At 34.5% G+C, this 72,089-nt stretch overlaps 4 protein-coding genes across 5 annotated transcripts; all 4 read left to right on the forward strand.

Annotated features, from left to right (window-relative positions):
* Nucleotides 1-23,931: 23,931 nt before the first annotated feature.
* Nucleotides 23,932-24,760, forward strand: LOC148200520 (uncharacterized). Its single transcript, XM_088112972.1, has 3 exons — nt 23,932-24,051; nt 24,146-24,475; nt 24,560-24,760. The coding sequence occupies exons 1-3, from the start codon at nt 23,935-23,937 to the stop codon at nt 24,758-24,760; spliced, it is 648 nt and encodes a 215-aa protein (XP_087969098.1). The 5' UTR covers nt 23,932-23,934.
* Nucleotides 24,761-34,984: 10,224 nt separating this feature from the next.
* Nucleotides 34,985-39,191, forward strand: LOC148200521 (uncharacterized). The gene is made up of 12 exons (XM_088112973.1): nt 34,985-34,997; nt 35,096-35,192; nt 35,951-36,037; nt 36,125-36,263; nt 36,454-36,699; nt 37,073-37,212; nt 37,312-37,506; nt 37,653-37,743; nt 37,836-37,959; nt 38,219-38,329; nt 38,425-38,524; nt 38,716-39,191. Exons 1-12 carry the CDS (start codon nt 34,985-34,987, stop codon nt 38,756-38,758), a joined length of 1,386 nt encoding a protein of 461 aa, XP_087969099.1. The 3' UTR covers nt 38,759-39,191.
* Nucleotides 39,192-45,533: 6,342 nt separating this feature from the next.
* Nucleotides 45,534-49,333, forward strand: LOC148200522 (uncharacterized). The gene is made up of 9 exons (XM_088113252.1): nt 45,534-46,208; nt 46,905-47,017; nt 47,460-47,599; nt 47,699-47,893; nt 48,042-48,132; nt 48,225-48,366; nt 48,626-48,736; nt 48,832-48,931; nt 49,124-49,333. The coding sequence occupies exons 1-9, from the start codon at nt 46,052-46,054 to the stop codon at nt 49,164-49,166; spliced, it is 1,092 nt and encodes a 363-aa protein (XP_087969378.1). The 5' UTR covers nt 45,534-46,051; the 3' UTR covers nt 49,167-49,333.
* An 86-nt stretch (nt 49,334-49,419) lies between these two features.
* Nucleotides 49,420-53,891, forward strand: LOC148200523 (uncharacterized). Of its 2 annotated transcripts, XM_088113250.1 has the most exons (10): nt 49,420-50,592; nt 51,339-51,428; nt 51,516-51,654; nt 51,845-52,063; nt 52,437-52,576; nt 52,676-52,873; nt 53,018-53,108; nt 53,201-53,367; nt 53,471-53,601; nt 53,700-53,891. In XM_088113250.1, exons 1-8 carry the CDS (start codon nt 50,456-50,458, stop codon nt 53,306-53,308), a joined length of 1,122 nt encoding a protein of 373 aa, XP_087969376.1. In that variant the 5' UTR covers nt 49,420-50,455; the 3' UTR covers nt 53,309-53,367; nt 53,471-53,601; nt 53,700-53,891. The 2 variants fall into 2 exon arrangements, with proteins under 2 accessions (XP_087969376.1, XP_087969374.1); XM_088113248.1 differs by having other exon boundaries at nt 53,471-53,891.
* The last annotated feature ends 18,198 nt before the right edge of the window (nt 53,892-72,089 follow it).

A 72,089-nucleotide genomic window follows, 5' to 3' on the forward strand; every position in this document is an offset into this window, starting at 1 on the left:
ATCCACCGCAGCGTATCCCAACCGAAGCTTCAAGACCGGCCGCAAACATGGGCCCAAAACTGAATGTGGGTCACAACAACAACCCAAGGGGAAATCAATTTGTTAGGTTCACCCCAATCTCTATGACCTACACTGAATTGTTACCTAACCTAGTAAAAATGGGTCTGGTCGCCATTTGCCCGATGAAGCCTGTACAACCGCCGTACCCTAGGGGTTATGACGCAAATGCCAGGTGTAGTTATCATGCAGGAGGCGTTGGCCACTCGACCGAAGGATGTATGGCTCTTAAATACAAAGTTCAGGCTTTGATAGATTCAGGTTGGTTAAAGTTTCAAGAGGACCAGCCCAGCGTCGATACTAATTGTTGAGAGGGTCACACCTCTCACAAAAGTTGTGCATAAAAGAATGCAGTATAGTGCTAGGAAGTGACTCCTAGGTCGTCTCTCAAGGACCAAATGTGATTTGAGACTTAGGTCAAACACGAAGTGGGGGGGGGGGTTTGAAAGTGATTTTGTGATTCGAAAATGATGTAAATTAAGACTGGAAATTAAATACAACCAAACATAATTGAAAACAGTGAAATGAATTAACAAAGCGTGAATACCGAACGGTTTCTAAAATAAGTGAGGAAATTGGAAATGCAAGAAGATAAATAAACTGAACAAAACAGACAACATGATAACAGTAAATTAAACATTCCTAAAGCCAAAACTAATTTAAATGCATTAGAGAAATAAGAAAAAGGAATCCAAAACTATTAAAATGCGATGATGAGCTAAAAAAATTAAATGCACATTGGAATAAAGCTTGGAAATTGCACGGTGGTTGGAAATGAAAAATCATAACTTAGCTAACAAAACTTGAAATGCACATTGCAGCAGCTTTGAATGAATATCATCACAATAAAGCAATATTCTAATATATATAATATGAAAACCCAAAACCCCTTGAAGCTCTCCTATCTCTGGACATTGCAGCCATGTGGATTCCCATTAAATCACCAAAATCAATCACGTCTCCTCTTTGCTTCCAGTCGTGGCACCACTTTTCTGCTCCAGCTGTCTTCACAAGTCACCATGTGCACCGCTTAAAACAAAATCAACACCTACTCTATTTCGCATTCCATAAAAACAAAAGCAAGACTACTTTCCTTCCAACAGTTATAACATCCCTGCAGCTACCTGTTCTCAATAATTAAAAATCACCGTTGGAATCAAATCACTTTCCAGTTTTTACTGTTTTCCAGCAAACGTTCAAAGCCAAAAGCCTAAACCCCAAAAAAAAACCGAGAGACTGGCGACTGGATGCACCCCAAAAACCCAACCAATCTCCGTGTGAAAGCATTGAAAGCATGAATAAAATAAGAAGCCTTCACAATCAGCGTTTCATCCTACCGAGAAAGAGAAGTGTGTTCCTTTTTCATTCCATTGAAAATAGTGTTAAAAGCCAAAAAACCAAGAAAAAGAAAAATGAGTGTGGCGGCTACTGGAACCTCTCAAAGCTACATTTTTTTTTCTCTAATATCCCTCCTCTCTACTTCTCGGCTTCAGCCTCCCCGTTCTTCCCGAAAACTCAAAAGTATAAGTGCCCTAGTGCCAAGCTGGACCAAGGAGGCTGCTGGACCGAGGTTAACTCTGCTGTGTTGAATGGGAGAACAAATCACCCTTCATTCAAGCTGCTGGACCGTCTATCTCTGTGTGCACCCCTCCAAAGATGCTGGCAGCAGGACCGTGAACGTGGACTTCCTCAAAGCGTGTTGGACCGCGGAGGCTTTCTTCCTGCTGGACACACCCCTTTTTCTCACCGTCACACCACTTTAATGCTAGCTGGAAAATGAATGAAGATGGTTGGCCTGCTGCCCCTTGGAAGTGCTTTGGGCCGTGTAGTGCGTTCCCAAAAAAAAAATAAATCCACACCTCCTCTCTCATCTTTGTTTAAAGTATATTTGATGTGGCATTTTCTTTTGACCTCCAAAATGTCCCAAATATTATCCAACAATTTCCCTACAATCAATAATGCAAATAATAAGCTCAAATTATTCAAATTAATTAAAATAAGAATTTTTGGTCAAATTAAGCACAATTAGCAAAAATGGGAAAATACTAGACAATTAAGCACATTTCCCCGATTAATTCTAGCACAATAAACTAAGTGAAGTGAACAAAATATTGACTCATCACTAATCCATTGTCCGGGCACGGGAGTTCCTCGACGAACGCCGTCGAGGTTGGAAACCATGATCTGATAAGAGATGTGGGCAAAATCCGAAGTTCTAGGAGGTTTATCTTTGAAGCTTTGTTGAAGAAGGGCCTAGTGAAGGGCGATTATGATCTGGGTATAGCGTGCGCACTCCATCCGGAGGCCAGGGCACTCTATTGACGAATGTATGGAATTGGAGATTTTTCTACAAGACTTACTTGATAGAAATCTGATGCAAGTGTGCCGCAAGGTCAGAGAGGAAGAAGTATTTGCACAAATTGGTGGAGAATCTGATGTGACTCTACCCGAACCTTTGGTGATCCATTTTACTAGGACCACCCCTGCACTGGTAACTGAAGGAACTCCGTCTGTTGTCATCCGAGTGCCAACTCCTTTCCCTTATAAGAACGAGAAAGCCGTCCCATGGAGATATGGGGCAACTGCATTAGATGAGGGAGAATATGCAAATCCGACTGTGGAAAACATATCAGGCATTGGTGGAATGACAGAAGTGGTCGAATCTTTACACCACCAGAATTGGCGAGAGAAAGAACCAATGATAGGGAAGCAACAATGGCTGCAAAAGCAAAGGAGTTCTTGAGGGGGAAGAACGTGGAGGCCGAGGAGACCCCCGACAAAGAGGAGAAGAGGGAAATATCTGAAGAAGAAGTTGGTGAATTCCTAAAGTTCATACAACAGAGTGAGTACAAAGTGGTGGAACAGTTGAACCGCATGCCTGCCCGGATCTCCTTGCTAGAATTACTCATGCACTCTGCCTCCCACCGAAAGTTGTTGATGAAGATACTCAGTGAGGCTCATGTGGAGCAAGGTATTTCTCTGAACAAGTTCGAGGGCATTGTTGGCAACATCGTTGCTAATAATTACCTCACCTTCACTGATGAAGAGATACCTGTTGAGGGGAGAGGTCATAACAAAGCCCTTCATGTCTCTGTGAAATGCCTGGATCATGTGATAGCACGTGTCTTAGTGGATAATGGATCCTCCCTGAACGTCATGCCAAAAGCAACCTTGGAGAAGCTACCCAGTGACGGAACGCATATGAAGCCAAGTTCTATGATTGTGAGAGCCTTTGATGGTAGTAAGAGGGAAGTGATGGGAGAGGTAGAACTACCAGTCCAAGTCGGTCCGTGTGTCTTTCAAGTGACATTCCAAGTCATGGACATCCTCCCGGCCTATAGTTGTCTGTTGGGTCGCCCATGGATCCATTCTGCAGGGTTGTGCCTTCTACACTACATCAAAAGTTGAAGTATGTTATGGGAGACAAGCTGGTGATAGTGGCAGGAGAGGAGGATTTCCTGGTGAGCGGACCATCATCCTCCCGTTATATTGAAGCAGCCGAGGAAGCTCTCGAGACAACTTTCCAATCTCTGGAGATCGTGGGAAACACCTATGTGGAGCCATTCGCGGTCAACCCGCATCTGTCGCGTGCTTCTATCATGATGGCCAAAGTCATGCTAAAAGAAGGTTATATGCATGGGAAAGGTTTGGGTAGGTATGGACAGGGGCGAGCATTCCCTCTGGAGGTCGTCGAGAACAAGAATAGGTATGGCCTGGGATACAAGCCCACCAAGGAGGATAGGAGAAGGCTGATAGAAGAAAGGAGAGAGCGCAGTCTGGCTCGGATGGAAAGACGGGAGCCCAAAGTGGGAAGAATTCGTATCTGTGACCTCAAGGAGAGCTTTCGCAGCGCTGGTTGGGTTAACGCTGGCCACATAGCAGCTGTGGGAGATGAAGATGGATCGGAAGGCTCCAGTTTCGTGTGGGCCTGCTCCCCGGATGCACGACTCGACAACTGGAAGATGCTGGATTTGCCCGTGATGCTTAATTTGAATAAGATGTAATAACTTTAATTAATCCTATAGCTTTACCCGGGGCTTTAGGATTCATGACTTACGGGTTGACGCTTTTAGTTTGTTATGCTCAGCGCGATAATCAAAGTGTGTTTGTTTGTGTTTTATCATCATTTTGCATTCCTCGTCGTTTTTCGTTTATTTATTTCCTTTTCATAAACTCAAATAATGCAGATATGACAATGAATGTTTTGAAAGTAATTATGTTGATATTCCTGATTTTGGGCGCCCTGTCAATAATACGGAAGATGATTGTGATGATGACCCGGAACCCCCTCCTGAACTGTTGAGACTAGTGGAACAAGAGTGTAAGGAGATGAAACCTCACCAGGAAGATGTTGAAGTACTCAATTTAGGGAATGAGGATGAGGTAAAGGAGGTGAAGATCGGTACAGCCATGAAAGCAGAAGTGAAAGAAAAATTGCGTGTCTTATTGAGGGAGTTCAGGGATGTGTTTGCTTGGTCTTACAATGACATGCCAGGCCTCGATACAGATATTGTACAACACAAGCTCCCACTCAAGCCGGAATGCCCACCGGTAAAGCAAAAGCTAAGAAGAATGAAACCGGAAATGTCCTTGAAGATCAAGGAGGAGGTACAGAAGCAATTCGATGCAGGGTTTCTAGCTGTGGCGAGATACCCAGAATGGGTAGCAAACATTGTACCGGTGCCTAAGAAGGATGGTAAAGTTCGGATGTGTGTCGATTATCGAGATTTGAATCGCGCAAGCCCAAAGGAATTTCCCATTACCACACATCGACACCCTAGTTGATAATACAGCCAAGTATTCACTGTTTTCGTTCATGGATGGTTTTTCGGGGTATAACCAGATCAAGATGGCGCCAGAAGATATGGAAAAGACGACTTTTATTACATTGTGGGGCACATTTTGTTATAAAGTGATGTCTTTTGGACTCAAGAATGCTGGGGCAACATATCAAAGGGCGATGGTGGCACTTTTCCATGATATGATGCACAAGGAGATTGAAGTTTATGTGGACGACATGATCGCGAAGTCCGAATCAGAAGAAGAACACGTCCTCAACTTGAGAAAGTTATTCGAGAGATTGAGGAAGTATAAGCTTAGGCTGAATCCCGCCAAATGTACATTTGGAGTGAAATCCGGGAAATTGTTGGGCTTTATTGTCAGCCAGAGGGGGATAGAGGTGGATCCAGACAAAGTGCGAGCGATAATGGAAATGCCTGCGCCTAAAACGGAAAAAGAAGTTCGAGGGTTTTTGGGTAGATTGAATTACATTGCTAGATTCATCTCCCACTTAACTGCTACTTGTGAACCACTGTTCAAGTTGTTACGAAAGAATCAGGCTGTGGTGTGGAATGAGGATTGTCAGGCCGCTTTTGAGAGAGTCAAACAATACTTACAACCCTCCTGTATTACGTCCACCAGAACCAGGAAGGCCACTCATTTTGTATTTGACTGTATTGGACAAGTCAATGGGTTGTGTTTGGGTCAGCATGATGAGGATGGCAAAAGAGAGCACGCTATATATTACTTGAGCAAGAAGTTCACAGACTGCGAACAACGATATTCATCGTTAGAGCGGACTTGCTGCGCATTGGCATGGGCCGCTCATCGTTTAAGGCAATACATGTTGAGTCATTCCACATGGTTGATATCCAAGATGGATCCTATCAAGTATATTTTTGAAAAGCCTGCTCTTACTGGAAGGATAGCTCGATGGCAGATGCTATTGTCAGAGTACGACATCGTATATGTCACTCAAAATCTGTCAAGGGTAGCGCACTAGCAGAATACCTGGCTCATCAACCCCTTTGTGATTATCAACCAATGCAACCTGAATTTCCCGATGAGGATATCATGGCTTTTCGAAGAGAACAAAGAAGACCGAAACGAAAAAGCGGACGTGTTATTCGACGGAGCCTCGAATGTGATGGGACATGGAATAGGGGCAGTGCTTATCTCCCCAGAGCGTCAGTATATACCAATGACGGCAAGGTTGTGTTTTAGCTGCACAAATAACATCGCTGAATATGAAGCCTGTGCCATGGGTATTCGAGCAGCAATTGAGTCTAAGGCAAAAATTCTGGATGTGTATGGAGATTCGCTTTGGTCATCCATCAATGAAAGGAGAATGGGAAACTAGGGATACAAAATTAATTCCCTACCAAGCTTACATCAGGGGATTAATGGAGTATTTCGATTCCATCACATTTAACCATATACCTCGAGAAGATAATCAATTAGCAGACTCACTGGCCCTTGTCGTCAATGTTTGAGGTTGATCAAGATGCAGAATTACCAAGAATCAAAATGAAAAGCCATGCAGAGCCAGCATATTGCCACTTCATCGAGGAGGAGTTAGACGGTAAACCTTGGTACTTTGATATCAAGCGTTATCTTAAAACCCGAGAATACCCTGAGGATGCGTCTGAAAACGATAAAAGAGCACTAAGAAGGTTGGCCGGCAGTTTCATCTTAAGTGGGGATGTTTTATACAAGAGAAACCATGACATGGTTCTCCTCAGATGTGTGGATGCAAAGGAAGCCGAGTTGATATTGAAAGAAGTGCACGAAGGTACATTTGGTACACACATGAATGGACATTCGATGGCTAGGAAGATCTTAAGAGCTGGTTACTTCTGGTTGACCATGGAAAACGATTGTTGCATACACGTGAGAAAGTGTGAGAAATGTCAGATATATGCAGATAATATCAATGTGCCACCCACTGCTCTGAACGTGTTGTCTGCACCATGGCCATTTTCGATGTGGGGAATAGATGTCATCGGAGCTATAGAACCAAAAGCGTCAAATGGACATCGCTTCATACTAGTCGCAATCGACTATTTCACCAAGTGGGTTGAGGCTGCTTCGTATGCCAACGTGACTAGAAAGGTTGTGGTTAGATTCATAAGGAAGGAGTTGATCTGTAGGTATGGGCTACCTAACAAGATCATCACTGATAACGCTACCAACCTGAACAATCAGATGATGGCGGAGTTATGTGAGGAATTCAAAATTCACCACCATAATTCCTCTCCTTATCGTCCAAAGATGAATGGGGCAGTAGAGGCTGCTAACAAGAACATCAAGAAGATTGTGCAGAAGATGGTGGTCACCTACAAGGATGGCACGAAATGCTTCCTTTCGCTTTGCACGGATACCGCACATCAGTACGAACATCAACTGGGGCCACGCCGTTCTCGCTAGTGTATGGGATGGAAGCGGTACTTCCATTTGAGGTCGAAATTCCCTCCTTACGCGTGTTAATGGAAACTAAGTTAGAGGAAGCTGAGTGGGTTCAAACCCGATTCGACCAACTCAACCTTATCGAAGAGAAAAGGTTAACAGCAGTGTGTCATGGACAGCTGTATCAAAGGAGAATGAAAAAGGCGTTTGACAAAAGGGTGCACCCAAGAGAGTTTCATGAAGGCGAACTGGTGTTGAAGAGGATTTTGCCCATCCAAAAAGATCATCGAGGCAAGTGGACCCCAAACTATGAAGGGCCGTTTGTGGTGAAGAAAGCATTCTCTGGTGGGGCACTAATTCTCACAAGGATGGATGGGGAGGAATTACCGTTACCGGTTAATTCTGATGCGGTCAAAAAGTTCTATGTATGATGATTCCGTGATAGGGTTGCCGTTAGCGAATATTAACATTGCCTTTTAAATTGTTGTAATCTGTGTTATTTCATTCAATACCGCATATTAATTTTTGTTCATACTTTCTGAAATTATTGCATGTCGCGCTGAGCTGTTTAGGTAAATAAAGAGGAATGAAAACGAAAATAATTGAACGAATGTCAATAAAAGCATCACGGGTATTCAGTCGGCTTAGCTCGGTCCTGGTGGGTGTCGTAAAAAAAAAAAATAAATAAAAAATAATAAAAAAAGAGCAAAAGAAAAGACACATGTTGAATTCGTTGTCAATGAGGTTGTCAAGGGCGTAGTGTTTTCGAAAAGCAAAAGCAAAATAAATTTTGAAAATACCAAAGTTGGGTCTTCTCCTGATGCAAGGTTTCGGGGGTAACCATCGTTCTTTTCCAGCTAGAGCATCTGCATTCATACTACTTGAACCCTCAACCTTTTCATTTCCCATTAAAACAAAAGATTGTCATGAATACAATACTGGGGCAGTGTTCATCATGGTACACATCCCCAACGATCTGTTGATTGGGAGATAAAAAAATAAATAAAAAAAAAGAAAAGAGAAAGAAAAAAATGAAGTCGATGTGTCAACCACTACCGAGTTTTATTCCAGGGCTAAGTCGCGAGAAAGTAAGGTAAGCAAAGATTCAGAGTGACGTGTGGCCATTTTTTTCTTTATCCAAACGTTAAAAGAAGTTTATCCAATTGCACCCCTTTTGAGCCATAAATTATAATTGTTTTCATCACCCCGACAAGAATCATTAGCACATCGATGTCAACCTAAAGGGTACATCAAGGGCATCCAAATCAAGGAGGGGATTTCTGAAAAAAAGAGAAGAAGGAAAAGAAATAAAAAAATATATAAAGTCTCAAAGAAGTACACAACAGAGACAACGAAGCAAGCGACCCAAAAGGGGAAGAAAAGAAAGAAAAAAACAGCAATGAAAATAAAAGGATGCCCGAAGTTTCAAATCTTTAGGGATAGTTGACTCGACACCTTGCAAATGATTCTTGTTGAAACAATTTAACCGCCAAACACTTATTTGAGCCTTCATTATCCATTTCTTTCAAAACCCTTTGACCTTTAGCCACGGTACAAGCCAATAAAAGTCCACGCTGACTGAAGACTGTTTGTCCTAATCTTTCTCACGAATTTAACCCTGAAACGAAATGATGTGGTGAATGACACAATCACTCAAAAAAAAAAGGAAAAGAAAATAAAAACATCGAAAAAAAAGAGAAAAGACAAAAAATGTGAAGTCTCCCCGTCAATCAAGAATCGCCAAATTGGGGCAATCCTTCCTACCCGAACCTTTCCACCTCTCCAAATCAAGTTTACTATACGCAACAAAGTTGGGGCAGCCCTTGCGGGCCATGCATGTGTAGATACTAACAACACCTCCCAAAGTAAGAAAAATTCAAATGCTAACGTTACCCACAGGTAATCATTCAACCATCTACCTTTCATACTCATCTCCCGCACCTTTTCAGGTTCAAGCTAGTGCTAGAGGGAATTTGAACCCCTAGTTACGTTCTCTTCCTTTCATCAAAGAACCCACTGCTTCTTGACATTATTTTGATTGAATGCATTTCGAACGTACATCGCGTTTGACGTCAACATTGACAACGGATTCCAAGCATAGAATTTTCAAAAAAAAAAAAAAGAAAAAAAAGGTGTAAGAAAGAGAAAGCGAGAGCAAAAGAAGGGAACGAAACCAATGGCTCATATGCATTCATGCACCATCATAACATAACATCATTTCATAGAAAGCAAAGAAAATTGTTCAAAAATCCGTAAGGGGAAATGAAGTGGTGAAAAAGGTTAGCAGACCTTTATATCTAAATCTCTCTAATGTTTTGCTCAGTATTTACCAATGTTTCTTCAAAAAAGATCTGAATCCAAGAGTTTCTTCTACGATAGCACACCTCAAGGCACTCGTCGAGCCTATTGATCCTCATTTCATTCATCCACAGGGTTTGTACACCCTCCACGAGGTTAGTACACCTCACATCATTCATCCACAGGGTTTGTACACCCTCCACAAGGTTAGTACACCTCATATCATTCATCCATAGGGTTTGTACACCCTCCACGAGGTTAATACACCTCACATCATTCATCCACAGGGTTTGTACACCCTCCACGAGGTTAGTACACCTCATATCATTCATCCATAGGGTTTGTACACCCTCCACGAGGTTAGTACACCTCACATCATTCATCCACAGGGTTTGTACACCCTCCACGAGGTTAGTACACCTCATATCATTCATCCATAGGGTTAGTACACCTCATATCATTCATCCATAGGGTTTGTACACCCTTCACGAGGTTAGCACACCTCACATCATTCGTTCAGGGTTTGTACACCCTCCACGAGGTTTGTACACCTCGTTCCCCTCAAGCACGGTTTTGGTTCAGCGTTTCAAGCCCAGTCTTGTCTGGCGCCTCTAGCTTTTTTGTGATTTTCGGCGCTCTGCTCGGCAATGGTCGTTTATGTTGCAATCTCACATTCTTCATCGATTTGTTTAACTTATGTTTCGTATTCATTTTACTTCATTTTGCTTCCTTAGAAATCCAGACGAAATTAGTATTTCTATCTTTACTTATCTTTTACTAAATAATATGAAGACATCACATTGTCATATTATCTAGTAAAATCTAAGCAAAGAGGGGCAACTGTCAATACCCAATTTCGTCCGGATTATTTTTATAGTTTTATTGCATTTTGGTTGTCACATATTTAACCTTTTTATTATTCATTTACCTATTTCCTTTTTTAGTTCTATTTATTTTATCTTATTGTTTTTATTACCCTTTTTCTTTATCGCTTATTTTGTTTTTATTCTATCTCTTTTTATTTATTTATTTATTTTTTTTTCTTTCCTTTTATTTATTTATTTATTTATTTTTTATTTTTATTTTCTTTTAATTCTTGGTTTTAATTTTAATTCTTATTTTTTTATTTTTATTTCTTATTTTTTGATTTATTTTAATTTTAATTAAATTTTTATCTTTTCATTTTGTTTATAATTAAAAAATTATTATTAATTAAAAGGTTTTAAAATTAAATTAAATTAAAATAAAAAAAATGAATCAAAAAGTGAGAAAAAGACAAATTGGCAAAAAGGAGGGGACACAGTGGAGGAAAACGGTTTTCTACTGCGAGGAGACAAACTGGTTTTGGGCAGGCAAGGACAAGGCAAGTTTGGGGAAGAGCAGAGGCGCGATTTGGTTTGGCAGGAGGCACAACAGAGGGATTGGCAATTCGCAAAAAGCAATGGAGAAGAGAAAATAAAAGGGATACACAAAAAAGAGAGTAGGGACCAAAAGAAAAGACGAGAGAGCCTTTAGAAAAATCATCATCGATTCCTAGTGAGAGCTTCCACGATTCACCAAGAAAAAAAAGGAAAACACTCAGCAAAAAAAGGAGAGGACACCTTACTGGAAAGGAGGAAGAAGAGACATTATTCATAAGAAGGAGAAGTACAAGGAACTAGGGAGGGGGATCCGTTATTTTTCCAAGAGACATCACTCCGAGAACTGGGGAAGGAGCACCTTATTGAAAACGAAAGCCAACCAAGAGGAGGAAGACAAGGTTGGACGCACGAGGCTAGCAAAGAGTAAACCAAGCTTCAAGAGGTAAGTAATGCCTTCCACTCTATGTTTTACTGAGTTTGGTTAATTGACCTTGAACATGTCTCTGTCACGTTGTTGCTAAGTTTGCATGTGATTGTTGTTGAATATATTCCTAGTGTTGTGGATGTTTGTATATGTTGATTATTGCCAAACATCATCAATTTTCACTTCCAATGCTTGATTTCTAACACTCGCGACCACCCAATCTACATCCTTACCTCACGGCCAAATATTCATCTCGTCTTCCCCATGAGCGTTCGTCATCCCCACGAGCGTTCGTCTCCAACAGATCTCCAACTTACCTCACGTCCAAATATCCATCTCGTCTTTCCTACGAGCATTCGTTTTCCCCACGAGCGTTCGTCTCCAACAGATCTCCAACTTACCTCACGACCAAATATTCATCTCATCTTCCCCATGAGCGTTCGTCATCCCCACGAGCGTTCGTCTCCAACAGATCTCCAACTTACCTCAGGGCCAAACATCCATCTCGTCTTCCCCACGAGCATTCGTCTCCAACACCATCATTTCCAACAACTCACGGCCTGCGCCTAACATCTTCATCTTCTTCAATCATCTTCAACACCGTGACTTCCTTTCCACCGTCTCCATCCACACACCACCTCCAGCATCATCTCTTCATCCTTGCCCCTTATACACAGCCAACATCATAATCATCAACCAGCATCCAGTTCAACTTCACCCATCAACCAAACTTCCCTATCACTCCCAACTCCTTACCTCCAGCAACGATCATTATCCATCCGCCAACCACCAGGAATTCCAGAGAACCATACCAGATACTGGGACTAAGCCATCAAGCTTCCTTTCATTTCTAATCACCACCAAAGGAGTTGAATCGTTGAACAGGAAACACAGCACACGACAGAAACCTACCATTCCCAACAACCCAAACACAAAAACAAAAAAATTGATAAAGGAGAATGGGAGAGCCCATCGGCGACGGCTTCCAAGGCTGACGGTGTCGCGGTTGGAAACGGATCCGGTGGTATTTGGGGTTTGCCGCCGACGCCAAGATCGCAAGAGGTGGTGGCACGGGTGACTGGGTCGCAGCGGTGAATGGCGACCAGTTTGGCAAACGCGACGCAGAGGCAGATTGACGGTGGTTGGTCTGGCGGAGGCTGCAGTATGCGCGGAGATGACGACTGTCGGTTGGGAGAAGGGAGATCATGTCTCTGAGTTGAGTAAATGAGAAGTGGGGGAAGATGTTGAAAACCCCTAAAGGGGATTCTGAGTTTGGGTAGGCAAATACGTGGGCCCGAACCCATATAAAATAAAAAAAGGGGATTCTAACCTCCCTTTGTCACGCCCATATCCTGTGCACACCCAATTCTGTTTGGGCTTAAGCCCATTACGTTTCTGCCAACAATAAAAAAGAGAGACAAGAAGAAAACAAGAATTGGGCCTGACAAGTAAATACTGAATGACACCCTCAAATTTCATCCTTACACCCCTGGCAGATCCAAAGTTGGGGAAGAGGGTTTCGGCCCAAACTAAAGGAACCCTAGTTTTTACTCTGCACGCACTTCTGGTTTTTATCTCTGTACCCATGCCTCTTAGGTTTTCCCTCTTGCTTTATTTTTTATGTTTTTGTTTCTTTTTATTAGTTGGTTTTTATTGCATGTAACCCCTTGTATGATAACCCCACCTCTTTGCTCTATTTATATCTATTAGACTTGTTTTTCGTGTTACATAAAATCACAAAATAAAAAAAAATAAAAAAATAAAAAAAAAGATAAAACTTTAAAATTTATAAATATTTTATAATAAAAAGAACAAAAATATGTTTTAAAGGTTTAGGTACATGTGTGATCGCACGCATTGTCCTTGTGCTAAAAACCTTTTCTTTTTCTTAAAAAAAATTACAAAAAAATATGTTTTAAAGGTTTCGGCACATGTGTGATCGCACGCATCGTCCTTGTGCTAAAAACCTTTTCTCTTTCTTAAGTAAAATTATAAAAAATATATTTTAAAGGTTTAGGCACATGTGTGATTGCACGCATCGTCCTTGTGCTAAAAACCTTTTCTCTTTCTTAAGTAAAATTATAAAAAATATATTTTAAAGGTTTAGGCACATGTGTGATCGCACGCATCGTCCTTGTGCTAAAAATCCTTTTCTCTTTTTTAATTGAAATTACAAAAAATATATTTTAAAGGTTTAGGCACATGTGTGATCGCTCGCATCGTCCTTGTGCTAAAAACCTTTTCTCTTTCCTAAATAAAAATTACACAAAAATATGAAATTTTCAAAAAAAAAAAACTAAAAAATCCATATTTCAGACAAGAGACAATCTTCCTTGCCAGAACTACGTGATCCTTGATTCTCCATCAAGAATGGAGATACGTAGGAGCAAGGCTAGTCCTTGTCAGGTTCACTTCCCAAAAATCCAAAATCATTTCAAGACAAATTTTCAAACAAATTCCAAACAAACTTCTCAAATAGTTTCCAAAAGAACTACGTAACCCTGATTTCTCTTTTTGAATGAGAATACGTAGGAGCAAGGTCAATCCTTGTCGGGCCCAAAAAACTAAAAAAAGTATATTTTGTTTATTTAGAATTTTATTTTAGGGGATAGTTAAACATTTTGAAAACCACATCATATTGGCGCATTTAGTTAAAGGTACTGCCTTAGGACAGGCGTTGTAGGGTGCTAACACCTTCCCTACACGTAACCGACTCCCGAACCCAGAATCTGGTTCTTGTAGACCATGCCTTATCCTTTTTATGGTTTTTCCGTAGTTTCCCAGAATAAACTATGGTGGCGACTCCAAACCTCTTTTCCAAAAACCGTTTCCTTTTTTGGATCGTCGTCCCGTCGCAATTCCGGTTGCGACAGTAACTATTGTGAGGCATCCAGAAGCAGAAACCTTCACCTACTGAGGTAGCATATTAGGAAATGAAAAGGAGGTTGAAGTGGGAACAAAAAGGAGCTTTTGAGCAGTTGTAACTCTACTGTTCCAGCAGCTAAAAATACACCAGAAAAGCTTGAAGTGCAACCTGTTTTGGAGTAGCAATCTGCAGCAGCAAGAGAGTGAAGCTTACAATAGTTTTAGGCCTTCTTTTAATTTTGTTTACACCACATATCACGGAACCTTTGCTGTTTAAAGTTGATTTTCATTTCTTGGCTAAGTGACTTGGGAAAATGCTCTTGAAGCAATTCCAAGATCAGATTTAAACATTGTAATAGTGCAATTTCGTTTTCTTAGTGTGGAAGTGTGTCAAGGGGCTCCAAGTGTCACTTGCACTTTCACTTAGGGCCGTTTAACATTTACATTTTGCATCTTTATTGTTTTCTTTAAATTGCTTGATTGATTTTTTGTTTTAAGTCTCCGTGGTGTATAGGATTGTATAGCATATAACTAAACCTTCTTTTGGTTTTTAGGAGCATTTCATTATCATTTGAAAATATTTTGAAGAATTTCTACTTAGAAACTAAGGTAAAAGATAACTCTAAGGAAACTCTGGCTAAGGAAGAACTTGGTTTCTAAGCTTGTCCAATTGTGACTCACCTCTTTTCCTGGGAGCTACTTGGAAACAATTTTTTACCTCTAAGAATCTTCTTAGAAAATTTTCACCAAAAGCAAGGAAAGTTTGTGAAAATCTTTTCACTCATTACTTGTGCAAGTCTTTGAAAACCTTGTGAAAATAATTTCTACCTACTTGTCAAGAATGAGTCAATCTAGTGTCCAAGGAAGTGTAAAACCTAAAAGTGAGAGCTTACAACTAAAAGAGGAATTTGAGCAAAAGTTCCAACAAAGGGACAAAGAGATTAGTGAGCTCAAGGATATGATTGGTCAACTTTTGATCAATCAAGACAAAGGTAAAAAGAAAGAAGGGTCTACACATAGAAAAAGAGAATACCTTGGAGATACATCCTCTCCACCTAGTGAACTTGAGCATTATAGTAGTCATCACAATGATGACCACTATGAAATGCCTCCTAGGAGAAATAATAGAGTGAGAGAGCATCACCCAAGGGAACCCAAAATTGATCTTCCTCCTTTCCATGGAAAAGATGATGTGGAAGAATATTTGGAATGGGAGATGAAAGTTGAGCAATTGTTTGAGTGTCACCAAATAGATGATGAGAGGAGAGTAACTATGGCCTCTTTAAGCTTTCAAGGCTATGCCTTATATTGGTGGACAGCCTTGGTCAAAGATCTGAGATTGAGAAATCTACCTTCCATTAGGTTTTGGAATGAGTTAAGGTCTGCCTTAAGAAGAAGGCATGTGCCAGCTTACTATGATAGGGAGTTAATGGACAAGCTCCATAAACTCCAACAAAGAAACATGAGTGTTGAAGAATATAGGCAAAAATTGGAGTTACTCATGTTGAGAGCTGGGATAAGAGAGGAACCAAGAATAACAATTGCTAGGTTCCAAAGTGGACTTAATTATGACATAAGAGATAAGGTAGAACTCTTACCTTACAATGATCTCAATGAATTAGTCCAACTTTGTGTGAGGGTGGAGCAACAACTCAAGAGGAAAAGCTCCACTAGAAAGGACTTCCCTACTAGTTCTAAGAGAGAATACAAGAGGGAGGGTAGTCTATCTAAATCAAGGTATGACGGGCCTAGGGAAGAGAGAGAAAAAGAAAGGTTAAAGAACCTTCAAGAGACCATAAAAGTAAGGAGACTAAGTGCTTTAGATTTGGGGAAAAAGGGCACTATGCATCTGAGTGCCGCAATAAAAGGTCAACTTACATTCTTGAACATGAGAGTGAAAGTGAGAGTTCTTCATATAGTGAGTCTGAAACATCCACTTCTGAAGAAGAAGAAACTTTACCTTGTGATGGTGACTTACTTATGGTAAGGAGACTCCTGGAAAGCAAGCATGTAGAATTAGAACACTCACAAAGAGAGAACCTATTCCACACAAGATGCAAAGTTTTGGAAAAGACATGTTCAATGATTGTGGATAGTGGCTCTTGTTGCAATTGTTGTAGTTCTAGAATGGTAGAGAAGCTTGGCTTAACCACTACTCCTCATCCTAAACCTTACAAACTTCAATGGATCAAAGAGGATGATGGAATAGTAGTTAAAGAACAAGTAAGAGTACCAATTTCCATTGGCAAATATGAAGATCAAATTGTTTGTGATATAGTACCAATGGAAGCTGGGCACATATTACTTGGAAGACCTTGGCAATATGATAAGCAAGCTCTACATGATGGAGTCACCAACAAAATCACCATTCAACACAAGGGAAAGAAAATTATTTTGTGTCCTCTTACACCTTCACAAGTAAGAGAGGACCAAATAATTCTTAAAAAGAAGTTGGATGGAGAAAAGTAAAGTAGGAAAGAAAGAAAGGAGAAGACCATAACCCATGCCTCAAATAAAGAAGTTGTCCAACCTCAAACTTTGAACATTTCTAAAAATCTTTTTCTTGGACAACCTCATTTTCTTCTCTATTGCAAAGAGGCATTTGTTTCAATCACTCATGAAATTGGTTCTCTACCAAAGGGGTTGCAAAAACTTTTAAAGGAATTTGATGATATATTTCCCAAAGAGGTACCAAGTGGATTACCACCTTTGAGGGGAATAGAACATCAAATAGATTTGGTGCCTAGGGCAAGCCTACCTAATAGGCCAGCCTATAGAACCAACCCCATGGAAACAAAAGAAACAGAGAAACAAGTTAATGAATTATTGAACAAAGGGTGGATCCAAAAGAGTCTAAGTCCTTGTGCTGTGCCTGTGTTGTTGGTCCCTAAAAAGGATGGAACTTGGAGAATGTGTACAGATTGTAGGGCCATCAACAACATAACTGTCAAGTATAGGCACCCCATTCCTAGGCTAGATGATATGCTGGATGAATTACATGGAGCAAATCTTTTCACCAAAATTGATCTCAAAAGCGGATACCATAAATAAGAATTCATGAAGGAGATGAATGGAAAACTGCTTTTAAAACCAAGTTTGGTTTGTATGAATGGTTAGTTATGCCCTTTGGCTTGACCAATGCTCCAAGTACATTCATGAGATTAATGAATCATGTCCTTAGGGAATGCATAGGAAGATTTGTAGTGGTCTATTTTGATGGCATCTTAATTTATTGTCAAAGTCTTCAAGAGCACCTTAACCATGTCAAAGAAGTCTTGCTTCTTCTTAAAGAACATAATCTCTTTGCCAACCTTGACAAATGTACTTTTTTTCAAGAAACTGTGATTTTCCTTGGTTTCAAAGTTGGAAAAGAAGGTGTACATGTTGATCCAGAGAAGATCAAGGCTATACAAGAATGGCCAACCCCTAAAAATGTAGGAGAGGTGAGAAGTTTTCACGGGTTAGCAAGTTTTTATAGAAGACTTGTGAAAGACTTCTCCACCATAGCTGCTCCTTTAAATGAGCTAGTCAAGAAAGATATGCCTTTTCTTTGGGGTGATAAGCAAGAGTTGTCTTTTGAGACTTTGAAACACAAGTTGACTCATGCACCTATTCTAGTTTTGCCTGATTTTTCCAAAGCCTTTGAACTAGAATGTGATGCATCTGGGGTAGGTATAGGAGCTGTTTTAATACAAGGACATCCCGTAGCTTACTTTAGTGAAAAACTTAGGGGGCCTACCTTGAACTATCCTACCTATGACAAAGAGTTGTATGCCCTCATTAGAGCTTTAAAAACTTGGGAGCATTACTTGGTAACTAGAGAATTCATCATACACACTGACCATGAATCTCTCAAGTACATTAAAGGGCAAGCAAAGCTAAACAAAAGACATGCAAAGTGGGTGGAATACCTTGAGCAATTTCCCTATGTCATTAAACACAAAAAGGGGAGTACTAATGTTGTTGCGAATGCTTTATCTAGAAGACATGCATTATTAGTAACCCTAGGATCCCAAATATTGATGACATAAAAGAGTTATATGAAAATGATGAAACATTTGCATCCACTTATTCATCTTGTCTTAAGAAGCCTTTTGATGGATTCTATCTTTCTGAGGGGTATCTTTTTAATAAAGGAAAACTTTGTATACCCCAAGGATCCATTAGAAAACTTCTTATCAAAGAGAGTCATGGAGGAGGACTCATGGGCCATCATGGAGTTGATAAAACTCTAAACAATTTGAAAAGTAAATTTTATTGGCCACACATGAGAATAAGTGTTCAAAGGCATTGTTCTAAATGTATAGCTTGTTTACAAGCTAAGTCCAAAATTATGCCTCATGGACTCTATACACCTCTTCCTATAGCTAATACCCCTTGGGAGGACATAAGCATGGACTTTGTCTTAGGATTGCCAAGAACTCAAAGGGGGTATGATTAATATTTGTGGTAGTAGATCGTTTTAGTAAAATGGCTCATTTTATACCCTACCACAAAGTAGATGATGCTAGCTATATCTCTAGACTCTTCTTTAAAGAAATAGTAAGATTGCATGGCTTACCCAAAACTATAGTGTCTGATAGAGATGTGAAGTTCCTAAGCCATTTTTGGAAAACTTTATGGGAAAAGCTTGGAACTAAACTTCTATTTTCTACTACATGTCACCCACAAACTGATGGGCAAACTGAAGTAGTAAATAGATCTTTATCTACATTATTAAGGGTAATATTAAGAGGTAATAACAAATCTTGGGATGAACATCTACCTCATATTGAATTTTCTTATAATAGAGTAGTCCACAAGACTACTAATATTTCTCCTTTTGAGGTTGTTTATGGTTTTAACCCTATCACACCTCTTGATTTACTACCTCTTCCAAATCATCTTCTTTTCTTCATAAAGAAGGTGCTTCTAAAGCGGAGTTCATCAAGAAGTTACATGAGAAAGTCAAAATCCAAATTGAAAAACAAACTCAAAAATATGCAGAATACAAAACAAAGGAAAAGAAAATAGTTTTTGCAAACGGAGACCTAGTTTGGCTTCATTTGAGAAAGGAAAGATTTCCCTCTCAAAGGAAGTCCAAACTTAGTCCAAGAGGAGATGGTCCATTAGAGGTGGTCAAAAGGATAAATGATAATGTATACATCTTAGATCTCCCTGAGAGTTATGGTGTTAGTCATACTTTTAACATCTGTGACTTAATTGCTTTCACAGGGAATGATCAACAGGTTGAAGCAGATCTGAGGACAGATCATTTCAAGAGGGAGGGTCTAATGGAAGACCATCTAAGACACACATTGGACCTCTTACTAGAGCCATGGCAAAGAGGATTCAAGAGGAAGAAGGATCACCTACCATTTTGCTTCTATGGAAGGTAATTTACATTAATCCTTCTTCCCATAATTAAAAGCACATTTTTCTTTGCTTTGTAGGCTTAATAAAATTGGAGGGGGCAGCTGCCAACATAGCATTTTGATCACGTGAAAAGAGAGACTTGGAGGGAGAAGCTTGGTGCCAAAGCTATCAAAAAGCTCAGCCAATAACCTAGCCAGCCCAGCATTACAAAATTGGTGTTGTTTCACGTGTGCTGCTGAGTTGGAATGAGGCATGTTTGAAGCTGAAGAAAATTGGCGCCTTTTTCTTTAATTTCATTTGCTTTTGGATTGAATTTCATTTCAGATTTGAGGCTCTTATCTTCCTACAAATAGGAGACCTCTTCCCCCTTTTGTAGACACTTTTGAGCTTAATGATATGCTGCAGAATTTGCTTTCCAGCTTTTGTGCTCTTAAGTCACCTTTGATTTACTACTTCTTCTCCTTTCCTCAAGCTTCCTTCCTCTGTAGGAAGGCCTCTGAGCTGTGAGGTTTCACCCATACACCTTTCCTCCATTAACACACCTCAAACACTGCAACATTTCATCAATCCGCTGCACCATCATTCACTACTGGTTTCTTTTGGTCTGGAGCCTCTGTCTGCACGTTCCAGCTGGGATTAGTTTCCATCAGTTAAAGTTTCTGTTTTGTGATTGTTTACACATGGTTGTTAGTCTCTTTTTGAATATTGTACACACAACCCATCCTTCATCCTACTTTAAACCATATCACATTTGTTTAATTGAATGATCAATCGTTGTACTAAAAAACAGAGAAAAACGATTAAAACTACATTAACAACGCATAAGACTCCAAAAAAAGAAGAAAATGTTATGGCTTAAGAGTTACAAAAGCTAAAAAGTATGATAATAATTACACTTACTTCCATAAATCCAAGTGCTTTTGGAAATGTGATTTCAGTGACTTTATATTGAAGTTTATGAATGTTTTTGGATTTAAAGTTGGAAAAGTTTAGTCTGTTATTAGAGAAAAAAAACCTTGTATTCTCAGTAGAGAAACTCTTGAAAGCACTTCTATTTTGAATCCAATCATACCCCATATGTTTATCATAAGGTTTTGTACATATATATTCCAGTTATAATGAAAAAAAAACAATGCATGATTAAGTTTTGTTGAACAAAATTAAATCATGAGAAGAATAACTTCTTTCTGTCTAGTTATATGAATGTAATAATTTGTGAAACTTGCCTGTGGTGTGCCCTTTTCGTGTGTTTGAAGTCGATACTCGTGCATGATCCAATCTGATTTTTGTCCATTGGGTGCTTGAGCTTTGTAAAAGACTAGGGTTTTCCTCATTCCTATGAAGTCATGCTTTGAACAGATAGCTTTGTCTCTTCCAGTTTCTTTCCAAAACCCTACTGTAGTTGGTGTATTTGTGCGAGGTACTGTTGGATAGTTGTTATCTTTATGACTAAAGAAGTACCATTCATTGTGCTCTTCTGTTCCTATTCTGCAAAGCTCTTCATATTTTCAAAACACCAAAATATTAGTGACTTTTTGTTAAGTTTGAATTATACAATCCAATTTGACTGTTACCTGGAAGATCCCATGGGTCAATTCTATATAAGTCAACATCTTTTATGACATGTAGGTGAAATATTTTAACATATTTCACTTTATAAATTTGACTGTTACCTTGAAGATCCCATGGGCTAATTTGTTGTGAAATATTTTAACATAGCATTCACTTTATAAATTTGTTGTCAACATTAGGGTTTATTCCTTAGGTCGTTTCTGGAAGCATGCAAAGGATAATTTTTTAATCTAATTCACCATGAAGGATGAGAGAAAATAAAATTATTTCCATAATTTCGTTTACCTTTCTAACATAAGGTTTTACTTTTTACTCCTGCAATTGTCTTCTTCTGAGGAATTATATTTACATATTACTTACTTTCATATAGAACTTTTACATGCATCATAAAATAATATTGCATATTTTATCTCATAAAATATTGTTTTTTGTTTGAAAGCATATCTAAGATTAATAACAATAGTTAGAGATAACTAAGCTTAAATATTTCAATATTTCGTTAGCATAAAATGAAAGTATATTTCCTCATATCTCTTGTATGCAATTACAATATAGCTAGCATGTTATGCAAAAGATTAGCCTAAAATAATTAAATTATGCAATACAGATGAGGAAGACCATTATTTCTAATCAGAGATGTGTTGGAATAATTAACATAAAAGAGTAGAAACAAAAAATAGAATAACTATAGTACATGTTTGGCTAGTTATTTTTTGTCTGGTGAAAGCATAGACTATGCCACAATTTGTATTCCAAGTCCTAACCGATGTGAGATTTGATTCTGCAACCAGTATAGAATTTGTTGTGGTGTTTGAATTTTAACTAGTTACCAATTATCCCTTGTAGGTTTTTGCAGAGAAGAATATCAACATTGAAATTCATAGCTGTCATTGGTTAGTATTGCTTTGAGTTTATAGTTTGGTAATTATAGCTTTATATTCCATGAACTTTTGACCATATGTTATAACTGAAGAAGATTATTATTTGTTCTGTACTCTATAGTTTGGTAATTCTTGTAGGTTTGATTAACATTTTGTGTACTTAATTTTTGAACTTTTTTTTAGTGTTGATATGTAAGTATGGTGGAGGTTTTTATACTCTAAGATGGATACATGTTGTTAATTTTAAAGCATAGCTCCTCTTGACAGGGTTATTGTCTTAATTGTTCTTCCTGGTTGCAACTGGCTGGTGCAAAAGTTGTTTCCTGTGGAGATTTTTGTTCAATTAGTCAAGTATGTATTTCATTTCTATCTTTATTCCGACTATTGAGTGGAGTATTATGTATGACTTTTTTCTTGTGTTTAGAGGTTGAAAGAAAAGTAAAAAGACATTACGAAATTATTAAAATGGATTTAATGATGATTTATATATATTAGGATTTCATTTTGTTCCAAGTTTGATGACATTCTTTGATCCTTGCACTTGAGTTATCTAGTTGAATAAGTGTATTAATGTTGATTTTGTCGGGCTGTTTACTGTTATAAAGTAGTCATCAGCCTAGAAAGAGCAGCATGGTAGTGTGCTCCTTTGTGACGTAGCATTCACTCTGAGTCTCATTCACCACTGTTCTTTAGTATGCATTTTTAGGCCTAGCCCTCTGATGGATTTGAAATTGTGCAAGGTCTTCGTCAATATTTTCCATCTTCATCTATTTATTTGGTTTCTTTCCTTTTCCTATTTTTATCATCATTAATGATTACAAATATCTATGTCACTTGATGTTCCTGTTTGTTATTGGGGTATACCTCATTTGTGGTCATCATGTATGTTGTGATTCCACAATAAGGAGTACTACACTTATTTTATATGAGTGGCAGATAAAATGAGATACGTGGAAAATATAATTATTATATATGCTCCTTTGAATGTGATTTTGTTGTGAGATGTGCCTATGTATGTCTTTCATTTTAATATTTTATGGCTTGAAGTCTAACTTGTTTATTTTATGGACATTCAGTACAAACCATAGAGATAGTTGGAAGAGTCATTATGGAGAAACATGCTTGAATGCAAATGATGATGTATTTTGTTTTTAAAATTAATTTGGTGAAATGATTTGTTTGACTTATTCACTTATTCAATTGTATACTTTGATGTATAGATTTATGCACGACATTCATGCAGGACAAAATACTTGGCACATGTGAACAGATTATTAACAGATGTTCAAAAGACATTGATACAAACAACTCCATTTGCATGGCTATTGTCCATTGATGTGGATGCCAAAATGAGTAGGACGCTACTTTTAGAATTATGTACTAGATGGTTAGAGAGGAGGGGCGGGTTTGAAGTTAGGTCTGTCTTTATTCCATTCACCAAGTTAGACCTTTGCTTAGGTTTAGGGGTTAGGGTTAATGGAGAGATGTTTAAGTTGTTTAAAGACAAAGTTGATTGTCATACTAGGAGATTGTTTGACACGATTGATGAGTGTACATAATGTTTATGAAGAAATTCAAAAGCGTATAAAAGGGGATGAAGTGGGTGATGTTTGTAGATTATATTTACTGTTAGGGTTGAGTGAGTTTTTCTTCCCAAATAGAGGTGAAAAAGTTTACTTAGGTTTATTTGAATTATTAGATGATTTATCGTGTATTGGAAAGTATAACTGAGGGCGTGTTATTTATGAGTATTTGGTTTCTAGTTTGTGTGATGCTGCATTGTGTGTGGGAAAGAGACAAAACAGATCACACTGTCATGTGGTTGGTTGTGTATTTGCATTACATGTATTTTGATGTTAGTTACAAAAGTTATTGTGTTATAATTTATAATTGTTAGTTTTTTGAAATTGAAGTTTGTATGTAACAGATTTGGGCAATGGAACATGTTTTATTTGGTCACAAGAAGTTGGCTAAAACAAATAATTGTTTACCTATAATCCTTCATTGGATACATGTTAAAGTTCGTGAAGCAGAAATTGAGAAAGCCTTTCTTGTAATGAAGTGAGATTAAATTAAAATATGTTATACCAATTGGATGTTTTGGAATTTGTATTGATTTTAATATGATTTAATATTGTTTTGTATAGGTCATTACTGAGGTATATGTAAGCAATGAAGAGATGTGTACTGAAATAGTTAAAGAAGGCTTAGATGGTCATCATAATGTTGGATTGAAGGAGAACTTGCAAAGGCAATCTATGACTGATATTGTTGTCGAAAATGAAGCTTTGATTGCTATCATTGTTGACCAAGAGGCATCCATTGGCAAGCTTGAGAAAATGGTTGACAACCTGCAAATGTTTGTTGCACAGAAGCGGCAACAGGTTGATGATGTTGGGAATTCAAATTCAAAAAAAAATTGCGACGTGTTAGTTGATGAATTTGGGACCAGTAATTCACAGAAAGATTATGAGTTAGTAGTTTCATCTGTTGGGAAGTCAAATTCTAAGAAAGAGTCAAAGATTGAAGGTGATGATGTGGAGAAGTCCAATTCTGAGAAGGCTTTTGACGTTACACTTGATGTTGTTGGAAAAAGTTTCAATGAAAAAGGTGTTGATGTTTTAGGTAATGAAGAGATGGATATTGAAAAATCTGACATGTACACGCGTTTAAAAGCTCAACCTAGGAAGCGTGTTAGAAGTGTTCTTTTGAAAACTCCTTGGACAAGATTAGATAGAAAAAATCGTAGGCGCATTGTATAGCTTATGAACTTGTTTATGTTACAATATTAGGTTGAAATGATAAATATTGTTAACCTCAAATGTTATTTTGAATTATGTTAACTGTTAGTATTTTTTGATGAATAGAGGTTGAATCTATGATCCATTTGTAATTGTTATTGAGTTGTTATTTTCCAGGTTGATTGAACTTCATTTGGGAATACGTAATTTTTATGTTGTTTTTGTTTATAAGGGCAATTGAATTAACCATGTGGTTCATTAGAGATAAGCTATAACTGAAAAAGTTTTGTAGTCAATACTGTAAATTAGTAGATTATTTGCTACAGTAAGTGGTTATTTGTTTGAAAAGTTGTGGTTGGTTGTAACAAATATTGTGTACAAGAATAAAATGATATAACTGATTTCAAGTGCTTTGACAACAATAGTAGAGTAAGCAGTTAATGTGCAGCCCAATATTTGGGTAAAGGGAATGGTATTATGCACAATAATAATTTGGTCATTTTAAATGCTCAGCCTTTTGGCTGTAGTTAGTGGTTATTTTATTTAAAATTTCTGGTTGGTCCTTACACATCTTTTGTTCAACAATAAATTGATCAACCTCATTTAAATTTGTTTGATATTAAGGTTTGATTAAGTAGTTATTGTGCATTGCGTGATGTGGTCAAATTGACTATTATTTGGCAAAATAGTTATTTGGTCATTTTAACTAGTTTGATTATTTTGTTCAGTAAGTGGTTATTGAAGTACAATTTTTTGGTTAGTTGTCTCAGACACAAACACAATGTTTACATATAATGCCCCTAAACTCAAAAAGCAAACAACTACAATTAAAATCCATTGTGTCTCGCTGAAATGTAACCATGAATGCCCTCTCTTCCCTTATTTCATTATGAATGGAGTCCTCCATGACCTTGTACAGTTATGAATTATCTTGTACAGTGATGAATTATCTTGTACAGTGATGAATTATCTTGTACCACAACGCCATCAACGAAACAATTAATTTTACCTCTAAATTCTGACTGTATTTTTGTAAACTTAGCATGTTAGTAATGCTTTTGGAATTGCCGCTCTATGAGTGATTGTGAACCGCATGCAAGAGTTGTGTTTAATGACGTGAAGTCAGCTTGGGTCTCTTTCTCTATCTTCTGTTGTAGTGCATTGTCATATTGTTTAACAAATTCTTGAAGAGTAGTGCGTGAGTTAATATATCCATCAAAGAATGCATTCATGCTCTCGCTTCTTTGAGTTGTTGACATGCCAGCCCAAAAACTGTTTCTCAAGTAACAAGGAACCCACCTATGTCGTTCTTCGTAAAGTGAAGAAAGCCATTCATCGTGTGAAGTGAAAAGGTTGTTATCATCCTCTCCCATCCATAAACAAAATTATCAACTGAATCAGAATTGTACACAACTTGCTTAAGTTGGCGCTTGATATCCTTGTAACCTGCATAACCTTATAACTTTTCAGGTATTTTTTTCATTATATGCCACAAGCACCACCTATGACAAGTGTTAGGAAACACTAATTCTATGGATTTCTTCATTGCTTTGCACTGATCCGTAACAATTCCTTCGGGTGGTCTATTGGACATGAACCGAAGCCATGAATTAAATAGCCAAACAAATGAATCTATGTCCTCTGAACATAACAAACCACAACCTAACAATATAGATTGGCCATGATGGTTGACACCAACGAAAGGAACAAATGGCATGTCGTACTTATTTGTTAAGTATGTTGTGTCAAAAGATATGACATCACCAAAATACTCACAAGTTGCCCTACTTCGTGCATCAGCCCAAAACACATTAAGTATGCGGTTGTCGTCATCCACATCAATGTCGTAAAAAAAATCCTTATTTAATTCTCTCATGGAAGAGAAATGGTTTAAGAGTGTCTTAGCATCACCATCTTTTGATAAGGCTCTTCTTTGTTTGGCCACATAATTTCTAACATCGTGTTCGACGAACTCCATGTTCTCATAACCTCCTGTTGCACAAACCAAGGACTAGAAACTCTTGTTAATCCTAACTCCTGCTTCGGCATTCAAGTCTAGAGTTCTTTTGACGTTGAGATTCATTCTTTTATTGCCTCGAAACAATCTGGACTTCGTTGGACTAAGATCATGACTATGTGATGAGTCAATATTTTATTCACTTCACTTAGTTTAGTGTGCTAGAATTAATCAGGGAGTTGTGCTTAAATGTCCGGTATTTTTCCGTTTTTGCCAATTGTGCTTAATTTCATCAGAAATTCTTATTTTAATTAATTTGAATTATCTGAGGCTATTATTTGCATTATTGATTTCAGGGAAAATTTTGGAAATACAATTTGGGACATTTGAAGGTTAAATGATAAATGTGTGCTTGGAAAGAAAGAGAGCATGCGGTGGCGCATGAGAACGTTCCAGCCAAGGCATGGGTGCACACGAAAAAGTCCAGCTTGCTGGAGAGCGGCGTTGATGATGGTCACCCATTTCTTCAGTCCAACAAGGCTTGGGAGCAGCTCGGTTTTGGCCAGGAAAAAATGCTGCAACACGTGGAGTTGGAAAATGCAGCAACACGGCCCATGAGCAAAACAACAGCACGTCCAGAAGGGTTTTTATTCCAGCAGCCTTGTCTTTGGGAGTAGCTCTCGACCTGGAGAGGGAGCAGCAGCGAGGTACTTCATTTTGGATGAAGAAGAGGCCACGTACACGGACGGAGAGAATGGAAGGTTATGGCTGATGATACGTTGGTGGAGGAAGTGGGATTGATTTTGCTGAAACGGTGCACTCAAGCGTTCAGGATTTTTGGAAGCACGACTGGAAAGAAAAAGCACACGGGCACTCACTGTTTGAAAACTTAGTGCACACATAGGCTTGGCCGAACAGTCAGCTTAATACCGAACGTTGTTACCGAACGGTCACCGAAGATATTTGAGAGTCATGACCGAACGGTCTTCTGATGACTTGGCCAAACGGGGGTGAATGAGTACCGAGCGGTCTGTTGAAGCTTGCACTTAGGCCGACCACTACAAACCGAGCGTCAACGAACGGTCTGCCAAAGTCACTACCGAATGAGTTGAGAAAGCACTGCTAGAAGCCTCTACTGAACATGCTGCATTTCATCCACCGAACGGTCTGTGTTGCACCAAATGATCAGAAAAACATGTAGAGCATGCCGACCGAATGGTATACAACATGTCCGACCCACTTATGACCGAACGGTCTGAGGAAGTCTGCACCGATCAATTCCTGAGCCTGCAGACCATTGCTTACCGAACGCCATCTAGTTGTGACCGAACGGTCAGATGAAGTTATCAACAATAATCATATTTTGGGACTAAAAGAGTGTGGCCACGTCAATGTTAGAGTGTAGTTTTGGTTAACATGGTCGTTGGGTCAAAGCTTAGGACTTTGGTCCCCTTTTTAGGTCATTTACTAGGGCAAGCCCATTAGAAGGGCATTTTGGTCTTTTGGGGTATATAAAAACCCTAAAATCAGATTTCTCGGAGGTCTCCCAGCCACCACTACGTACCTGTTTTTAGGGAGCATTTTCTTCCTCCTCCACCTTTGGGGAGGTTTAGGTTTTATTTCTTTTGCATTTCCATGTATTGAATCTTGTTTACAGTGCAATTTAAGAGTTGAAATCATTGATGCATTCAGTTTTCAGTTTTATTTCACTGTTCATTGTCTTCTTCGCTCTTGCATTTTACTATTCATTGTTGCGTTCTACTGTTCATTTCGTCCTTTTAATGTTGCAGTTCTTTTTTTTTACTATTCATTGGCGTTTTATGTTTGTGGGGCATTTTCCATTTGCAATTTCACATTCTGCTGTTTAAGTTTCGCTTCTACTGTTACAGTTTTCGTTTTAAGTTCAGTTGTATTTTGATTCTGTTGCGTTTAGATTCTGCGGTGTTTACTGTTCATGCATTCTTTGTAGACCATTCGGTCTTTGCTTGCACCGTTCGACTTATGGCTCTATTGCATTTTCATAGTGTTCGGTTTGTTTGTACCGTTCGGCTTTGGTTTGTGCTCATCTTCAATTCTGTTCAGCTTTAGAGACCGTTCGGCTTTTTCTGCCTTCAGTTGTTTAGTTTTCAATCTCATTTCCATTGTCTTGCTTTATTACCGTTCGACTTGTCTTGTTTATTTCCTTTAGCTTGTAGGCTTTTAAGCGTAATACCGTTCGGACATACTTCTGTGTATGACCGTTCGGTCTGTTTGTTGTTGTAAACTGACCGTTCGTCTCATGTCAAGACGTTCGGCCTAGGTGCACAACCGTTCGGTCTCTAACTTCACTGTTAGAGGTCGTTCGTCCATTTCTTTGTTCTGCTTTTTATTATCGTTGCTCTGTGACGTTCGGTCTCAATGTTATTACCGTATGGTTTTTACTTCTGTGCAATTTATAGTGCACCGTTCGGTCAGTGCTTTAGACCGTTCGATCTTTTATATCACCGTTCGGTTTTAACACTTATGGTTAGAACCGTTCGGTTTTCTGCTTTTAGCTTTTAATTTTGTTAGTTGTCTTTAACTTCCAATTTTAATTTAATTTAATTTTCCTTGCAAAAACACTTTCAAACCCCCCCACTACCACTACAAAAATATATAATTTTTCCAGGGGTTATTTTTAGCGTTTTCGGCGGTTTTAACCCCTGGAAAATTCGTTTCCCGCGGTTTCATTAAGCTCTGGTAAAAGCAGCGCCACTAAACATTACCGGCGGTTTTCTACGAAACCGCCGCAATTTCCAGGGGTTTTTGAAAAACCGCCGGAAATAACCGGGGTTTTGTAGAAACCGCCGGGAATAGCCAGGGTTTCTTATAACCGCCCCTATTTCCAAGGGTTTCCTCTAAAACCGCCGGAAATGTAGTGATAACTCAAAATTTTATTTTTATTTACAAATATATCCTTTTTTCAAATCTTTCCATCAAAGCAGCCACCCTTATAATCCAACAAAGTTTGAAATAAATACAAAAATAAAAATCGTTTTATAATCTAACAAAGTTTAAAACAAATACAAAAATAAAACATTTAGGAGATCTGGGACACCTTTTTAGATTGTCTTTCCACTTTCCACTAGGCTTCAAAGTACAAAAACAACCCCTCTGCTTTATAATACAATTTCTTCCCCAAACCATCTCATAATTTTGTGTTCAAGTACATTTCATGTTTTTAAAAGACTCTTGCTAGTATGAGAGATTCATCAAATAAATGATATGTTGATATTAGTTAATGGGATTCACGTAGTTGATAGAACCCACCGAAATTACTATAAATTTTCAGGCCATAGACATATTTATGAAAGTACCATACCCCACTAACCATTGCTACCAACAGTTTCAATGTAATGTTTGAAAAAACTTTAGTTACACTAAGAATTGAAAGACTAATTTTAAATACTTCTGATTAAAAATTTGCAGCTGGAGAAGTAAGAAAAAGACAAGAATGAGAATGAAGACTCATTACTACATGTTTTTGATAACCAACTTAACACATCACTGCATTCATTACTAGGGTCACTCTATCCTGATATTTTCTCCACTCCTACTGTTGCTAAATCTGATTCTGATACATACTGATTCAACTTCATTCAAACAGTTTGGAAGAGGTGAGTTAATTCCTCAAGTATAAATATAAATAAAACAGATATAAAATGTTAAAAATATAAAATATCCAAAAACAGATGAAACTCATTCATTAGAAACAACCATATTAATATTTAGAAATAGCCATTATAAAACTAGAACTATATTTAAGAGAGACTAACAAGGAAAGTGATTCAAAAGATGAAATATACATGAAGACTAGCCCAGGGACTGATGAGGATGATCCTTCCCTTGTTTGGCAGCTTTATGAAAGCACAAAAGATACTAGCATATCAATACATACACAACTAAAAGGATGGCAGGTGATATTTGCATCCTCAAAACATCATACCATATCAAGCCAGACATAACTAATTGTTCATACATGTCTAATTTTCTTTATCTTCATTATATTCATCGTTTGGCACACTTCCTTGATCAGATACCTACAATATTATTCAATAGTTAGTTGGTTATATATTTTAAAAAAATCATACAAATAAATTTAGTAATTATTACCGATGGTTGAAATCCAGCAAACTTTGAAGGCAGTTGACCTTGATAATTTTGCAACATAAATGATATCATTTCTTTCATTTCATTGACTTGTGATGTCATGGCATTGACTGTGATGTCAATGAAGATACCTATAACAAATGAAATTATTTAAAAAGAAAAATGATACCTAACAAGTTAATCATAAAAGGAACAAACCAAGTAATTGATAATTCATTAACCTGAGTTTGTAATTCATCATTAGAAGGGGTAGCTGAAGATGATCCACCATGAGAACGAGCTTTGACTCCAAAGACTTTAGATGGGCAAGGACCCAAACCTAGACCGCGAACGCGTCCACAATGCTCTTGGATTCCTAAAGCATGAGCCAATGAATCTGAACGGGATATTTTTTTGGATTGAGACGATGTTGTGGATTCATATGCTTCAATTTTTTCTACATTCAACATTTAATAAAATAGTGAAATTGTTCAAATCAGAGAAAACAAGTGCACAATTTCAATAGTAAAATAGTTAAATTGAATCTTGTTTACGCTGAGTCAAACATGTTTAGGTGAGGTTTGAGATGAATTCACAGGTAATTTACAAATAATATTTTTTTGTAATTTTTTACTGTATTTGTTTCTTGATTTTAGTTATACAAGTGTGACACTTGATTTCTTTAAAACTAAAATGTTGTTTAATCAAACAATTGTGTATGTTATACTAAACAATACAAAACTAGTCATATAGTCTTCACATATTACATATGGTGTATTGTATGTAACTTCTAAATCTTCTAACCATACCAGAGTTGTCTATGATTCTATAAGACATAATCATACTTCACAAACTCACATCTCTTCCACCCTGTTGTAATTTCTAAAGTAGTGTTACGTAAAAAAATTAACAAGAATATTTAGGTTAACCTCCAGATCTTATACTCCAAATAATAAATTAATATTGAATATTGTTGCTTAAACATAAGTCTGTTTAAGAAGTATCACGTGTATTCATAGGAAAAAATAAGAAAAATAAAGTATACCAACAAAGAAAATGAAAAATTGTAAATAACTTAAATAGTTAAAACCAGTTTCAGCCACTGGAAAAAAAAATACTTCAAAGACATATTTAAATTGTAGCTATACCATAATTAGGCTTTTATAACTTACACCAATTTTCCTTGCCTCATCACTAACAAAAGCTCCGTTGGTCTTCTTATGGGTAACTATCCACACTTCTCCTCTACTAACTTTGTGTCCACATTCTCTTTCCTATGAAAATGAACAAATGCATATTAAGTATGTGATAAATATAATGAGAAATAGAAAACTGAAGAACAATATCACTTCACCATTTCTTCCCTCTTTTTGCAATGCTCTTCGACCCCCCGTGTGAGCAAGAGTTTGCTTTGTCCTATTACGCTTATTTTTAGGGACATCTCCTAACATTGTCATAAAAAAAGTTAATAAATTATATCATAATTTAAGAAAGAAATTAGGTTTNAATAGCTTTTATTCTTTCTTGTTAGACTGCTTATGTGCATCTCTGGTTTGTTGATATGTGTTGGACACATCAGAAAAGGAAATTAATGTAAGTGTCTTAGGGATAACATGTAATATTTTTCCTTTTATGTGTTATATTATTGCTATTTACAATTTTAAATTAAAGCACGTAAAAATATTCATCTTCTTTTAATAAAATCTTACCAGAAAGTAAATCCTTCCCATAAACAGAGTGTTGGATGCTGGATAATACTTATTGATAAAAACAAATTATATACATTAGTGACATGCTGTTTTTGTATTATAGAAGGTTAGATAATATAAATTCATTAAGCTTTTTAGTTGATTTAGCAAGTTCCAAAGCATTTGTTCAAACAAGAGGATATGTGGTTTAACTCTGTAGTTACTTCAAAACTTAATCATGAATGTTATTATCAAAATGTAGTGTAAATGTCATCTAGTATGTTTAAACAGTACTAGACTATTTGAGTCCTAACAGTTGTTTCATGTTTCTCTTGGTGCATTGATGTTTTGATTGAATGATCGTGTGGGTCACGTACTCTTCGTATTGTTTATTCCTGTCATTGTGCCATCTTTTTGCAGTATGCAAAACTCATGCCCATGCTTCACATATTCAAATGCTCAAAGCTTGTGGGAAACATGTGCAACTCCAATTCTTAAACAGGTAATCTCATTGTAGATTAATTCTTACCGTCATCGTTGGTTTCAATTTAAATTACTCATAATGTGTTATCTAAAATGGTCACATTTGGATGTATAGTCTAAACGGCTCAGTGTTGAATTGTCTGTTGCACGAGTCAAACCGATATGAAATCATTAACCTCAGTTGCAGGATTTTAACAAGATTAAACATATTTGTTAATTGTTTCTGCCACATTATCTTTTTTATTGTGACTAATATATTGGTTAAACAAACTTGTAGTACAGAGTTCATTTTTGTGTAGTGTCCATGGATCATGCTAAAATTTCAACGATATAGGTGTACATACCAAGCAAATAGTTCATTCCTATAAATAGTCATTTTACATTCAATATCAAGTTCATCCATACTTTTCAATTTGTTTTGTTTTCTATTAACATTAGTTCGTTTTCCCTCTAATCATTCCATTCTACCACTGCTTGTGTGTCGAACCTAGGTGGCTTTGAACATTAAATCTATCATGTGTTGTCTGTGATTTTACAGGTGAAGAGTGATTTTACCAGATATTGCTATGGAGATGAGCAGCATTTGGATGAGACATGAAAACAATATTCTTATATGACCATGTATGTTATTTGAATTAGTGAATAGTCAATTAGGTGCTTTTATTTTTTGTATATTATTACTCCATTTTCATACTTTTAGGAAGTACATAAAACATAAAGTAACATTTATTTTCTCTGTTCTCTGCTTGTGTTTGAAATGAAACACAACACAGTACTTGAACCAATTTCTACTTAAATTTGGGTGATTTGGTTCTGAACATGGTCAAAACTGAATCCTTCTTAATACATAATGATATATTTTCATTAACAACCATAAAATAAACTTAAACTATTAGGGGATTGCATGTGAATCTTTTTTCATACTACAGACTCTTAACAATCTTCATCCACACTGGCAGGATTAGCTAGACCATTAGATTGCCACTGCATGAACTTGTTGATAATGGAATTTAAACATTCTTCTAAAGTAGCCTGTGATATGTTCTTCAGTTTTGAGACATCATTTTGTCTGTCTTGCTTCACTGTTGAGGAATACGAATAGAAGTTCTCCTGTTCTACAATTGATCCTTGTCGAAGTATGATTGTCAAATTTGCATTAGTTAACCAATCAATTGTACTATTACTCATTAGTAATTTTTCTAATTTTAATTTAAACAAAAAATTAGTAAATTAGTAGAATAGGATGCATAACTTATTTTGCTGGTTCATCTCTTCCCTTGTGCACACACTATCACCTCTCTCTGTATTGTTAGCTCTTTTAATCACGTTATGTTCCCTGGTCTTTTTTTATTCATTTGTTACTATTTATTTAATTTAAAAGTCCATTTATGTTCATTTGGAGGTATATCATGGACTTTACCTCATCTTAAGCTTATAACTTCTATTCTTATCCTTAGCATTTATACCTCTTTTTCAAGCTTCTTTTTGTGTTGTCTCAGCATTTGAGATTCTACTAAATACTTTTGTATTGTCTCAGGCTTTTTTGGGATCACAGTCTGTGTTGGTTTTGGAATCTAAAGCTATGGCTAATTTCCATTGTAATCCACTTGGCATTTAGTAGACTACTTTTAGTAAATTAGAATAACATCTTCAGAAAATTGTTCAGATTTAGCTTTAATACATTTATAGGTTGATAAAAAAAATCAATATATTCATTGCCGCAATTAATAAAGTTTTTTTTAACTATATATAGAGAGAGACGGAAGGACACTCTCAAAATTCCAAACCAGCCGTCCTTCCTTTGCTACTCCCTTCAACTCAGCATTCAAAGAGAGAATTCCTTTCTCCTACTCAAAATGGACGTGAGATTATCTTCTGCTCAGACTAAGAACTCCGAGGATGTTGTGGCCAGTCCTCCCCTTCAAATTGGGGAACTGGAAAATCTTGTCATCAAGTATTTTATTAATTCTTCTCTTTTTTACTTATGTGATGTCTAATTTTTCATGTTGCATGTTGGAGTGTGGTGATTTTTTTTATTACTCTTTGTTGTTCAGTTTGTTTCTTGATTTTGTGGTACATTTGGATGATAACACATTTGTTTTGTTGGTTTTCACTGTGAAGTGCCGGCAAAAGAAGGAGAATTTTGCTGCAACCTGCAAGAACTTAAAGAAAGGAAGAATTGTCCGATTAAGTACTGCCACAAGTGCCTCTTGACTAGGTCAGTTCAGCATTAGAAACCTTGGGTTTTTTTTTTTTTTTTAGATGTTTGTATTTTTCATAGAAGTGTGATATGCTTGGCACCACTGTGAGGAAGAAATCTCAAGTAGGTTACTGCTATATTCCTTCCTATCATATGCAGCATAGCAAAGATATATATGAAGATATGAGAACAGTGGAAGGGCATAGAGGAGCTCAAGGTCTTGTTTTGGCCATGTTTATGGGAAAGCCTTTTTTAATTTGCAACACCATCCAAAGATCCATTGTTTTGCATGAGTATACAAAGAAATATCAAAAATATCTTGTCTTGTACCAGGTCGCTGGTATCCCTCATGAGATACTATATCTTGTGAGAACAGGGTAGGACCATGAAACAGTTGTTGTCTATAGTGGTTCTGCGTACCTTGAGTAAGATTGTTTATTATGCTGGATACCTGTGGCCTTGTACAGAAAAAAGACAACACATTTAAGTGGTTTTTGTGTGTTTCAACTATAGTTGCAAAGCAATGGAATTTGGGACACACGTCCAATGCAAGGAACAACTTAAATTTTCCTAAAAACTATGACTAATATTGTTTTTGTAAATGTGAAATGTTCCAAATTTGGGGTCCAAACATTCTATACATTTAGAAGGAATTAGGCTCTGATTGTCAGCTGAGATATCCTTGGCACAAAATGAAAGAATCGGAAGTATAACAATACAATACTTGTATATATGTATATGTTTTCTCCAATGACGATTTTCCTGTGGTAAATTAGGTATGGAGAGAATGCTGAAGAGGTTGAACAGTTGGCTAATTGGACATGTCCGAAGTGTCGAGGCATTTGCAACTGTAGTCTTTGCCAGTGGGTTTCTTTTTGATGTTTTCTATTTGCTTTTTGAGTTGGTAGTGTATCCATGAGTTCATTCTGATAAAGGAGTTATGTTTGTAGAAAGCGACGAGGTGAACAGCCTACTGGTCCCCTGTATCGTAGTGCCAAGGAATCTGGCTTTAAGTCAGTTGCAGAAATGCTTGCAATGAAGAAGAATTTAGAAACATCAAATCCATTAAATGAGGGTAATCTGATAAAGGTATGCTATTTTTCTACCTGTCCCCTTTGCTAATTCTCTTGTGGTTGACAGATTTGGTTGAAAAGGATCCCTTGTTTAACTGTGCGAATTCATGATAAGTTAATGATGATATGAGTGAATGTGTTTATATTTCAATTTATGATAAACTTTTCATGAGATGGTTCGTGTTCTTTTTTGTTATTTCTTGCAGGAGCCTGAAGTATTTCTCTCAGGGGAACTTGGAAATGAAAATTTTTCAGATGCAAATGTCACTGCAGTTTGCACCAAAGATGATGGTGGTGAGAATTTTGGAATGAACTTAGAGAGCAAAGCAATTGCAGAGGAAATTCTTTTGCCACCGGGCATGGAGTTAAAAGAAATATTTGGCATCGAGTTACCACCCAAAGAGGTTGGGAATGCATTGCAGATTTTAGAGTTTTGCAGAGTGTTTGGAAAGGTATGGTTTCGTGTTAACAAATTTTCCTGATGGTTTTTCTAATTAATTGCATTTAATAGTTCACTGATTGAATAATCACGATCGGCAAATTCCTTTAATGCTATAAGGGGATGTTACCAAATTGGAACTAATTATTTCTGTCAATATCACGCAACTTGAAAGTCAAATTTTAGATGATTTTGCAGTTGGTCATTTAATTGAACGTTTTGACCATGAATGATATTCCCTTCTGTTACATTAAATTATATACCCTAGAAAAAATGGTATTATTGTTCAAGCTTAGTTCTTGCTTTATAGTTATGATGTTGCAACCATTCATAATATATTAATCAAGTGTTTCTTCACTGTTATTCCTGTGTGTAATTTTAATCAGGCTCTTGATCTCGAGGAAGGAGAAGCTAAAGCCATTTTTAAAGAATTGATCAGTGAAGAAAGTATGGATGAACATAATTCCTCACTGATTCAATTTCACATTAGATTGTTGGAATTGATTGTAAGCAATTCGAAAAAAGAGTGAGTTATCCCTTACAACTCTTATTTGGAGTTTTCTCAGTGATTAAATTTTTTTGAGATGCTTGAATTAAAGTTTCCATATGGATTATTTTGGTGTAGGTCTCCATCCTTCTCAACCAAGAATGAAACTAATTCATGGTTGAAACATTTAGAGGATTTGATTATGCAATCATATCATCTAAATGATTTCCCTGTGGATTGGTTTCAAGAAGGCATCAGTGGATACTATAAATTGGATTTGTGTAAAAAGTTTAAACTGATGACTCTTCTTTGTGACGAAGCTTTGAACACTCAGTAAGTACTGTTAAAAAATATTCCTTTTTGTGTATTCTTCTTTTGTTTTATTACTTTCACCACTTCATCTTTCTTTTCTTTTTTTTTCTTACTTTTGTTGTCTTAATATCAATTAAAGTGGTGGGAAACTTGCTTAATATGTCCAGAAAACTAAGGAGTTATATTCAGGACGAAAATTCAAGGCATGCAAAAGTAGCGAAAGAAACAAAACTTAAGATTGCTGCAGCTAAAGAAAAGGTAATATAAAACAAGGTCTTATGATGCTCTTTGTATATGGATTATCCTTGCTGTTACAGTTCATAATAATTCTGTGTGTATGATATGTACAGATAAAGTGTCTTGCACAAAAGTTGCAGAATGAGAATGCCAAAGTGTCCTCCATTCCAGGGGAGGAGCATGAGGTTGACGAAGCACACATTGAGATGTTAAGGTTAAAGAGCACAGGTGAAAAATGTATGTCATGATTAATTGTTTCTTAATAGATGTTAAGGTTAAACATCTAGGTAGGTCTTGGTTTAATAAAGAAATAAATGTTGTTAATGCCGTAAAAACAGAAAACAGAGTCTGTGTAGGTAATTTTGTTTCTTAAATAAATTAACGCTCTGAACTAGGTCAAAATGGAAAGTTTGGATACATATAGTTGTTTTATATGTTACTAGTTTTAATGTTTATGCTATTGTAAGGGTTGACAATTGTTTTTCTTATGTTAAAGACAAAAGTGGATGTGATGCTACGAGAATCAATCCAGAGTTTGTGGACAACAATGGGATGACATTTTGGAAGTTACAAAGTTACAATGACGAATCGGTTCTTCTGCTGCAAGGTAATTCTCAAAATTTATGAGCTCAATTTGTCTGATTGATGATACCATTTTGACTAGGGAATTAGCAAGTTTTCTAAAAGAAAGCATCAATGCAGATATGAAGATACAAGATGAAACTGCTACTTTACCTGAAGAAAGCTGGTTTGTTTACGGTCTTCCAGAGAAGGACGAGATTGATAAATATATATCTTCAAGGTGAGTTGTTTTCTTAAACTTGAGTGAATTGTTGTTGTGATTTCAGATACTTTACATCATATTTGAAATTGAATTGCTTATATTTTGTCAATGAACATGAAGCTGAATTTTAATGTCCTATTTGGATGTTTTTATTTGTAGACTAAGCCACAGCTATTGAATCACATGTTTCTTTTCTACCTTGGTTGCAGGGCTAAAAGACTTAAGAGTCTCAATTCTCAAAAAAGTTTGTAGGAGTTTATGTTTAATGTTAATTGTTCTTAATAGCATAATGCTGGCAAAAACCCTCATTCCATATGGGTCTTCTTTCAGTGGAGTAATGGTATTGTATTAATGATGAGACTCTTGTAAATTTATCTACTAATAATAATATTTTGTTAAGATTCTTTTTGACATGATATCATTTTTTATTTTTGTAGGTTTCGGTGGAAATCTCCTTTGTTTTTGGACTCAAGGGACCTTCATTACTGTAATCATTGTATATAATTTTTTTGTATTTGATTTTAGTGGAATACGAAATGAAATGATTTTTTTTGTAATTTAATTACTATTTACAGTTGTATTTTTTTTATTTAACTAGTTAGATGTACAATGATATATTCATTGAAAAGTGATCATGTATTCTGAATATTTCTAATAGTAACAATAAGAAGAATTCTAGATATTTTGTCTTGATCAAATGTTAGCAATATACGACTTAGTGTTACTATTTTCCATAACCATATAATCCATTATTAGAAGTATGTAGCAATATACCTTTTTTATGATTTTTATTTTAAATAAGTGAGTTCAAATATAAGCAAATTTAATAAAATAGATCTCTTCTGTTAGAAATTTATCATATACTTCATTTTTAATATAAGCACTGTGTCTCCGATCATTTAAGGAAAAAAAATAGTGGATACATAATTTAAAAGAATTGAAATGTTCATATTTATGTTTTATTACATCTTTGGACAGTTATGAGCAAAGCTGTCTGCAATATCAGGTGGAAGCACTGTGTCTCCGATCACAGCAGGTTTATCTTTTCAATGAATCTTGTTTTTGTTGAAACGTTTTCTTTTTGCCTCTTTTTTGAACCAATGAGCTCAACAGGGACCATGGGCTATCAAACAATTTTGCTTGATATTTGTATTTCTGCAGAATGATTAGCTTTTCAATAAATATTGATTTCTTTGAAAACTGTTTTTCTTTGCCTCTTTTCTGAACCAATAGGATGAATATGAAAGAAAGGTAGTAGACGAAACCTCTCTGCAATTTCTAGGGTTTTTTCTATTGCCAACTGTATTCATCTTTTTCAATAGCATCTTTTTTTCATTGAAAACTGCATTTTTTCTGAACCAATAAAAGAACAACCAATTTACTGCTCTGCGTTTATAATAAAACTTCAATGGCATCTTTTTCTTTGAAAACTGTATTTTTTTCTGAACCAATAATAAAAAAGAACAACCAATTTACTGCTGTGTTTCTACTTTAAATGTGCATATCGATATTGCTTCCTTCTATAAATTAATATTAATTCTCGTAAATGTAATAATAGAAGAAGATAAATAATTTATTATCCTCTCATCAATGAACAGTAAAGATGCCATAAATAAGAAATTGATTCAATAATTCAAGACAACCATTTTAATTAATATACAAAAACTAAGTTTCAAAAGTAATTGATTCAATAATTATTACTCTTTCAAAACTAGTTGTAATATGAGTTTAAGCAAGAATTATCATCCATTGCATTACATAATAATCACATCATATGAGTTGGCTTGTTTATTACTTGTGAAAGGAGCAAAATTACATAACATTCTTGAGAAAAACTACAACTAGTTGCCAATGATGTCTAACTGTTGGGTACAAACAAAGTCTCACATCGGATAAAATAGGAGATGAACATGGATTTATATACACATAACATATCTCTATTGATAAGAGGTTTTCTGGAGTGGTATCAAAAGCAAATCCGTGAGGGCTTGGTCCTCACAAATTTCAAACTTGTACAATTATTTTGTCTCTTTTTAAATTTCTCCTTTCCACTTACACTTTGCATATTTTTTAACAGAAAGAATTTTCAACTAAACTCTCACAAGTCATTTAAATGATGTCGGCCAAGCATGCCATGAACAAAGTTCCTTCATCTTTTTAAATTTTTTTAAATAAAAGGTTTAATGTCTTCATAAGTCCCTATTTTTGTCCAGAATTTCAAATAGGACCCTTTCTTTTTTGACGTCTCAATTGAGTCTTTATTTTTGTAAAATTTGAGCAATTAAAGGTCTGCCGTTAAATTAAGCAAACAACCGTTTAAGGGTTGATTACGTGGCATGGTCAAACTTCAAGTTAATGAAACGTGGAATTATAAATTAATTTTGTATTAAAAGTTATGAATGCATGATGGTGTAATAAGCTTTTTGAAAGGGCAAAGTGAGAAAAATAAATACTTTCTACTTCTTCTTCTACCTCCACCTTCTCACTCCTACGTCCCAAATTTCCATGGCTGCATTTTGGTTCTTTTGAATTGGGAATGCACGAACCTCCTTGGAGGTGGTTTCCCTTGCAAGTTTCTACTGCTGTGTTTCTACTTTAAATGTTCATATCGATATTGCTTCCTTCTATAAATGAATATTAATTCTCGTAAATGTAATAATAGAAGAAGATAAATAATTTATTATCCTCTCATCAATGAAGAATAAAGATGCCATAAATAAGAAATATTTTTCACCTAAGTTCTATGGTGACAAATTATCATAAAATTAATATGAAAACTAAATATTTGTTTTTCTGTTTCGCAATATTTACATTCATCACAAATTTCTCAACTCAAATAACAGTAAATAACATGATGATGGTCGTCTTTCTCAACTTAAAGAAGAGCTAAGATATAGTTTGTCAAAAAAAATTAAATGTCTACTTCTATATTTCAGTTACATTTGAATATTACAATTTATGTATTTGTTAGTTAATATCTGAAATGTTGTTGAGTTATTTTACGACAAAACCTTACGTGATATATGAGTGTATAGTGAGGTTTGACATTAATTTGTTTTAGGTCATTGACCTAATACCTATTTATATTTTGATATTATCTGAATATAGAGTTAGATATGATAAAATATATTTTAGAAAATATACAATATTGTACACCTTCGACCATGCATGTAGAGTGAGATAATTTAAAATTAATCAATATGACTAAAAAATAGAAATACTAATAGGATACGTATAGGGCAAGAGGAGAGAAAAACCATGATTTATGAATGCATGAATGACTTTCAACCAACAACAATGAAAAAAAAAATCTTATGACTTTCACTCCAAATCATATATATGAAGCATCATACCAAACATAATGATATATAGCCAAAATAATAACACTAAATTATAATATATGGATTTTGAGTGATTGGTGTAAGACTCTTCAATCTATGCACAAAAGACAATCATTTTAATTAATATAAAAAAATTAAGTTTTAAAAGTAATTGATTCAATAATTATTACTCTTTCAAAACTAGTTGTAATGAGTTTAAGCAACAATTATCATCCATTGTATTACATAATAATCACATCATATGAGTTGGTTTGTTTATTACTTGTGAAAGGAGCAAAACTACATAACATCCTTGAAGAAAACTACAACTAGTTGCTAATGACGTCTAACTGTTGGGTACAAACAAAGTCTCACATCGGATAAAATAAGAGATGAACATGAGTTTATATACACATAACATACTTCCATTGATAAGAGGCTTTTTGGAGTGGTACCAAAAGCAAATTCGTGAGGGCTTGACCCAAAGCGGACAATATCTATCTATGTGTATGTTTAATACACTAAGAGGATTGTCCTCAGATAAAATATTCTTCTTTAATTTAAAATTTTTCTCTCAATACGACTATACCAAGGGGTCAGATAGTTCACAAATTTCAAACTTGTACAATTATTTTGTCCCTTTTTAAATTTCTCCTTTCCACTTACACTTTGCATATTTTTTAACAGAAAGAATTTTCAACTAAACTCTCACAAGTCATTTAAATGATGTCGGCCAAGCATGCCATGAACAAAGTTCCTTCATCTTTTTAAATTTTTTTAAATAAAAGGTTTAATGTCTTCATAAGTCCCTATTTTTGTCCAGAATTTCAAATAGGACCCTTTCTCTTTTAGCATCTCAATTGAATCCTTATTTTTGTAAAATTTGAGCAATTAAAGGTCTGTCGTTAAATTAAGCAAACGACCGTTTAAGTGTTGATTACGTGGCATGGTCAAACTTCAAGTTAATGAAACGTGGCATTATAAATTAATTTTGTATTAAAAGTTATGAATGCATGATGGTGTAATAAGCTTTTTGAAAGGGCAAAGTGGGAAAAATAAAGACTTTCTACTTCTTCTTCTACCTCCACATTCTCGCTCCTGCGTCCCAAATTTCCATGGCTGCGTTTTGGTTCTTTTGAATTGGGAATGCACGAACCTTGAAGGTGGTTTCCCTTGCAGGTTGCGATTGAGATTCTGGCTTAGAGGAGGTGGATAGAGATTCACAGTGGTGCTCTGGATGCTTTTTTAGGGTTTTTGTTGTCGTCAGATTTAGGGGTTTTTGGGTTTTTCTGGTTTGTCTTTGCTAGTCTGGTGATGGTGGGGAGCGTAGTTTTAGTGCCAGCAGTTCGCGCGTGGAGGAGATCGAATCTTGCGATCTGGCAGAGAGGAACAAGCTACTGGTTATGCGATAGTGGAGAAGACATAGATGTCGCGGCGCACTCGTGATGATGGAAGGACCTGGTCTGAAGGTTCTCGCAACGGTGTCCATGGTAGCGCGAGGTAAGATTGGACTAACTCTGCGATTTTGTGCTTTGATTGACAAAGAAGATGATGGGGGGTGTCGCGATTCTGATGGTGGTGGCTGTGGAGGCTCGCGACTCTGCAGCGGCACTAACGGTGTAGATGAACAGTGGTGCAGTGGTGGGCCACGACGAGATGAGCAAGGTGGTCGTGCTTCAACTTGTTTCAAACCGATGTTCTTCCCCACCAACACTTGCATCTACTTCAACAACGATTTTGTGGATGAATGATGAGGTCTATAACTCAAATTTCCCCAATTTCATTTCGACATAGCAATTGCAGAGAGAATGTAGAATACCAATTTCCAACTTTGCCCTTTCTTTAATTGAATTTCCATTCTGTTTAGTTAATTTTTTTAATTCAAAATTTAAAATAATAGAATTGAGTCACGTTTTTAATGACACATATGTAAAAGCAACATTGTCAGCATGTCAGGTGATGCAATCTTTAACGCCGTTTGATCAATTTGATGGAAAGTCCCTATTTAATTCAATTTTACAAAAATAAGGACCCAATTGAGACGCCAAAAAAGAAATGGTCATAGTTGAAATTCTGGATATAAATAGGGACTTATCGAGACATTAAACCTGAATAAAATTAAGATGTAGAGTCTTGAAAAAATAAAGTAAAATTATGGGAGAGATCAGCTCAACTAATGAAACATTCCAACTTTTAATAAAGTTAAGGAATTTTAAATTCATTGAAGTTATAATAGGGATCATCTTAGTGAATGAATCTTTCTTACCTAAACTTTTAATTCAATTAAGTTTTCTGGGAGAGATCATCTCGAATAATAAAGTTTCCCTACCCAAACCTTTAATTCAATATAATTATTGGAGAGATCATCTTATTTGATGAAGGTTCCTTACCCAAACTTTGAATTCAATGAAGTTATGGAAGGGATAATATTAGTCGATGAACCTTCCTTATCCAAACTTTTAATTTAATGAAGTTATGGGAGGGATTATCCCGAATGATGAAGCTTCCTTAGTATGTTTAACTAGAATGAACATATGTGAGTAGAATAATTATAACATAATCACATGATAAAATATTGTGTTATTAATTAGATGTCTTATTAAAACCTCCTTAGGACAACAGGCACATATAAAAAAGAGTGCATCACAAATATATACAACAAGATTAACTATAATACAATTTCAAATGCATTCCAAGTTATAGATATAACAATTCCATACAAATACTCACGCCAATATACTCTTTTATCAACTACTTCTCAATATGAAAAGATTATTCTCCAAATTTGTCGAGAACTTCACATCATGTTTACTGCATCGTTTACCATTTTTCATACTAATTCTCTTATATTTAAGTTTCACCTTAGATCTTCCAAACTTCTTCTTATACAATAAATTATAAGAGATTAAATGTTATTTATTTTCAATTATTAGATTGAAATTAACTTTTTTTAAAGTAAATAAAAAGTATATAAAAATGGATAAAAAAGTAACAGAAAACCATCCCATGTTTAAAATTATGATTTCAAAATATTTTTGGAAATTACAATTTTTACTATCTATTCATTCATTTGTATTTATTTTCATTACTGTATACCTATTATAAATAAGAGAAATTACACTATAAGTCTCATGTTTTCTTTACTAGAGTGTGTATAATGAAACAAATTTTAATAATTAAAAAGATTTAAAATTAACCTCTTACAATATATATTATACTTTTTAATTATATTAGAATCTATCTATTATGATTTTCAAAATGAAAAGTTTAAAACATTAGAAATAAATGTTCAAAATAATGATTTAAAAAATTTAATAACAATATAAATTATATAAAACATAATAAATAAAATGGAACAATATCTCCTTAAGGAGCCACTCTATTAAACGAGACATCCGTGCGTGCATGGTTGTATAATTAAATTAAGGGTTAAATATGTTTTTAGTCCCTAAACTATTGACCGTTTCTGGTTTTCGTCCCTCTTCCAAACTAAGGTACAATTTGGTCCTCAATCTTTAAAAAACGTTCGTTTTAGTTGAAAAAACGAACGTTTTGAGGACTAAAACGAGGACTAAAAACAAAATTTTGAGGACTAAAACGAACGTTTTTCTAAAGAATGAGGACCAAATTGTACCTTAGTTTGGAAGAGGGACGAAAACCAGAAACGGCCAATAGTTTAGGGACTAAAAACATATTTAACCCTTAAATTAATTGATTACCTAAAAAAATAAAATAAAGAATAATTATACATAAATATATATTCTCTACGAACCGTTAAATATTATATTAATACTTTATTGATATTTAGAAGAGTAAAATATTGATTTAAAGAAAATGAAAATAAAAATAAAATAATATGAGATAAAATATAATAACAATATAAAATATATAAAACATGATAAATAAAATGGATAATATCTCAGTAAGCGGGTACTTTACTGGAGTGGACATAGGTGCATAAAAAAATAAAATGGACATCACGTGATATGTCATCAAGGAAACACTTCATTGGAGAGCACATCGGTGCAAGGCTGTATAATTATGGAAGCACTCTATTGGTATATTGGACGGCACATCGGTTATAACATTTCTCTGCAATGGCTGTATAAAGATGGAAACCTCTTACCAATAATAATATATTTCTTAAGATGGAAACCTTTTACCAATAATAATATATTTCTGTGTGATAACAAGGAAAAAGCTATTACCAGAAAAACATTTCTGAATGTCCAATGAAGCTACTGTCTCCTCAGGTCACCGATTCTTTCCTCTTCACCATCAACTCGCTCCCAACTCAGCACTGAACTCGGTCACTGCTTTTTCATCTGAGGTTCATATTTGTGCTGAATGGTGGTGGCAATGGATTCAGCTTGCTTCCAATGGTATTTCTTTTCTCTCTTTGTAAATCATATTTTTGTTCTCTTTTCTCACATATGAACTGGATCAGACCATACCCTACAATGATTTTGGAAGAAGTTAGGGTTTAAATTAACTCGGTCAAGTTCATAAGATCATGGTTGGCTTTCTTAAGTCAGAATAGTTCATAAAATTTGTAAGAAACTGTAGTATTTTTTCCTACATTTTGAAGATGCACACAAGAGTAGTAGTTTAATAATAATAATAATAACTAAAATGAAAGATCTATTGGTCTAAACTAATAGTTGTTATTCATGATGTAACCTTGTGAATAGATTTAAACAGTTGTAAATATGATTTCTTCCAATCTGTCTTGGCACAAATGAAATTAGGTGGTGCATTGTTGATGTGTTTGTAACATGTTACTTTGTGCATTGAAGTTCTGATTGAATGGTCCTGTGGATTTTTTCTTTTCTTTTCTTATTTTAGATGTTTGTATTTTTTTTATAAAAGTGTGATATGCTTAGCACCACTGTTAAAGAAAGAAATCTCAACTAGATATATACGAAGATGTGGGAACAGTGGAAGGGCATAGAAGAGCTCAAGAACTTTTTTTTGTCATGTTTATGCCAAAGTTTTTTTTAGTTTGCAACACCATCCAAAGATCCATTGTTTTGTAAGATTATACAAAGAAATTACAAAAATATCTTATCTTGTATCAGGTACTCTGTATCAAAGTGCCAAGGGATATGATTTTAAGTCAGTTGCAGAAATTCTTACAGTTAAGAAGACTTCAGAAACATTAAATCCATCAGACAAAGATAGTATGGAAAAGGTATGTTATTTTTCTAACTTGTGATTAGGTAATGATGATGTGGGAAAATGCCTTGCAACTTTTAAACTTTTGCATAGTATTAGTAAAGTTATGATTTCAAGAATATTTCATCGTTTTTTTTTATTGCATTTAATAGTTGAGTGATTGAACAAACACATTTGACAAATTCCTTTAATGCTACAAAGGATGTTACAAAATTTGGGACTACTTATTTCTATCAATATCATGCAAATTAAAAGTCAAATTTAAGACTATTTTGCAGCTGGTCATTTTATTGTGTTTTTTCACCATGAACGATGTTCCCTTTATGTTACATTGAATTATATATCCTAAAAAAAATATGGTATTATTGTTGAAGCTTAATTCTTGCTTTATAATTATGGTGTGACAGTCATTCATAATATATTTAGCAAGTGTTATTTATGTGTGTAATTTTAATCAGGCCCTTGATCTCAAGGAAGGAGAAGCTGAAGTCATTTTTAAAGAATTGATCAGTGAAGAAAGTATGGATGAACATAACTCCTCACTCATTCAATTTCACATTAGATTGTTGGCATTGATTGTAAGCAATTCGAAAAAAGAGTGAGTTATCCCTTAGAACTCTTGTTTGAAGTTTTCTCAGTGATTAAATTTTTTTGAGATGCTTGAATTAAAGTTTCCATATGGATTATTTTGGTGTAGGTCTCCATCCTTATCAACCAAGAATGAAACTAATTCATGGTTGAAACATTTAGAGGATTTAATTATACAATCATATCATCTAAATGATTTCCCTGTGGATTGGTTTCAAGAAGGCATAAGTGGATACTATAAATTGGATTTGTGTAAAAAGTTTAAACTGATGACTCTTCTTTGTGACAAAGCTTTGAACACTCAGTAAGTACTGTTAAAAAATATTCCTTTTTATTGTATTCTTCTTTTGTTTAATTACTTTCACCACTTCATCTTTCTTTTCTTTTCTTTTTCATACTTTTGTTGTCTTAATATCAATTAAAGTGGTGGGAAACTTGCTTAATATGTCCAGAAGACTAAGGAGTTATATTCAGGACGAAAATTCAAGGCATGCAAAAGTAGTGAAAGAAACAAAACTTAAGATTGCTTCAGCTAAAGAAGAGGTAATATAAAACAAGGTCTTATGATGCTCTTTGTATATGGATTATCCTTGCTGTTACAGTTCATAATAATTCTGTGTGTATGATATGTACAGATAAAGTGTCTTGCACAAAAGTTGCAGAATGAGAATGCCAAAGTGTCCTCCATTCCAGGGGAGGAGCATGATGCTCATATAAAGATAAGAACTGAGGTTGACGAAGCACACATTGAGATGATAAAGAACACAGGTGAAAAATGTATGTCATGATTAATTGTTTCTTAATAGATGTTAAGGTTAAACATCTAGGTAGGTCTTGGTTTAATAAAGAAATAAATGTTCTTAATGTGGTAAAAACAGAAAATAGAGTATGTGTAGGTAATTTTGTTTCTTAAATAAATTAACGCTCTTAACTAGGCCAAAATGGAAAGTTTGGATACATATAGTTGTTTTATATGTTACTAGTTTTAATGTTTATGCTATTGTAAGGGTTGACAATTGTTTTTCTTATGTTAAAGACAAAAGTGGATGTGATGCTACGAGAATCAATCCAGAGTTTGTGGACAACAATGGGATGACATTTTGGAAGTTACAAAGTTTCAATGACGAATCGGTTCTTCTGCTGCAAGGTAATTCTCAAAATTTATGAGCTCAATTTGTCTGATTGATGATACCATTTTGACTAGGGAATTAGCAAGTTTTCTAAAAGAAAGCATCAATGCAGATATGAAGATACAAGATGAAACTGCTACTTTACCTGAAGAAAGCTGGTTTGTTTACGGTCTTCCAGAGAAGGACGAGATTGATAAATATATATCTTCAAGGTGAGTTGTTTTCTTAAACTTGAGTGAATTGTTGTTGTGATTTCAGATACTTTACATCATATTTGAAATTGAATTGCTTATATTTTGTCAATGAACATGATGGTGAATTTTTAATGTCCTATTGGGATGTTTTTATTTGTAGACTAAGCCACAGCTATTGAATCACATGTTTCTTTTCTACCTTGGTTGCAGGGCTAAAAGACTTAAGAGTCTCAATTCTCAAAAAAGTTTGTAGGAGTTTATGTTTAATGTTAATTGTTCTTAATAGCATAATGCTGGCAAAAACCCTCATTCCATATGGGTCTTCTTTCAGTGGAGTAATGGTATTGTATTAATGATGAGACTCTTGTAAATTTATCTACTAATAACTATATGTTGCTAACATTCTTTTTAACATGATATCATTTTTTGTTTTCTAGGTTTCGGTGGAAATCTCTATATGGTGGCCATTTTTATCAAAGTTAGAGTAGGTTCCTCCTTTGAAACAATTTATAAGTAGGTTAATAACCTATTTTCAGTTTATGTACTCATATATGAGTTATGAAGACAACTTACACTTAAACTTACATCCAAAGTGCAACACTTTATTTTTAATTTATTTTCAATAATAGAAATAACTCGTTGCAAATGCTTGCATCATAAACACCTATAAGCACTTTGGTGGTGTTTGAATAAAATTCGCTCTTAAATATTTATAATGGAAGAAAGCTGCTAAAAATAATTGAGTTTCTCCAATAAAGTCTAGTTGCAAACTTCACTTGTTGACAATGTTAAATCAAAAGACTGATGTAAAAGCTAACAGCACAAGTTATAAGAGAAGTGTTTAGAAGTCCCACATTGCATACATCAAGTCTTTCAGTGCAACTTATATCTATGTGGAGCAACTTCTTTGGTTAATACGAATCTGTTTTAAGATGGAATATTACTTACTCTAGTAGGATTGCCCAGTTTAACATAGACATCCCTCTGAGGGGATGTGTGTTGTAAAGTTCCATTTTGTCTGCTACCGTGGTTAGTTGTCCTTAAATAAAACTTTTTAGGTTTCAAAACCAGCTAAATATTTTTTTTGAAAGTCTGATTCAAAGGAAGCAGTACTTTAAAAGAATGAGATGCTTTGACACACAAATTTTTTCCATTCATTTGACACTCTCCTTTACTTTTTACTCTTTTCTTTCTTAAATGTACAAAAATCCACTCTTTTATGACCATTTTATGCATGTAATGTGTGTCAAATGAATGTAAATGTGTGTCATCCTACCATTATTATAAATGAATTCACACATTTAGGAGAAGCCAATGGAACACCTAATGTGTTGTGTAAATGTGGTTTGGATTTGGAAATTTCTTTAATTTTGTTTACCAGATTTTCTTTCTTTAGCTTTATCAGCTAATACTGTTGGCATTACTTTCTTTTGAAGTAGCTAGTGTACTTCTGGGACATTGAAGTAGATAGAATGTGTTCATTACTTTCTTTTGTTTACTAGACTTTGTTCAGTTTGTTTCTTGATTTTGTGGTACATTTGGATGATAACACATTTGTTTTGTTGGTTTTCCACTGTGAAGTGCCGGCAAAAAAAGGAGAATTTTGCTGCAACCTGCAAGAATATAAAGAAATGGAAGAATTGTCCGATTAAGTACTGCCACAAGTGCCTCTTGACTAGGTCAGTTCAGCATTATAAATCTCGGGTTTTTTTATTTATTTTAGATGTTTGTATTTTTCATAGAAGTGTGATATGCTCAGCACTGCCGTTGAGGAAGAAATCTGAACTAGGTTACTGCTATATTCCTTCCTATCATATGCAGCATAGCAAAGATATATATGAAGCTATGGGAACAGTACAAGGGCATAGAGGAGCTCAAGGCCTTGTTTTTGGCCATTTTTATGGGAAAGCGTTTTTTAATTTGCAACACCATCATCCACAGATCCATTGTTTTGCAAGAGTATACAAAGAAATCACAAAAATATCTTTTCTTGTACCAGGTCACCGGTATCCCTCATGAGATACTATATCTTGTGAGAACAGGGTAGGACCATGAATAACACAGTTGTTGTCTATAGTGGTTCTGCGTAGCATGAGTAAGATTGTTTATTATGCTCGATACCTGTGACCTTGTACAGATAAAAGACAAAACATTTTGGTGTGTTTTGTGTGTTTCAGCTATAGTTGCAAAGCAATGGAATTTTTGGACACGTCCAATGCAAGGAAGAACTTAAAATTTTCTAAGAACTATGACTAATATTGTTTTTATAAATGTGAAATGTTCCAAATGTGGGGTACAAACATGCTATACATTTAGAAGGAATTAGGCTCTGATTGTCACCTGAGATATCCTTGGTACAAAATGAAAAAATCGGAGAGTATAACAATATGTTTTCTCCAATGACGATTTTCCTGTGGTGAATTAGGTATTATGGGGAGAATGCTGAAGAGGTTGCGCAGTTGGCTAATTGGACATGTCCGAAGTGTCGAGGCATTTGCAACTGTAGTCTTTGCCAGTGGGTTTCTTTTTGATTTTATCTATTTGCTTTTTGAGTTGGTAGTGTATCCATGAGTTCATTCTGATAACGGAGTTATGTTTGTAGAAAACGACGAGGTGAACAGCCTACTGGTCCCCTATATCGTAGTGCCAAGGAATCTGGCTTTAAGTCAGTTGCAGAAATGCTTGCAATGAAGAAGAATTTAGAAACATCAAATCCATTAAATGAGGGTAATCTGAAAATGGTATGCTATTTTTCTACCTGTCCCCTTTGCTAAATCTCTTGTGGTTGACAGATTTGGTTGAGAAGGATCTCTTGTTTAACTGTGCAAATTCATGATAAGTTACTGATGATATGAGTTAATGTGTTTATATTTCAATTTATGATAAACTTTTCATGAGATGGTTCGTGTTCTTTTTTGTTATTTCTTGCAGGAGCCTGAAGTATTTCTCTCACGGGAACTTGGAAATGAACATTTTTCAGATGCAAATGTCACTCAAGTTTGCACCAAAGATGATAGTGGTGAGAATTTTGGAATGAACTTAGAGAGAGAAACAATTGCAGAGGAAATTCTTTTGCCACCTGGCATGGAGTTAAAAAAAATATTTGGGAACGCATTGCAAATTTTAGAGTTTTGCAGGGTGTTTGGAAAGGTATGGTTTCATGTTAACCAATTTTCCTGTAGTTTTTTCTAATTAATTGCATTTAATAGTTCACTGATTGAATAACCACAATCGGCAAATTCCTTTAATGCTATAGAGGGATGTTACCAAATTGGAACTAATTATTTCTATCAATATCATGCAACTTGAAAGTCAAATTTTAGATGATTTTGCAGTTGGTCATTTAATTGAACGTTTTGACCATGAATGATATTCCCTTCTGTTACGTTAAATTATATACCGTAGAAAAAGTGGTATTATCGTTCAAGCTTAATTCTTGCTTTATAGTTATGGTGTTGCAACTATTCATAATATATTAATCAAGTGTTTCTTCACTGTTATTCCTGTGTGTAATTTTAATCAGGCTCTTGATCTCAAGGAAGGAGAAGCTGAAGCCATTTTTAAAGAATTGATCAATGAAGAAATTATGGAAGAACATAACTCCTCACTGATTCAGTTTCACATTAGATTGTTGGGATTGATTGTAAGCAATTCGAAAAAAGAGTGAGTTATCCCTTACAACTCTTGTTTGAAGTTTTCTCAGTGATTAAATTTTTTTGAGATGCTTGAATTAAAGTTTCCATATGGATTATTTTGGTGTAGGTCTCCATCCTTCTCAACCAAGAATGAAACTAATTCATGGTTGAAACATTTAGAGGATTTGATTATGCAATCATATCACCTTCTAAATGATTTCCCTTTGGATTGGTTTCAAGAAGGCATCAGTGGATACTATAAATTGGATTTGTCTAAAAAGTTTAAACTGATGACTCTTCTTTGTGACGAAGTTTTGAATACTCAGTAAGTACTGTTAAAAAATATTTCTTTTTTTGTATTCTTCTTTTGTTTTATTCTTTCACCACTTTATCTTTCTTTGTTCTTTTTTCTTACTTTTGTTGTCTTAATATCAATTAAAGTGGTGGGAAACTTGCTTAATATGTCCAGAAAACTAAGGAGTTATATTCAAAACGAAAATTCAAGGCATGCAAAAGTAGTGAAAGAAACAAAACTTAAGATTGCTGCAGCTAAGGAAAAGGTAATAGAAAACAAGGTCTTATGATGCTCTTTGTATATGGATTATCCTTGCTGTTACAGTTCATAATAATTCTGTGTGTATGATATGTACAGATAAAGTGTCTTGCACAAAAGTTGCAGAATGAGAATGCCAAAGTGTCCTCCGTTCCAGGGGAGGAGCATGATGCTCATATAAAGATATCATATAAAGATAAGAACTGAGGTTGACGAAGCACACATTGAGATGTTAAGGTTAAAGATATTAATTATATATCTTCAAAGTGAGTTCTTTTCTTAAATTTTGAATGTCTTATTCGGATGTTTATATTTGTAGACTAAGCCACAGCCATTGAATCACATGTTTCTTTTCTACCTTGGTTGCAGGGCTAAAAGACTTAAGAGTCTCAATTCTCAAAAAAGTTTGTAGGAGTTTATGTTTAATGTTAATTGTTCTTAATAGCATAATGCTGGCAAAAACCCTCATTCCATATGGGTCTTCTTTCAGTGGAGTAATGGTATTGTATTAATTATGAGACTCTTGTAAATTTATCTACTAATAATAATATTTTGTTAAGATTCTTTTTTACATGATATCATTTTTTTATTTTTGTAGGTTTCGGTGGAAATCTCCTTTGTTTTTGGACTCAAGGGACCTTCGTTATTGTAATCATTGTATATAACTTTTTTGTATTTTACTTTAGTGGTATACGAAATGAAATTATTTTTTTTTTGTAATTTAATTACTATTTATAGTTGTATTTTTATTTATTTAACTAGTTAGATGTACAATAATATATTCATTGAAAAGTGATCATGTATTCTTAATATTTTTAATAGTTACAATAAGAAGAAGTCTAAATTTTTTCTCTTGATCAAATGTTAGCAATATACGACTTAGTGTTACTATTTTCCATAATCATATAATCTATTATTTTCCATAATCATGTAATCTATTATTAGAGATACGTGGGATTATTTGTAGAAGTTGTTCCTAATAAATAGTTTATTAGGTCAATGTGTATGAATTATCTATAAATATCAAAGGTTAGTTGAATATCAATAATAATGTTATTAGCTTTAATTTGTTTTGTTCTTATATATATATATATATATATATATATATATATATATATATATATATATATATCATTTTATATTTTTTATTTTTCTTGACTGTTCTACGTATCATCGCAAATCATTAAAAGAAATTAATAGATACACTAATGTTCATTAGGTAAAAAACCAAAAATAAAATATTTATTTTATAAGTTACCGTCGAAAAAATATTAATGGAACTAAAAAGGTAAATGATATATATCAAGAACATAAAGGTTATGTAAATCTATCTTTTAACTAAAGTTGTTACTGAAAAAGTAAAGTAGTTGATACGGCCTTTAAAAGTTTATAATATAATGTGGTTTCTAAAAACAGATATTGAATGATAAATGTAATATTTCATTTTAATCATATATATTTATTAAAAGAGACATTCACTAAAAAATGAATGAAAGAAGAAATAACTCAAATATATATATATATATATATATATATATATATATATATATATATATATATATACTTTATATATATATATATATATATATATATATATATATATATATATATATATATATATATATAAAGTCTTATATTATTAAGAGTAATATAATACTGAGTAAAAAATATAATATTGATTTTCAAATAATTTATTTCAAAATTTGAGCATCACTCTCCCCTAGTACTAAATTCATATGATCATCCTAATCTCCTAACATCATTAAAATATCATTGTAAGTAAGAAAAACAACAAACAAATATACGTGTATGAAAGAAAAAAAAGATTCACTCTAAAGCAAGTCTCTCTTTCATGAAAAAAATAATATACCTTTTTTATGATTTTTATTTAAATAAGTGAGTTCAAATATAAGCAAATTTAATAAAATAGATCTCTTCTGTTAGAAATTTATCATATACTTCAATTTTTAATATATTTATAGCCTTATAAACTTCCGGGAGATAAAAATTTTGTTTAGTGCTCTACCTAATAATTATTTGTATTTTATCTAGTGTCATTTTTTAATCAATATTTGAAATATATTTAAATTTATCAGTAACTTATTCGTTTGTTATAGAAGGAAAACGTTATTTTGACAACAGATTTTTGACAACAATTTGACAACAACAGGTGTCTCAGTGTCATTGGTTGTTTTTATTAAATTTTGTTTAAAGATTCATTTTGTTTTGGAGGACATTTTTGGAATAATTTTCAGAAACTTTTTGGCGCTTTTCAATTTATGAAACCTGACCCTGCGAAAGTCTCTTTCCTCCTTTTCGAAACTCTCTTTCCCCCTTTTCGAAACTCTCTCTCCCCCTTTTTGAAACTTTCTCTCCCCCTTCACCGAAAGATCCTTCAAAAATCTATCTCCGTCATTGAAGTTCCTTCCTTTGAAACTCTCTCCGTCATTAAAGTGGTGTCTCTGTCCACCGTTGTTCATCCGTCGCTTGGGTCCACCAGTGTCTTTGGAGGAAGTCGTCTCTCTCTCTCTCTCTCTACGCCATTGAAGTGCTTTTTGTGTGCCATTTCTTCAAAGCTCTCGTTTTTCCGCTGGCACTGTTGTTCCTTCGTCGCTTAGGTGCATTGTTCCTTCCTCTTTGGTTAGCGAGTGGTTTTGTTGGCATCATTTCTCCAAAGGTATTGTTTTTTCGTAGACTACTGTGTTTCGTTAATGTATTTGCACACTCCTGTGGTTTCTTGGTTTGACCGTGATTTTTTCATTTGGAAGCACTGTGTATCGCGCATTGGATATGTTTACCAATTTTCCCATATTTTTGTGGTTTGACCGTGGTTTAGAAAGTGGTTTTTCTCCCAAGGTTTTGGGTTTCCGCACAAGCCGTCGAGGTTGATATCACCAATACTTGAATAGTTGAATTTGTATATTGGAATGTATTGAAATGTTTCTTTTGCCCTTGTTCATTTGTTATTGTAGGTTATTATTTGACTGAAGTCATTAGTTCAGTTCAAACCGAAATGGAATCATCTAATAGCAATGTAAGTAGAGTTTGAACATTTTTGTTGTGTTTTTTGTTTTGGAGCACTGATTTGAATGTTATGAATTTGGACTGTTTTATAGTGGCGCCTTCGAGCTTGGATGTACACCACCTACATTGCCAATATCAATTCCTTACTACAAGTCAAACATAAGACGCGCATTGGAAAAACTCCATTTAAGTGTTGTTTAGACATTGTAGATCCTTTAGAGGTCAATTTAAAATTGTTGAAAGAGATGGTATGTCAGTTAAGTCATCAAATAAATACAAGATCTCCGCACGTTCGTGGGTGATAGATTTAACAGAATTGAAAATCGTGTTGGAGTCGTAGAACAAGAACTTGTTGACTTCCGCAATCAATTTGATCGACAACCACCTTCTTAGATTACATTTCATTGTAAATTGTTATGTACCTTTTAATTTCACAACTTGTTGTTTGGTGAACTCTTATTACGTTTTTCTATTAATGTATGTGCTTTTTAATATTGTTATAATTTTTCATTACTCAATACTTTTCATTATTCCTTTTTTATTTGTTTAATATTTAAGTATTCCAACTTGAAGTATTTCAATAATGATCCATCCAAAAAAACTTCAACAGACAGTCATAACGAATCCAAAATACCCCTGGGGAGTGCTTCAGCCATGTCTGGGTAGCACTCCTCAACTTTTGGTACAAAAGGGGATTTTTCCACGGGTAATCGATTACAGGGTCCTTCTAATCGATTACAAGTGCATCATTCCTGTTTGAAGGGTGCATGACCTCACCTCTCAACCTAGAAACACCTTTACTTGGTCTTCCATCCACATAGGATTGACCAAACTTGAAATTTCTTGTTGTGGACACCTTCAACCATCACCAACAGGGGTGATCAATCCACAAAACCTTCAAAACACAATCGTCAGGACTGTTGGGGAGTGCTTCAGCCATGTCTGCGTAGCACTCCTCAACTTTTGGTACAAAAAGGTATTTTTCGACTAGTAATCGATTCCAGGGTCCTTGTAATCGATTACAAGTGCATCATTCCTATGTCAATGGTGAAGAACGTCACTTCTCAACCTATAAACAGCCTTCGTGGGTCTTCCATCCACATAGGACTCACCAAACTTGAAATTTCTTGTTATGGACACCTTAAACCATGGCCAACACGGGGGATCAATCCATAAAAACTTGAAAACACAATCGTCAGGACTGCTGGGGAGTGCTTCAGCCATGTCTGGGTAGCACTCTTTAACTTTTGGTACAAAAGGGGATTTTTCCACTGGTAATCGATTACAGGGTCCCTGTAATCGATTACAAGTGCATCATTCCTTTGTCAATGGTGCAGAACCTTACCTCTCAACCTATAAACACCCTTCGTGGGTCTTCCATCTACATAGGACTCACCAAAGTTGAAATTGCTTGTTGTGGACGCCTTAAACCATGACCAACAGGGGGATCAATCCACAAAACCTTGAAAACACAGTCGTCAGGACTGTTGGGGAGTGCTTCGGCCATGTCTGGGTAACACTCCTCAACTTTTGGTACACAAGGGGATTTTTCCATTGGTAATCGATTATAGGGTCCCTGTAATCGATTACAAGTGCATCATCCTGTGTCAATGGTGCAGGACTTCACCTTTCAACCTATAAACACCCTTAGTGGGTCTTCCATCGACATAGGACTCACCAAACTTGAAATTTCTTATTGTGGATACCTTAAACCATGGTCAACAGGGGGAACAACCACAAAACCTTGAAAACACAGTCGTTATGACTGTTAAGGAGTGCTTCAGCCATGTCTGGGTAGCACTCCTCAACTTTTGGTACGAAAGGGGATTTTTCCACTAGTAATCGATTACCAACTCCCTGTAATCGATTACAACAACATCAATCCTGTGTCAATGATGACGAACAAACAATGATCATGCACCTTACCTCAGTTGGAGAAAACAACCTAAATGGACATTTTTTTTGAAGAAATCAATGACCTAACCTCATTATTGGTGCAGGGAGCACACCCAATAACATTTAACTCACTCACCCATCTCAAAAAATGAAAAATTCAACAAAAATAGAGAATGGGGAGTAGTTTTCATCTAGCTAGGGAGTACAGTTGAAGTTTCTGTACAAAATACCCATTTTCCTTTGGTAATCGATTACAGGGGTCTTGTAATCGATTACCAGAGGAAAAAGGGTAATTTGTACAGAAACTTCAACTGTACTCCCGAGCTAGATGAACACTGCTCCCCAACTCTATTTTTCTGACCTTTTCTACTTGTTTTGTTCTTAAATTTCTCCACTAAACTTCAAATGACTTGATTCTTGTTTTGTTGGAATCTAGACTCAAAGAGCTTTCAAACAAAACAAGAATCAACTCATTTGGAGTTCGGTGGAGAAAGTTTTGAGGAAAACAACCAGCAAAAGTCAGAGGTGGTAGAAATATATAAAACGTTAACTTTAAGGAATTAACTGCACCTACTCAGATGTCCAAAAATTATAAATTAGTAGTCATTGGAAATATTTTTGAGTCTAGTATCTAATAAAAAAAGAATCACATCATTTGGAGGTCTGTGGAAAAAGTTATGATTAAAATTGTCAACAAAGGTCAAAGTTGACAGCATGTTATCTTATACGTATATCTTTCCCTCTTATTGACAGATGTATTATTTATTGAAAACGCCTTTTAAAATATTTGCATTGTAACAACATTAGATGACATATTTCTTAATTAATAAAACGAAAAAATTTTCCTATGAGACTCCGAGAAGGAGTGTTACAACAATGGTCATGCACCTCACCTCACCTGAAGTTGAATGAATAAAAAAGGGAAAATTCAAAAATTAGAGAAGAGGATGGAGTGGTTGTGTCTTCTATGTTGTATGAAAATTGAAAGGGTTGATAATGGAGTTTAAAAATAGAGAAGTTGTGATGATTGTTTCTAGGTGATTGATGAGAAAAGATATCAATGACAATAGAAGTAGGAAATCTTGAAGTTGAGACATGAAGGAAGAATAATAATACTTTTATAATTTAATTAAAGAAATGAGTATGTTGCAGACTCATGTAATCAAACGTGGAACAAAATTTGTCATAAAGCATAAAAATTAATGTTGTTTGAAATTAGGGACCAAAACCATTGTTTTTCAAAGTAAAGGAACAAAACAATATCAAAATTTTTAGCACGAACTATTTATAACTTTTTGGCTTAATACCTATTTTTGTCCCTATATTTGTTAGTTTTGTTCAAAATGGTCCTCACTTTTTTGAGATATCTAAAGTAGTTCATTCTTTTGTAAAAATTGTTCAATTTTGTCCTTTTTACTAACGATGTTTATATCGATAATGGCGTAATGCCCACCTTAGCCAATATTCAATGAAATGTTCAGTTTTAAAATACGTGGTAATATCAACCCAAGTGTTGTGACAATGTTAAAATTGAAATGGTTTTTCTAAAAGGAAATTACAATTAGTTTCAAAGGGATTTGCGATTATGGTTAAATTGGGGTTGAGGAAACTAGTGAAATTGGTGTTCAATTTGGGTTAGTGGTTCATTGAAATTACAATTGGAAGAGCTTAAGTCAGGTAAGTGTTCGTAACAATAATGACTAAAGACTACCAAATAACTCAAATTAAATTAAATGTATGCGCATTAAAAAAATAAAGATAAAAAAAATATAAAAAAATAAGAATCAAAATATTCAAAATACTAACCGTACTCCCCGGCAATGGCGCCAAATTTGATAAGTTGTGGTTGAAGCTATCAAATTAATACTACTTTTCAAGGCAACTTTAGTATTGCCAAGTAGTATTCAAGAAAGTATATAGGGTTAAAGTAACCCTGAGTCGTCTCCCAACGAATACGAAATTGCCTTTTAATATTTGAATCTTATGAATGCAATGCAATGTTCAAGAATAAAAATGATGTTTGGAGAAGGTTTAAAGAACAAATAAGAAACTTAAAAACGATTATAATGAAATAGGCTAATTTCACTGCTTTTCCAAGATAGATTCATCATCAGTTATTCACAGATAATTGTTCAATCGATTATTATTTAAGTTTCAAATTAATTAAAGTACATTCTTAATTAATTTGAGGGCGATCATGCACTTAACCAAAGTAAATTCTCAATCAAATGCAAAACCTTTCTACATTATTCACAATGAATTCAACCAAAGTACATTCTCAATCAAATCCTATCGTGTTTAATCATGTATATTCTTAAATCGCCTAACCAAATTAAAAACTAATCAATCAAAGTAAATTCTCAATTGATTATAGTTGAAATTATCACTACCAATCAAAGTACATTCTCAATTGATAGTAAAAACCATTTAATCATATGAAAGTTCCTAAATTAAATCAAAGTAGATTCTCAATTAAACCTAGAAACCCTATAACTCATATAATCAACATGCATGTAGATTCAAACACATTATGATGAAAAAATCTTTGCTTTTAATTTGATAGAGAGATGAAAGACATAGAAAGAGAACAACTTAAATCAATAATCAAAATAAACAATTGCATTAACTCAATCTAACCTTATAATGGAATTACATCATAATAGTCGTAGATGCTTACCTCTCCATGAATTGAGTTGAATACAAGATGAAATAAGAGAGAGAAGCGGTGAATGAATGAATGAAGTCAAGTTTGTCTGTTTGGCCCATTTGTATATTATTTTCCAAATAAAATCTTATTTTAGGCCTTGAATTGCCATTTGGACCAATAAAACTTATATTCTCAGCTGCACAAATAAACGTAAGAATTTCCAAGACTAATTTATGCAACTAAAAATCACCTTTTAAGTCCCTTTTTATTTCCAAACCCAACAATTCCAATCATCACAAATTCACTTAAAATCAACCATTTAAGCACAATTATCCCATCAAAAATTTGAATTTTAAAGCATAAATCTGGACATAAATATGCTCATCAAAGGGCACTCAAGTTTGTGAAAAATTATAAACGTAGGGTAAGGGTCAGATGCATGGGTGGCCAACGTAGGTGTACATGAATAACTTATTGTGCCTTTTTGTCTTCACGTAAAACTTGGCAATTAAGGAAAATTGTTGATACTCATACTTGTAGGAGATAATTTAACATTAAAATGATGAATAATAAATGGTTGAGTGAGAAATTGGATAGGTCTTTACAAGAAAATCCTAATTTAAGGGTGAATCAAATAGGTTCAAAAGCATTGAGAAAATGGAATACCAATGTTGCAATTTCTAAAGCACGTAGGATAAAGTTAATGCCATCAAGTCAACTTGAGGTGATTTTAAAGAACAGTTTAGAAGGATTTATGACTATGCATATAGGTTGTTGAGGTGTAACCCATGATCAACAGTTAAGGTTAAAGTACACACTGATAATGGTGACCTAATGTTCCAGAGATTTTATGTTTGTCTGAATCCATACTACAATTAACTCAACCAATGAAAAGGGAAAATTAGATAGTAGGATAAAAGTTGTTTAGTAGTAATTTCATGTACTTTGATTGGGAAAATTATTAGGAAAATTTTGATGTAATTTCATTTTGTACTTTGATTATGTACTTTAATTATGTACTTTGGTTATGTAATTTGCAACATTTGACTGAGAATTAACTCATTAATGTTATTATATTATAATGTTATTAAGTGAATTATATTACTACCTTGGTATGTATCATGTTGATATAAATCAAGGAGCACATTGCGATTTTTTTAAAATAAAGGGGGACTAAATTGAACATAAGCAAATCAAATTTCTTTGATTCTTCATTTCTACTTATTAAAATAGACACTAATACATCATGCATTACGTCAACCTACAAACACCACCCTAAACATTAACCTTAACATTACATCAACAAAAAATACAACCAAATTGCCCACCTAAACACAACCAAATTATTAAAATGTTTAGCATACTACTAACACACAACTCCAACTAAAAATTTTATCCTTTTATTCAAAACTTTCACTAAATTTTTCAGATCATAAACCCCCTCCTTTGCCTCACAATTGTAACATCTCTTTCATCAATGTTTTCTTCATAATACCACTTGAAAAAGTTACAGTACATTCCATTTGAAGATCCACCTTGTCACTCACCAAAATAACTTCACAGTCAATATTAACTGTCAACACATAAATCCAATAGACATAACATGAAAAGGGATATTCATAAAACATTGTAGTGACGACATTCCCAAAATTATCTACCAACACTCTTTGCAGCTCTGGCCATTTTTGTTATAGGAATATCACCACACTTGCAAATGGGGATTATCCCACCTCCCCTCCAACCACCACCATGTGATGAATGAGAAACTACTTTCCCCATGTATTGGAACAAGAAGAAGAACATCGGGAAGAAGTCATACCTCTTTCGACACAAGGACTTTGCTCAATTGAGGGAAAAAAAATCAATGAACCCCAACCCTCTTCATATACGAACCCTAACCGTCCTCAGCTAAACTTTAACTTTAAACTTTAACATTTTCATGTCACTTGGGTTGATCTTGCCACGTATTTTAACACTAGACAATTCATTGAATATTGGTGAAGGTGGACGTTACGTTGTTAGCGATTTAAATGTCATCAGCAAAAATGGTCAAATTGAATATTTTTTAGGTTTAATAGGTTCAGAAGTCCGTATATTTGCGAGTTAGTTTCAATTGGGTCCTTCGATTTTGGAAGTGATCAATTGAGTCCCTGTTTTGGTAAAATTGAATCAACAATGTCCTTGCCCTTAATCTTAGTAAACGGCGTTAACTTTCCTGCGAGGATTCATGCTGAGGTGGCTTTTAATTAGCACGTGGCACGTTGTGTGGAAACCTTCTCGCCTTCCCCTTCTCCTTTCCCGAAACCTTCTCCCCTTCCCCTTTCCCTTTCCCGAAACCTTCTCCCCTTCCCCTTCCCCTTCCCCTTCCCCACCAACTCCAACTTCACCTTCTCCCATCTTTGGGAAACTTTCTTTTCGCCCTCCCACACCCACGCCATTTCCCTGTCGCCGCGCCCCTCCTCCGCCACCTCTACCTCGGCGACAACTTTTTCTCCGGCCAGATTCCTCCTGAATATGGCACTTGGCAGCACCTCCATATTATTTTTATTTTTCTCAAATCACTGTCAGACATTACAAAAAATAACACCAACATTGCATATATGCGATTCCAACATAAAAAGAAATTGAAAAAAGAAAGGAGTTGCTGAATATGTTTGGACTGGTCAGTTATATTGCTGCAAAAAAAAGGATTATAATTAAAAAAATTTTACAAAAAAAGTAAACACTTAATTATGCATAACAGAAGCACTCTTTTCCCAAAAGCTGCAGAATAGAACAAATAAAAAGAGGACAAAAAGAATAACAAGGAAGGAATTAGGGCTAAAAATGAATGGAGTGTGTGACCTTGTCGCGAAGCCTACCCGCGACATGGAGCTAAGATCAAAGTGGCGAAGAGTGGCAAGAAGCCTATCAAAGATTCTTCTCTCAATATCAGATATGTCGATTCTGTCACAAACCTGAACCGTAGACATTGGTGCGCCACCGCAACTCCGAAACAACGACGGAGGGCGAAGTAGAGGTTGAGGGGGTTGTGGAGGAGTGCGGCAGTAATGAGACGGCGAGCGACGATGAGAGATGTGGAGGCAAGGGAGCTGCGCTTGACGGTTGGATTGGGGGATGGGCGTGAATGTAGATGTTGAAGAGGTGGGTGTGGGAGGACGAGAAGAAAGTTTCCCAAAGATGGGAGAAGGTGAGGTTGGAGTTGGAGAGGAAGGAGAAGGGGAAGGGGAAGGGGAGAAGGTTTCGGGAAAGGGGAAGGGGAAGGGGAAGGGGAGAAGGTTTCGGGAAAGGGGAAGGGGAAGGGGAGAAGGTTTCCACACAACGTGCCACGTGCTAATTAAAAGCCACCTCAGCATGCCACCTCGCTAGAAAGTTAACACCGTTTACTAAGATTAACGGAAAGGACATTGTTGATTCAATTTTACCAAAACAGGGACTCAATTGATCACTTTCAAAATTGGAGGACCCAATTGAAACTAACCCGCAAATATAGGGACTTCCGAACCTATTAAACCTATTTTTTACAAAATAAGAGATCACTTTGAACATTTAAAAAAAGGTGAGAACCATCTTGAACAAAACTAACTAATACAGAGAATAAAATAGATATTAAGTCTAATTTTTTATGATAAATTATGAACCAAAAACATATTCAACTCATTTTAATTTCATATATAAGTTGAGGAATTAAAAATATATTTAACAAAAACAAAAATACAAACTTATTCTTATTTTCATGAGGATAGATTGAATTTTCTAAATCCACCTACAAAGGCAACACCTTCTCCACCTGCAATATTATCTATCTTGCCCACTTAAGACTCGGCAACACCTGTCGTCGAACAACATAGCCTTTGCCGCATCAACCATCACCAATGTCACACAACCTCCGTGTGTTCCTTTTATTCCAACTTTTGCTTATCGCAACCCGCCAAGACACAAACAACCTCTTTTTATGTTTTCTTAATGCTTATTATTTTGGGATGTTTTATATTTTCTGATTTGGATTACTCACCACTGTTGATCCCTTTGATTTTTTTCTTTGAAAGAAATTTTTGTTGGGACTATTTGGCTTTTTTATTCTCATATGTTTTTTCAAATATGGGAACAAAGGAATTTGAGTAGAGGAAGGAGTATTATAGGGTTCTATGTGGTGAAGGTGAAGAAAAATGAGTGATTTTTGTGTGATTGATAATGTAGGAGTAGATGATGGATATCTTAGTTAGAGAGAATGAAGATTGTAAATCAAGAAAAATGGTCTATGTTTTTGTTAAAGTTGAATGAATAAAGAAGGGGAAATAGAAAAAAATAAAAAAGATGATGGAGTGGTTGTGTATTCTTTGTTGTATGAAAAATGGAGAAGTTGATAATTGAGTTGAAAACTGAAGGAGTTGTGATGATTGGGTCTAGGTGATTGATGAGAAAAGATATCAATAATAATAGAAGTTAGAAGAATGATTCTCCCTGCACCTCACCCACTTCGTCCTGCACCTCCAAAATATAATTTAATTCCAAATATAGCCTTTGCATAGTCAAAATTGATTTTTAAAAAGTTTGACTAAAACTTTAACTCTTCCCTGCCGCATTTCAAACTCAAACCCTACACCCCCTTTCCAAATCACCCCTCCCTCATTTTCTCTCTGTCTTCCTCCGCCATTCTTCTCTCCCCCGTATCCTCTACCACCACTGTATTTTGTCTCCGCCCTCCCTCTTGTGCAAGCGTTCGTCCTTCGTGCCAAGACTCTGCGTTCGTCCCTTTTGCGTTCGTCCTTGCCACGCTTTGCATTCGTCCTATCGTGGCCTCACAGATCTTTGGCGTCCAGGTTAGTACCATTGCATCTACTTTGTTTTGTTTGCTGTCATATGCATGTGCCTGTGTGCCTGGGTGTTCGCTTCGTGCGCCGGCTCGGTTCGTTCGTTCGCCGAAGAGCTTAAACGCCGTTGGAGTTGCGGTCAGAGACATCCGCAATGCGGAAAGGTGCAAATAGAACCGCATTTCGATCTGCGGAAAGCAAACGATCTGCGGAAAGCGCAAACCGCAGTTCGATCTGCGGAAAGGACAGAGTACCACCGCATTTCGATTTGCGGCGGCAGACTAACCGCACATGGAAGTGCGTTAGTTATTTGCCGGATTTCAAAGTGCGGTTTATGAATTTTTTTTATTAGGTTTTTTAATTTTTTTATTAGGTTAGTATATATTTATTTTATTAGGTTTTATTTTTATTAGGTTAGTATAATAAATTTAATTTTTTATATTAGTTGTTAAATAAAATGTTTTGTTTTAATATATTTTGAATTATTTTCTTTGTTAAATAAAATGTTATGTTTTGTTTTAATTTTAAATTTTTATTAGTTTAGTATATTATTTTAATTGTTTTAATATATTTTAATTAAAAAATAATAACATAATACAAAAAACATAAAAAAAAAGCATTGTAGGAATATAATACAAAAAACATTAAATAAAAAAAGCATGCATGAAATAAAGAAAAAAAAATTAAACAAAAAAAGCATGCATGAAATAAAAAAAAATAAAAATACATATGACAAACCGCACTTCAAAGTACGGCCTAAAAAATAAAAAAACGCACTTCGAAGTGCGGCCACTGCTTTCCGCACCTCGAAATGCGGTTACGAGATTCCGCCAAACGTACCTGTCTTCTTCCTCTCGCCGAACAATGTCACAGCAGATCTCCAAATCTCCCAACACACCCAGCACTACCACCCGAGAATGATAACCACCAACTCAATACACAATAAAGGAGTGAAGAAAAATAACAATGCTTGCTACAGTGAAAACGAAGAACAGGGCGCACCTGAGGGTTTATACCCAAAAGATATTTTTGTGGTTGGCAGTTAGGAAAATGGTTGGTGGTTAACAAAAATAAATTCATTAATTAAGTTTTGATTTTTTGTTAAATAAAGGGCAAAGAAGTAAAATTGGGGGTGCAGGACGAAGTGCGTGAGGTGCAGGGAGAATCATTCAAGTGAGAAATATTGGAATTGAAATATGGAATTCATCCTTATAGGCTAAAAAAGTAACCTTGATTATAAATATTTCATTAACTTTTATTTTTACTTATAAACAAAACCCATAATTTATTAAACAAATACAATCGATTAAAACTAAATAAAATACAATAAAAGATTTAATTTTTTTAATCTAACAAAATAAATAATTAAAATATAAAATTATAAATAATAATTGAATATTTTAAAATATATTTTATTATCATCATAAAATTAAAATTAAAATTAAAATTAATAACATAAAATAAATTTGATATTTTGCAATACATGTTTTATATTAAAATAAAATAAAATAAATTTATTTACATTCATACAATTTATTATAATATATTTTTATACTCAAATATAATATTTTTTCACTGAAATTTTATAATAATTATTTATCTTAACTTAAAATTTATAATTTTGAGAATTTATATTTTACATTAAATTATTTTAAAAATTTATTTATAAATAATTTTCTAAATATATTAACATATAACCAAATTTTTTTATTAGATCATTCTTGATACTTTCAACTCATTTCTCTTCGACAATTAAATAATTTCCACATAGATTAAATATCATACTAACTATATTATAATGTAAAAATTATTATTTTTATTTTATTAAAAGAAAATAAATAAATAAATAAAAATCACAACATTGATCAAAAGAAAAAACAAACTTATTCCACTTAACCTCAAAACTAAATTAAGAAAATAAAACAAAAACAATCCTAAAGACTTAACACTTTATGATACCTAAAAATAACATAAAAAAATAATAGACGGATGAAGTGAAAGATAATGGAAATGACATAATAAGGTTATTAGAAAGTTCCTAAGATCTCCTAATGTATTTCTCTCAGATTTATTATACAGAAATTGAATTATGCTTTATTTTAGACCTTTTAGTTGTAATTTTCTTCTTGTAATATCCTCCAACTTCAATTATTTTCTAAATAAATCCAATATCTTTATTATATATTTGATTTTTATGAAGATTTAAAAATATTCAAAAAGATTTTGTCATATTCCAAAAGATTTCAAATTTATTATGTTTTGATGATTTTTATAATTAAATAAGATATTTATTTCAAAATATCAAAAAAAATATAAAGTATTTGTCTCAAACTATCTTTTATCATAAAAATTATTGAATTATCAAAGTTCTTTTTGTACAAAAAATAAATAAATCATTGTTGCCCATTCCTTGGCTTACTAAAATTCAGTTTGGCTCAGCCCAATTAGTTTTTCAATAGTCATCATTTTTCTTTACTTTTGATGTTTATCTTGCCTTCTTCATTTTGACCTAATTTCTTGTAGTCTAGATAATTTATGACCTTAAACCTATCTTCAATTGCATTAATACACCTCAAAATAATAAAAGAACATTTATTCAACTAAAAAATTATTTTTAACCTCTCAAGTTCATTTAGTTATCTTAGAATAAATCATGATTAAAACAAAATTTTAAGCACAAAAGTCAATTAAGAAATCAATATTAAAAGTTAAATGAAGGTATAAATATGCATTCATTAGTTGACCTTTGGTCATAGCCGACTCAACCAACATTTGACCCAGACAACTTAGTCGAAGCCCGTTCGATTGAATTTCACTGAGTGTCGACTCAATTTTATTTTTAATTTTGACCACGACTGACTCATCCTTGATCGATCAGGTAAAATTCAGCCTAGACTGACTCGGTCGAATTTCCATTGACGTCATCTCAGCTAATTTCGATCGAGATGAACTCGATCGAATTTTGATTGAGCTCTACTTGACTGAGTTTCGGTATGGATCGACTCGGTCAAATTCTTGCCAAGGTCAACACTGTCGAATTTCGGTCTAGGCCAACATGGTCTAATTTCGGTCTGGGTCGACTTTGTTGAATTTCGATTAAGGCTAACTCGATTGAATTCGATTGAATTTGGGTCGGGGCTGACTTGACCAAATTTTTGTTGGGGTCGACTCGATCAAATTTCGACCGTGGTCGACTCGTTCGAATTTTGGTTGGGGCTAACGAGATAGACTTTCAATCAGGCTTGACTCCCCAACATATTGGTTGGACTCCACTTCGCCAAATTTTGGTTGGACATTGTTAGCAACAACGGAAGAAATGAAGATAAGAATTTCTTAATGATGACAAAAAGAAGGTCCAAGAATCCAAAACACTACAAATGATTTTAGAAGACTTGTTGTTTACTTTTAAGCTTTTATAATAAGTCATTTACGATTATGCATTGGACTTAGAAGAATACACAGCTAGTTGCATAAGATTACACAAGTAAGAGTTTTATTTCAAAAATGCTCTAGAATAAACAATTATCATAATTGGTAATCGATTACTCCAGTTAATCACACTTGGTAATCGATTATAATAAAGAGAAAATAATTTTTTAAATAGCTTAAGAAATAATTGATTACCACTTATGATAATCGATCTTCAATGAAAATTGTGAAAAGACTCTTCAGCTTTTTAACCTAATTTTCAAATATTGTGTCTATATACATTTTGCTTAAGCGAAATTTCGAACAAATGATTCATTTTAGAGGTTTAATGTGGTGTTGTAAAGAAACTCTTTGTGCTTTTGAAAATTGAAGTGTGGGTAGAAGTGAGAGCTTTCACTTAATGTGTCTAAGTGATTGTGTACATATGTTGTGACTAGGAAAAGTTGTACATTCTTTGTGTGTCAAAGAAAGAGTTGTTCGTGCCTTCAAAAGAGATGCTTTCTAAGATTTACTCTACTATTTGTTATTGTAAGTTATTGTTATTTTTAGTGATTAGTTAATCCTTATTTAGAGAGATTAAGAACTGGATGTAGGGTCTTTTAATTTGAACCAATATAAAACTATATATGCAACTTCCTCTTTCCGTATATTATTTATCCTTATTGTTCTTTTTTAAACGAATAAATTTGTTATGAAATCAATCCATAAAAAGAGAAAATTTTAAAAAGGCACAATTTTTATTAAGTAAATTAGTTCACCCCTCTCTTGGTTAACCTCATGTGAACATTCTACTATGTGATTCTAACACTTGTCTTGGTGGAGTTTCGGTCAAGGCTGACTCTGTGGAATTTTAGTTGGGGTCAAATTTTTATTAGGACCTTTTTAGATGAATTTCAATTGATGATGACTCGAGCCAACCTTTAGGGAAGGAAGACCAAAATTGACCTTCGATTGGGGATGACTAGGTTGTCCCTCAACTGGGAACCTTAGACAAATTTTAAGTTATCAAGAAGAAGATAAATTACTATCAGGCCAATGTTCTAAAACTATACCTCAAAAGAAAGTAACATGAAGTCTAACTATAGTATTTGATATAATGTATGATTTCTTCTTAAAACTAATTAATATTTATGGCATTAACCAACATATGTATAGATTGTACTCTAAAACTTCATGATATATATTACATTGACCTAATAGTAATTTATCTTTGAAATAACTTGTAAACAATTCATAAACTATTATTGGTCAATTCCACAAATGTTAATTTATTTTAAAATGATTTTTTTATGTGATTTCAAAACCAAATTTTCAAATTGAGTGAAAAAATTTCAATGTAAATAAATATTATATTTTCGGAGTCGAATGTACTATAAGAAGATGATTTTCATGGACTTTCTTAGTCTTCTATGTGTTATGTGAGTTTCCTTCTGTTATATTTTTTATGTTCGTTCTCCATAAATAAATGGTAGTGTGTCTGTAAAAGATACTTTGACACCCAAATTAAAAGATGGTGCTTCACATAGTAATTGATGTTGTATAAAAAAAGAACTTAAATCATTTACTTTGATGTGTATACTACTTATAAGATGGTTATAAATACTATGAATTCTTACCTATAGGGTTATGATGCACAGAGTGACTCATTTACCTTTGATGTGTATTATGCTAAATTAAATAATAACATCCAGTAGAATATGACAGACAAGTTTATGACCGAGTGGTAAAAGCTTGGCTTGTGATTAGGTAGCTTAAATCGTGTGTAGTACATAAATCCTCTGGTCTTCTCATGATTTAAAGACGTGTAAAAAATTTTTAGTAAAATAATTATAGTGACCTTACTGACAACCGATATTTGGTGATTGTCTTGTACCACAAAACAAATGCAGAAAAAATTACATATTTATTAATAACCTTACTGACAACCTTACTGGTACAAATATTTTTATGTTGAGTGAATAAATTTCACTGTGAATATTTATAGGACAAGAAAATATTTAGAATGAATTCAAGAAATCAAATCTACTAGTATATTTTGTTGTTAACAAAGTTAGTTGAAATGACTTCTAAACAAAGTTAATTAGGAAGTTATTGGAAAAAGTTGTGAAGTCCCATATCACCTAATCCAAGTAACAAATTCATGTGATACAACTTATATATTGTTGACCAGTTTCTTAAATGTAAATTTATTTAAAATGAATTTTTATATGGTTTTAAAACCAATGAAAATATCTAAACTAAATTTCCATATTGAGTGAATAAATTTCACAATAAATGTTTATAAGAAAAAAAGTATTTAGAATGAATTCAGCTTCTCAAATAAATAAAAATATACTATTTTAGTTGTTAGTTGAGAAGACTTCTATGAAAATTAATTGCACAAGTCATAAAAAAAAATACTCAGAAAATCTGGTATCACCTTACTCAAGTATCAACTTATACATAAGGATATGCTAATTTATTTTAAATTAAATATTTATATGGTTTCAGATCCAACAAAATATCTACAAATCTCACATCACCTATTAATACATTCAAAAATTAATGTATTACATGATTAAAAAAAAGATCAATACACACATTAGTAATGAAACTCAAATGAACAAAATAACTAATAAAATGTATTTGATTTCTAGAGTACACATGAAAAAGAAGGTTGAATACTAAAAAAAAAATATAAACATATATTTTAAAGAAATTATTTAAATATACCTTTAAATCAAAAGTATTTTTAACATACAAGATATTTGTTTCGGCCTTCAATATTTTAATATTTTTTAGTTATGGAAGATGTATGGAAAATTTGATTTTTAATTTTTCTTCCATATGAATTTAAATTATGTAATATCCCAATTACATAGTATTAAAATTATAAAGAAACTGTCACATGTAGATCAGTTAACAAACAAAGATATAAAATTAATTTACAGTCATTTAACATAATTATAAAAATAAATTTTATATACAAGGTATTAAGATCAAAACTATATGCATCTAGCTAGTTTAGAGAAAACTAAATATATGTTGTCCTTCTATCCAAAGCTTGCTCTACAGAAATCTTATCACACTCTACTCATACCTACCAGATGATCATAGCCGAAACACACGAGCAATAAGAACACCTAAATACATAAGAAAACAAAACAGGGTAAGCTAATGTAAACATAATTATCATATA

This window comes from Vigna umbellata, chromosome 4 (assembly GCF_029865625.1).
Source record: "Vigna umbellata cultivar VRB3 chromosome 4, Vumbellata_1.0, whole genome shotgun sequence".
Lineage (NCBI taxonomy): Eukaryota > Viridiplantae > Streptophyta > Magnoliopsida > Fabales > Fabaceae > Vigna > Vigna umbellata.

Bases quoted from the DNA above. Each gene is read 5' to 3' on its own strand.
- LOC148200520 (XM_088112972.1), top strand. From the start codon at position 23,935: ATGGAACATGTTTTATTTGGTCACAAGAAGTTGGCTAAAACAAATAAT. The intron at 24,052-24,145 runs GTAATGAAGTGA...TGTTTTGTATAG, and splicing joins AAATTGAGAAAGCCTTTCTT to GTCATTACTGAGGTATATGT. The intron at 24,476-24,559 runs GTAGTTTCATCT...AATTCTGAGAAG, and splicing joins CACAGAAAGATTATGAGTTA to GCTTTTGACGTTACACTTGA.
- LOC148200521 (XM_088112973.1), top strand. The intron at 35,193-35,950 runs GTCAGTTCAGCA...GTGGTAAATTAG, and splicing joins CACAAGTGCCTCTTGACTAG to GTATGGAGAGAATGCTGAAG. The intron at 38,330-38,424 runs GTAATTCTCAAA...GCATCAATGCAG, and splicing joins ATCGGTTCTTCTGCTGCAAG to ATATGAAGATACAAGATGAA.
- LOC148200522 (XM_088113252.1), top strand. From the start codon at position 46,052: ATGTCCAATGAAGCTACTGTCTCCTCAGGTCACCGATTCTTTCCTCTT. The intron at 47,018-47,459 runs GTATGTTATTTT...AATTTTAATCAG, and splicing joins ACAAAGATAGTATGGAAAAG to GCCCTTGATCTCAAGGAAGG. The intron at 48,367-48,625 runs GTATGTCATGAT...CTTATGTTAAAG, and splicing joins AAAGAACACAGGTGAAAAAT to ACAAAAGTGGATGTGATGCT.
- LOC148200523 (XM_088113248.1), top strand. From the start codon at position 50,456: ATGATAACACATTTGTTTTGTTGGTTTTCCACTGTGAAGTGCCGGCAA. The intron at 51,429-51,515 runs GTGGGTTTCTTT...TTATGTTTGTAG, and splicing joins TGCAACTGTAGTCTTTGCCA to AAAACGACGAGGTGAACAGC. The intron at 52,874-53,017 runs GTAAGTACTGTT...TAATATGTCCAG, and splicing joins GACGAAGTTTTGAATACTCA to AAAACTAAGGAGTTATATTC.